The sequence below is a fragment of the Alnus glutinosa genome, chromosome 12, assembly GCF_958979055.1.
Source record: "Alnus glutinosa chromosome 12, dhAlnGlut1.1, whole genome shotgun sequence".
In the NCBI taxonomy this organism is placed as follows: Eukaryota; Viridiplantae; Streptophyta; class Magnoliopsida; order Fagales; family Betulaceae; genus Alnus; species Alnus glutinosa.
In genome coordinates this window covers 453,939-506,038 of record NC_084897.1, presented here as the reverse complement: position 1 = coordinate 506,038, position 52,100 = coordinate 453,939, and the positions used below count along the sequence as shown (strand labels likewise).

At 36.5% G+C, this 52,100-nt stretch overlaps 4 protein-coding genes and 1 long non-coding RNA gene across 8 annotated transcripts; 3 read left to right on the top strand and 2 right to left on the bottom strand.

Annotated features, from left to right (window-relative positions):
- Positions 1-8,690: 8,690 nt before the first annotated feature.
- Positions 8,691-10,612, bottom strand: LOC133852362 (two-pore potassium channel 5). The gene is made up of 2 exons (XM_062289105.1): positions 9,426-10,612; positions 8,691-9,293 (listed from the first exon to the last, which is right to left on the bottom strand). Exons 1-2 carry the CDS (start codon positions 10,418-10,420, stop codon positions 9,146-9,148), a joined length of 1,143 nt encoding a protein of 380 aa, XP_062145089.1. The 5' UTR covers positions 10,421-10,612; the 3' UTR covers positions 8,691-9,145.
- A 1,732-nt stretch (positions 10,613-12,344) lies between these two features.
- Positions 12,345-19,687, top strand: LOC133851894 (acyl transferase 4). Of its 2 annotated transcripts, XM_062288518.1 has the most exons (3): positions 12,345-12,519; positions 18,082-18,472; positions 18,638-19,687. In XM_062288518.1, the coding sequence occupies exons 1-3, from the start codon at positions 12,476-12,478 to the stop codon at positions 19,517-19,519; spliced, it is 1,317 nt and encodes a 438-aa protein (XP_062144502.1). In that variant the 5' UTR covers positions 12,345-12,475; the 3' UTR covers positions 19,520-19,687. The 2 variants fall into 2 exon arrangements, with proteins under 2 accessions (XP_062144502.1, XP_062144503.1); XM_062288519.1 differs by lacking the exon at positions 12,345-12,519 and having other exon boundaries at positions 18,001-18,472.
- A 5,599-nt stretch (positions 19,688-25,286) lies between these two features.
- On the top strand, positions 25,287-32,192 carry LOC133852759 (ABC transporter B family member 11-like). 2 transcript variants are annotated; one of them, XM_062289506.1, is made up of 13 exons: positions 25,287-25,440; positions 26,399-26,738; positions 27,004-27,058; positions 27,171-27,346; positions 27,446-27,667; positions 27,781-28,019; positions 28,228-28,753; positions 28,854-29,127; positions 29,292-30,175; positions 30,433-30,699; positions 30,848-31,111; positions 31,222-31,515; positions 31,629-32,192. In XM_062289506.1, the coding sequence occupies exons 2-13, from the start codon at positions 26,409-26,411 to the stop codon at positions 31,983-31,985; spliced, it is 3,888 nt and encodes a 1,295-aa protein (XP_062145490.1). In that variant the 5' UTR covers positions 25,287-25,440; positions 26,399-26,408; the 3' UTR covers positions 31,986-32,192. The 2 variants fall into 2 exon arrangements, with proteins under 2 accessions (XP_062145490.1, XP_062145491.1); XM_062289507.1 differs by lacking the exon at positions 25,287-25,440 and adding an exon at positions 25,917-26,029.
- A 3,994-nt stretch (positions 32,193-36,186) lies between these two features.
- On the top strand, positions 36,187-44,700 carry LOC133851831 (ABC transporter B family member 21-like). 2 transcript variants are annotated; one of them, XM_062288425.1, is made up of 14 exons: positions 36,187-36,203; positions 36,284-36,388; positions 36,540-36,642; positions 38,056-38,434; positions 38,688-38,742; positions 38,851-39,248; positions 39,377-39,615; positions 39,836-40,361; positions 40,464-40,737; positions 41,166-42,043; positions 42,285-42,551; positions 42,679-42,942; positions 43,061-43,354; positions 44,198-44,700. In XM_062288425.1, the coding sequence occupies exons 4-14, from the start codon at positions 38,102-38,104 to the stop codon at positions 44,552-44,554; spliced, it is 3,885 nt and encodes a 1,294-aa protein (XP_062144409.1). In that variant the 5' UTR covers positions 36,187-36,203; positions 36,284-36,388; positions 36,540-36,642; positions 38,056-38,101; the 3' UTR covers positions 44,555-44,700. The 2 variants fall into 2 exon arrangements, with proteins under 2 accessions (XP_062144409.1, XP_062144410.1); XM_062288426.1 differs by lacking the exons at positions 36,187-36,203; positions 36,284-36,388 and having other exon boundaries at positions 36,428-36,642.
- Positions 41,181-46,903, bottom strand: LOC133851832 (uncharacterized). Its single transcript, XR_009895844.1, has 2 exons — positions 46,647-46,903; positions 41,181-42,970 (listed from the first exon to the last, which is right to left on the bottom strand). It is a non-coding gene; the product is annotated as an uncharacterized LOC133851832 (long non-coding RNA).
- Positions 46,904-52,100: the final 5,197 nt, after the last annotated feature.

The following is a 52,100-nucleotide window of genomic DNA, read 5'->3' as shown; positions in this document are numbered from 1 at the left end:
ACTCCCTCAAATTATCTTTCAATTATCAATATATCCTCTCATAACTATCAATTGTGTCAATGTCCCACCCTAAACTACAAAAAAATGTCAATGTCCCCATAAGACTAATAAAAAGACAAAAATGACCTTAATTCTTTTTTATTAAGACAAAAATGTCCTCATAAATTCAAAAAATTAAAACAAAAAAATAAAAAACAAAAAAAATAAATAGAAAAAGAAAAAAGAACAATTTTTTTTTAAAGAAAAAAAAAAGGAAAAGAAAAAAAATAACTGAAATTTATTTATTTATTTTTTAAAAAATAAAACACATGAAAAAAAACCAGTTTTTATTAAATTAAAAAAACGAAAAGAACAATTTTTTTTTAAAGAAAAAAAAGGGAAAAAAACTGAAAATTATTATTTTTTTAAAATAAAAAATAAAAAACAGTTTTAATTTTTTAACTACTTTTTTGGAATAAATTTTTGTTATTTTATATAATTTTTAATAATTTTTTTTAGTTTCTATTTTATTTTTAATAATTTTATGAAGGGCATTTTTGTCATTAGGGAGACATTGACATTTTTGTCATTAGGGAGACATTGACACAATTGGTAGCTTATGGGGTATATTGACAAAGAGGTGATAGTTTGAGGGGGTTATATTTATTTTTTCCAATATATTTTTTTTATTTTAATTAAATATTAATTTTTTATTAATTTTAAGCAACCACTCTCAACAAATGAAGAAAAAAAATAAGAAGAAAGTAATGTGAGCTAAATTTGAGGTAAAATTCTGATAAGAAATAAAATAAAAAAAAATTATAAAAAGTTTATTAAAATTAATATTTTTAAGATATTCATCAAATTTAATAAAAACTTTAAAATGAAAAGCTTGTCGAAGATGCTCGATCGTTATTTAAGTGCCACCGAGACACAGCACTTAACCAGGAAAAAAACACAAAACCTTTCATTTTCTCTTTTTTTCTTTTGAATTTGAGCAACCCTAGTTGTTGGATTGATTGACTTGTACAAAAAGCTACAATATATTGACAAATTTGGTGGGCCCAGCTGGTTACTTCTGGAAATTTCGTAAAAAATGATTGAGTTCGAGGACATTACTAACTTACATAGATATTTTATTGAAGTTCAATTAGTTTATTTTTTAATTAAATTTAATTTTTTTTTACCAGTTATTTAATTAAATTATTCATTTTATATATAAAGTAATTTTTTTTTTTCGTAAGTTCATTAATCGAGTAATTAGATAAATTAACTTTAATTTTAAACAATCTAAGAGTTATTCAATTTATAAGAATTGAGTCGAATTTATACGAGTTCGACTCGTTTAATAATTAAGCTTAATTTTATGTTCACGGGCAGTCGAATCATTTAATTATGAGGAGTGCACTTAAATTACTATTCAAAACTGTAACGAACTAGACTTTATTAAACACTTAAAGATATAGCAGTCAAAGTATATTAGTTGGAGGGACGCCTACAGAGGGCGTGCCCCTCCGGCTCATTCTAATAAAATATGGAGTAACGCTTCGTCCACAGCTTATTTCAACAAAACAGCATGTTGTAAATGTTCTTTCTACGTAAGTGTGGAAAACGAGGTTTTTCTCGTATGACGTCGTGCGAGAAATGTGAGTGAAAAATTGGTAATAAAAATTAACTCATAATTCTACACGTCATATTCATGTTATTATTATATATTTTTGATAATGATTAATTTTTAAAATTAATATTTTATCATAATGATTAATTAGAAGTTCAACAACAATTTTAAAATTACTCAAAAATCCTCTAAGCTGTTAGAGGATGCATGGCATGCATGCCACTTTCATTGCCTCCTTTTCTGCAAATTAGTTTCTACCGATGGATGGCCCTAGCTAGCTATCTAGCTAGGCTAAAATTTTAAAATATTAATGTTGCATTTTTATTTTTTAGGGTGTAATTCTTCAATTTATTTATTTAAAAAAAAAAAAAAAAAAGGGTTTGTACTTTGTAGAACCGTATGTGAATGCTCGATCTTATCTGACTTAACTGGCTTAGTGGAAGAGATTTCCAACTAGATTTGATGGCCGGCGATGATTGTCTCTTATCCTGTTTCCTGTTTCCATTATGCTATAAATTAATGCCTAATTGCTTGACCAAATGGGTTAATTACTTGTTTTTCATAGGCATAATCATTATCAATTTTATCAAGTATTGAATACTATGCTTTCCAGGGCACATCTGGGCAAGCAGTCATTAATATAATTGACTCCTTCTCCAGAAGACTTCACTTAATCCTCAGATGGTACCTTAAATTGTGAGCATTAATTAGATAAATTAAAGGTGGCGAATACAAAAGGCACTCGATCGTCAGATGAGGCTTAGTCATGCCTATTGACTTCTGCATTAATTAATAAGTTTTTAGATGCACGAATATTGTTTAATTGGCTTTGTGGTCTCATACAAATCGATGATCTGTTGAGATTTCATGTCATAATATCATTGTTGATTTAATTTACACGATTGGATCGATATTCAATCATATACCCTTTCTACTTTCAACTATATATCCTTTCTCATTATTGATCCCGATCTTTTTTGTCTTCGGCTTTATCAATACGGGCGACTTTATTAATAGATATTTTCTATCGTCCTAAATTTTTAAAACAAGTGATGATTTATTTTATTATTTTTTTAACGAGTATTTCATTGATCAAGATATTTCATATTTAATTTTTATTTAAAATAATTGACGTGTTGCCTTTGACAAGAGGGGGCAGGTGGAGAAGGAGAAGCAGCAGCAGCAGTGCTGTGGGGGTGCTGCATGTATCGGGTCAATAACCTACTCGCAGGTTGCTCATAAATAATTCACGAGAGAGGCAGGTAATGCAACTACTCTCTCTTTGAGGCATTTCCTTTATCTATTTGAGGGAGGCTTTTCCAGGAAATGTCAAAAATAATAGTTGTTCATATTCATAATGCACGAGTATTATTACACTATTTCTTTGGTCCTATGGTATGATAAGGTTATATAGGTGAGAGAAATGTTTAATTTTATTGTCTTTCACATTTCTTGTTTATCCCTATAAAAGATATATTTAAACCTACTATTGAATTAGGTGAACCAAATGTCAGTTTAGAGTTTGAGTCATGTTAGATATCATTCTCCATCCCTTTTTGCAATTCATTATTGAATTTGTGAGACCCACATTTGAGTCTCACAAATCCAATGATAGATTCACTCATCCACGGACAGAGATGGGTGAAAGATGAGATGTATAATGATTTTTATCATTCTTCTTACAAATTTAATGGTGAATTTATAAAATAAATGTGTAAAAGAATGACACCAAACACATATTACTAATAGAGAATTTTTATACATCATGTTAGAGTTTTAAAGGGTATTAGGTATAGGAATTTTTATAATAAGGTTTTTTTTCTTTTTTGGGTGCAAAAACTAGTGACTTACCCTTTTTTATTTGTTTTTGCTTGAGTCGAAGGTGGTCCTCTCCTCGCGAGGCCCTGCCAGGTGTTGTCTTCCAATTGAACATTGGCCATGACGTATGGTCTCTGGCTTTGGCAGGGGATCGAGATTTCTTACAATTTTTTAAAAATTGTAGATTCTCAAATTATGTGAATTTAGGTCGTTTCATGCATTGAATAACATGAAAAATGTTACATATTCAACATGTGGCATGTTAACTATGAGAATTGAGTATATTTTTATCAGGTTCTTACACTTTATATCGTATAAAAGCTTTAAGCAAAAAACATTTTTTTTGTTTAGTAAAGAAAAAAGGGTCTATTTAAAAGTGAAAGAATGATTTTTTTTTTTTTTTTGCCTCGATAATGTGTCATATCTTTAATACGTAACATTTTTCAAGTTGATCGATGTGAAAAAAAAAAAAAAAAAAAAAAAAAAAAAACTAAATTTACATAATTTAAAAATTTAAATGCCACCTGCTATTGAGTCAAAAAAGGCATAGTCCCCTTCGGCATGATTCTTTTTAAAATATGACTGGCAACATCAGGATTGAAATTTGACTCAAGTGGGAGAGGTGATACGATGCTCGTGGGCTAATCGGTCCTCGGCAAGGATGACATTATCGGACGATTTTGGATTGGTTTAGTTAGCCTTCAATGGGTCAAAGGGGTGGAATCCAGCGTATGAGGAAGATTGCAAATGTATAATATTTTTTTTTTTGAACACAGTGCCATCTTCTTCCATTTCATTCCTTAGAAAAACTCCCCAAAAGGGTACATAACCAGAGAAGAAGCAAACAATACAGACAGGGCACCAGAAACAAATACAACGCCCAAAGGCAAGAAACAGAGCTCGAAGGCCATAGGAGTGAACAGAGATAAATAATCTCTACCCACAAAACCAGGAAAAACCTGGTTTGAAGCAGCTACCAAATGGTAGACTGTGAAAACAAGAAGGAATATACAACAAAACACAAACAGAAACCCAGAATGCAGACACCGGAAAGAAACGACTGCCGGAGACGGCGCGTGTAAAACACGCTCCTTCGTCGGGAACCTTCCTAGCGACAGACGACTTCCACAAGCTGAGATCGGCACCTTCCGAGACCGGAGAAAACAGTTGTAGCCCACACATGCATAAAGCAGAAGAACTGAAACACCGGCGCGTGCGGGTCACGTCCGACCAAAGACGAACTGCACGGCCTCGAAAAATAACCATCCTGACTAGAAAAGGCCGGCCACCGCACTTGGAAAGTTCTTGTTGGAGAAAAACCAGCCGAGGCTAACAGATCTGACGTTGAACATAACTCCACCGGAAATCCTCCAACACCCACCGTTCTTCACGGGTCAGCACCTGAAAATCACTGCTTGCAACAAGAAAAGTACAGAAAAAAGAAAAAAAAAAACCCAACAACCTCCACCAGTTCAATTACCAAGAGGAACAAAACTCCTACAGCCAAAAGGCTAGAAGACAAAAACACCCTTGCCCTAACGGCCAGGGAGAAATACTAGCACCAGGAGGGGGAGACGTGGAGCCTCCCCCTGGCGAACGAAGCCCACAGAGTTCTCTCTCTCTCTAGAAATTTCAGACCTTCTCTCTCTAGAAAGAAGGAGCTCCTAATAACAGTGCAAATGTATAATATTGTTTCTAAACAACGTTTGTTTATGGGCACGCTGACCATGAGCTTATGTTGTCATCTTTCACTATTAAGTGTTGCTATTGGGAAAGTATTGAACAGTATGGAATAATTGCTTTAAGTTTACAGAGGTGTTCAACACGCCATTATATATAAGGAAGTGATTTCCTTACCACTCTTTCCACACGATTTTTATACAACCCACACATATTGGGTGGGATTATACATGTAGGTTAACACACATTCCACACGATTTTTATACAACCCACACATATTGGGTGGGATTATACATGTAGGTTCACACTCAATGTGTGTTAGTTACAGGAAAATGATTTTTACATAACATAAAGATGCACAACATTTACACAACAAGACACATTGTTGAGATTTATACATGTGAGACTCTACATGTATGGATCCCATCAATATATCTTGTTGTGTAAGTAATACATCCCTATTCCGTAACCCATGGAATATGCAGTACGGGTTGAAGTATGGTCATGACTTGGAGTGTGATTCATTGGTTCTGCAGTCTGGGTATGACTTGTTATTAGGTCCATGAAGTTGGCGGCAGTATGGGCACCTGCAGGGGAGGCACCTGCTGGGGATACTCTAACAGCTATCAGCAACCATAACAAACATTTGTGAAGGGAGGTTCACTTGGAACTTCACAAACCAGCCATATCAAGCTGGAAAGTGGGGCATGAATTGTTTCTTCCCTTACAACATTGGCTTCAAACTCGCCCAATCCACTCCAATATTATTTGTTATGGGTTCTGTCTGCGTACAGTGCAAGCTAAGTCCTAGAACATGGGTGCCATGGTGTGGTCATGATTGAATCTTTTCTTACACTCTTTTGGTGTAAGAGTGTAAAGAGTGTTGCACTCATTAAATACACTCTTTTGCCGTGGGATGAGACTGAAGCTTCACTTTGATGTTTATCATGGAGATTATTATCAATATCCCTAACACCTTTAGGACCTCCATTTCAATAATTTATTTAGTTTAGTAGGAAATAGGAATATTATTTTAATGCACTATGAAGTGGTTATCCCAGAATAATTACAACACTCGGATTTGGATGTCGTTGAAATATTCAGCAAGTAGACACCATAAGGGTTTGTGACGCCATCATTACCAGCAACTCAAGAATAGAGTTTGGGCCATTGACATACATGTTGAATTTGGTGGTGTATTAGTTGGTTTGAATTGATCTCTTTCTGTACGGATGCAATAAGGGTTAATTCAATTCAGTTAATCTTAGCTAGATAAATCATGCTTAGATTCTATTTTTTCTCCATGGACAAAGAAGAAGAAGGTGATCATGGACTGCTATGACGCATATCACTGCAAGAAATTTGGTCATTAGTGACAAAATTTTTAGCGATGACGTCGTCTTGGTGATATGTTGATGCTAATAACATGGTGGCTGTAACATAATGTTATATTTAAAATAAAATTAAAACTCACATCAACGATGACATGTGTCATTGCTGATATGTAGACTATAAGAGATGATCATTGATAATCTATTTGACAAAAGGGAAAAAAAAAAAAAAAAAAAACTTGCATCAATTCTGTCATCGTTGAAATACAGAAGAGATGACAATACCTAAATATAGTCTAGTGCAAAAAGTTGTAGCCAGGCAATCACACAAGGAATTGTAGAAATATCAAAATATGAGGAAAAACTATACTTAGCCTCATGAATTTTCACCTCAATTGCAAGGTTTCCCATAAACTAAACACAGTTACATTGACCCCAAACTATTTGCCCCTTTCACTTTGCTTCTTCAGTTAGAATTTTTCGTTATCTCTATTGCAAATGGGTGAGCAGTATATTGATGCTTTCAGCGACATTGCTAAGCAGAGCACCACATTGCTGCTTCCTAGCAATGCCTCTGAACCTTTCCAGCATGATGGCTCAAGCTCTCACCATTTACAAGAACATGATTGGCAATGTTCCGCGTGATGGCCAGGTTTCATTCCCTACGAGAACAATCAAAGACTACTAGTTGGGCTTGTCGGTTTTATCTGCAGGAGTAATTTGCTGTATTAGTTTGTCTTGAATTCTGTTCGTTTAATGTTCTAGACACTAGGGAGTTAGTTGTTTATTCTTTTGTTCCTCAGTATGTCTTTTTGGAAGAGATCATAGGATGTAATCTGGGATTTTTATGAGCACTGCTATATTCATTTCCTAGCTGTTCAAGAGACAAAACTCACATAACTTGAGGTCATATCATATGGGAAGCTTCCAGATTTGGAGTTCAAATAGGTAAGGTGAAACCATGTCTGAGTGCAATCTGCATAGTCGAAATTTTCATTTTAGGGGCAATTTTAATTGATTATCTTCCGGTAGAAACTAACTCGTTATAGAATTCGCCATTGAAGTGGGAATTCAGCCGTTTTTTTTGCAGTATAACCACCACAATTAGATATGTTGACACTAGAAACTATAGGCAAGTGTAGTTTTTTACAGTTCCCATTCATGCTGTATGAAATTATGAGAGCACTAGCAGCAGTTACCTTATATTTGTTCCCTTCCCTATATTTAGGGAAAATTTCATGAAAAACATCAAAAAACCTCCAACAGCAGATACCTTATATTTAGATGAGGGGGCTAGGAATGAATAGTATTTCCCTATATATACATGTCTACTATTCGTTCCTTATGTATTATTTTAATATAAAAAAAAAGTACACTTAATTGATATAAGGAAGAGAGAAAAAGTAGGAAAGAGAAAAAAATAATAAAATAAGAGTAAAAAAATAATATTTAATTGATATAGAGAAATGTAAGAGAACTTATTGTGGTTAGGAATCTGCTGCTAAATATAGGAAAAATGGTTGGGAATCTGCTGCTAGTGCTCTGAGTCATTGAAGACAATGGATCAGGACAGAGCATCAGGAATAAGGATTAGTATCATTTCACATTATTTGTCTGAATTTGAAAAAAGAATTCGGGTGGGTGATTGTGAAGGACTACTTATGGGACCCAATTGACCAAATAAAAATTGGGTTGTCTAACTACTTATCCGATCAGGTGAGTCCCTTAAGTGGTCTCTCACAATCACTTGCTCGAATTCTTTCAAATTCGACCAAATAATTTAAGAGGATCTTGATTTCAAGAATAGTGCTTAAAAGAATGGTTACTATGGAGAAATGTACTCGTCTTTATGCTACGGCTATCATCGATCTCAGCATTTATGAAAGAAAAGATAATTTTATGAAAATATAAAATAAAAAGCGGAATAAAAAAGAAAATAAAGACGATTCGGTTTGTCACATACGTCCATATATTAAAGCTCTAAGGACTACATTTTACTCTTAATTGATACATGATACTCCTATTTATAAGAATATTGAGATGGATAAGTTTGATTACCATCAAATTTGATGGTTAAAGGAGATAACAATTATTTGCAACAAAACAAATCTTTAAAATCAAATCCTATAATATTTTCTAACAATTCTATCTCCCTCTGCTATCAATGATGCACTGCAACAATGGTGGGATCGGTAGCATCTTATGATGGAATCTGTTCATAACAATCTAAAATCATCAAAAGCTATAACATTAGTAAAAGGAGCTCACTCAAAACTCATATTTTAACCGATATAAACAACAAGAAGAAAACAGAGTTAGAAGTAAATCCATCCCATTATTGTTTACATCCCTCGTTTAACTTTTGAATCATTAGAGTGTCATATATGTACCTCAAGTAGACTCTCTCCATAGACTCTCTCTCAAGTACATGGCTGTAAGAGAACCTACCATAGAAGAGGAACTTTTCCTCCCATCGTCTTATGTTTTTCATTGCTCCTTCCTGATTTGACAAGATTTATACACTTTACAAATGTATTAGTCCTTTTTGCAAAAGATTGTTTGACTCAATATCAATCCACTACCATCTTTGCGAGGCAGGGCCATATACAGTACATGAACTGGGAAGATACTCAGACCTGAGACCTCCCTCTTGCAATTTCACCTCTTCTCCTAGAATGAGAAAATGAATAGAAGCAAAGCAAGCATCACTTTCTCACTGTCACAAGCGATTCTCCAAAAGATAAGGCAGCCTTATCTTCCCAGAGTTGTTGGGATCGAGCTTACTGAAATGATTCAAGATTTGTAATATATCTTTCTCCCCTATCTTTCCCATCTCTTTGAGCTTGTAAATTATGTACTCTGATTTACTGAAATAATAAGGATTAAGGAAAATAATCAAGCTTGGTTTGATGTTTCAACAAAAAGAACAAGAACATGAAGCATAATACAGCTGAAAAGCCTATGAAAACAAGCAGAAAGAAAGCTTTCCATGATCTCACCTAATGAAACCATTGTTATTGATGTCGGCGGCAAGCAAATCCCCAACTGTTATATCCCTTTGAAGAACCCAGTTGGCAATTCTCCTGTGCCTCTTATCAATTCTCGCCTCCGCCAAATACAGAAACGCCCGCGCCGCCATCAGCGTAGAAAACAGAAGCCAAACGGAGGCGAACAACCGCCCCGGAAGCGTCTTGAAGGCCCTATCGCCATACCCAACTGTCGTAACAGACATAACCGACAAATAAACCGAATCAATCCAATCCAAATCCTCCACAAAATACAACACCAATGCTCCCATCCCAATACACAACAGCACCACACCAAGAGCCAAACAAACCTTGAGCCTAATTCTCATCCTACCCTTTGCTACATCAACAATATAGTCCCTAGCTGAAAATCTCTGTTGGGATCTTCTTCTACCCATGTGAATCCCAGCCAGGATCATGTTCTCTTGCAAATCTAGCACATAATTCACAACCCCACTAAGCAATATATCTATGAAACCAAACCCCACCAACACAAACACACAAGCAAAGACCTTTGTAGCTGGTGTTAGCGGAGCAATGTCGCCGTAACCAATGGTACACATCGTGACTATACAAAAATAAAGCGCGTCGACAACCGGGTGGGTTTCTACACCCGAGAAGTGGTCAGTGTTGAAAGAGTATATCAAAACTCCAAAAGAGAGATATATCAAAAGCAAGAAAATGGCTTGCCTGATGATGGAGCTGGACTCGGACTGTGGCTTGGGAATCTGGGGTGTCTCTGGTTTGAGCTCTCGCATGACTGCCATGGCTGGAGCTGTCTTGCACCGGTGCAGACCACCCGGTTTCTTCATGCGGGTACTCGGGGCTCCGAGTGGGGACGATGACGATGATTGTGGGTCTTGGGACTGAGGCACTTTGAAGGAGGCCGATGAGGAGCAATCATGATGTTCGATGATGGGTTGGAGTTGGGGCCGTGTTTGGGAGGCGAGAAAAGGCTCATTTTCCATCTGGGAAAACTGAGTGTTTAATAAAAAAAAAAAAGTTTTGCTCTTTCCAAATCAGTGATTCAGTGTGTGTGGTGGGCGTAAAGTTGATTGGATTTGGAGAGGTAAAGTGAGTGCTTTTAATTTTTTGTTTCAGAGTTGGATGAAAATCAACCAACCTATGGCCGGAGAGATGCGTATCTTGTGGTCTCAAAGGGCCCATGCCAATTGTGACCGACAAATATAAAATGCTAATTAGTAATTATTCTCGCCACCTAAATGTAATTATTATTAATATCCTAATCTTCAAAATTTGAATCAAAACCACCTAATTTATTCTCTTATTGGATTACAAAGCGGCAAGGTGATAGTCCCACCCACATAGTCACATGTTAATTACAAAAATAAAAAAAATGAAAAAATGAAAAAATAAAAAAATAAAAAATAAAAAATAAAAATGGGGCACAACCTTATTAGGGACACCAAAATATCCCTCTTTACCACTGCAAAGTCTGTTCGAGGACGATGTTGTACGAAAAGAGACGTACAAACCTCCGGAATCAAAAGATCAATAATATGAAAGAGATTGCTAAGTTGGAGTGGAAGTTAAGGACAACCTTAAGGAGGATGATCTTTTTTTTATGTCAAGGTGTGGGGTGGGGTTAGGATTTTTCTTTTAAGGGGTTAAGACTAATAAAATAACATTTTTTTTTTTTTTTTGTTATTAAATTGTTTTTATCTCGGGTCAGTGATATAATCTATAAAATTATATGAGAACTGATACACATACTATCAATTAAGCGCTAACTTTCAAGTGATTACTCTTTACATAACAATAAAAATTATCGATGGATGCTAACATGTACTTTTCCAGAAAAAGAAAACAAAAACTAGAAATCAGGTTACCCAAAAAAAAGAAAAAAAGAAAAGAAAAGAAATTAACATAAGGGATAATTGTACCATTGGTCCCTATGATTAACCTAAATTACAAATCACTCTATGTGGTTCAAAAAGTTCATGGAAAGTCCTTGTAGTAAACTATAATTATAAATTAGTTCCTGAATACGTTTTTCATCTACCAAGTTAACAGTTTCCGTTAATTAGCCATGTCACACTCAATAAGAAGCTGAAACATGTCCATTACAATAAAAAAAAAATATAAAATCTAATAAAAATATAAATAAATAAAACAAAAATATATATTATTTTTTTATTTAAAAAACAAATACTGAAGGGGTGGCTGCCCACCGACAGCCACCCCTTCGGTATATATATATATATATATAACTAATGTTTTTGTTTTATTTATTTATATTTTTATTTATTCTAATGGACACGTGTTAACTTTCTATTAGGTGTGACGTGACTGACTAACGTAATCTGTTAATTTGGTGGATGAAAAATATGTCAGGGACTGATTTATAATTATAATTTACTATAAGGGCCCTTCATAAACTTTTTAAATCACTTTATAATTTAGGCCAACTCAAAAACTAATGATTCAATTATCCCTTAACATAATGAGTGAGAATTGGCATTTGCTTTAACATCATCACCTATCTACATCCAAACAATAAAAGCATCTGATACATGAGATGTGTGCAGCTGATACATGCTTTCTCCTCTCTATTTTAAGGAAAAATGCAAAATTCAATCCACGTTGTTTCATCCATTTGCAATTAGCTCAATAGAGGTATACATTTAAAAATTGGTTGAAAACTTTATATGGTAAGCAGAAAATACAAATAGGTCCACGTTCAAAATTTTGACCAAAGCTGCCTAAGTGCTGCATTAGCACCAATTGTATTGCAACATGCACGTCATTTTGAATAAAATATGAAATATAAAAAATAAAAACAAGAAACCCAATATAAAAAAAATTAAAAAAAAAAATAAAAAATATGAAAGTTGGGTCATCTAACCCACAAACGAAAGTTGTGGTCTTGCAGTGGTGGTGGTGCCGGAGGAAGTGGGATGGTCAGCAGGCTTGGAAGGAAACAAACCCACCAATCCAATCGGAAAACCAGATCAAACCCACAATTCTTTTTCTCAAAGGAAGCTGAGCGGTGAGAGAAGGCCATGAGAGGGGGAGAATTTGAGAGCAAAATGTATGGGCTTACTAGGTATGGTCTCTCCTTCTACTCTCTCTCCCATTACAACTCTTTCTCTCTCCTCCTGTTTTTCCCCTTTCCCTGAATCTTCACAGCTCTCTCTCTCTCTCTCTCTTCAGTTATTCCCCTCCTTTTTTCAATTGTGTTTTGACTGTACATAGATTGTCTTTCTTGTGGGTAATGATGAATTTTGTTTATGGGTATTTCGTTTCTCTACAAAAGTTGGAATTTTGGTTGGAGAGGCCATCTGGGTTCATATGGCAGTTAGTTTTGATCAACTAAAACTAATAAAAAAAAATAATATTCAGTTAAAATAAAGGAATATTTGAAGAGTTTTGTGTAGGAAACTTTTTAAAAGTGATAGATAAAATTAAAAAAGTAAATTCTTGAGCTAAAATTTGAAGAAAATTTAAAGAGTTTGATGCGGATGCTCTAAGTGCTGCATTAGCACTAATTGTATTGCAACACACGTCATTTAAAATAAAATATGAAATATAAAAAATAAAAACAAGAAACCCAATATAAATAAATAAATAAATAAAAAATATGAATTTTGAGGGGTTGGTTAGCCCCCTATTTGGCTAAAAAGGGGATGGTTCGACCACTCCCTCAAGTTTTTAAGGTAAATGTATAATAAATTTTTGAGTCGAAGTATGATTTGAAAATGACCCCTCATTTTTTAATTTTTAGGGATAAATACCCCATTGGTACCTGAGTTTTACGTGTTTTTAAATTTAGTACCTCAGTTTTGTTTAGTATCATAGGTGGTACCTGAATTAAGGGTAAAAACCCATTTGGTACCTCTGTTAGATTTTCCGTCCAAATTTTAACGCCTCGCCACGTGTCAACCGCTGAGGTTGACACGTGGCACTATATAAAAAAAAATTAAAAATTAAAAATTAAAATATTTAGAAAATGATTAAAAATAATAAAATTTTTAAAAAAAAATTAAAAAAAGAAAAAAGAAGAGGGGTGGCTGAGCCACCCCCTTGGCCGGTCTGGGGTGGCCGAACCACCCCATAGGGGGTGGTTCGGCCACCACAGTTGAAAAAAAAAAAAAAAAAAAATTTTTGAAGGGTTTTGGCCCTAGGGTCTGGGGGTGGCCGAACCACCCCCGTGGCCCTAGGGGGTGGTTCGGCCACCCCCTAGGGCAAACCCTCAATTTTTTTTTGAAGGGTTTTGGCCCTAGGGGGTGGCCGAACCACCCCCGTGGCCCTAGGGGGTGGTTCGGCCACCCCCTAGGGCCAAAACCCTTCAAAAAATTTTTTTTTTTTTTTTTTTTTCAACTGTGGGGTGGCCGAACCACCCCCTATGGGATGGTTCGGCCACCCCAGACCGGTCAGACCGGCCAAGGGGGTGGCTCAGCCACCCCTCTTCTTTTTTCTTTTTTTAATTTTCTTTTTTAAAATTTTATTATTTTTAATCATTTTCTAAAGATTTTAATTTTTAATTTTTAATTTTTTTTTATGTAGTGCCACGTGTCAACCTCAGCGGTTGACACGTGGCGAGGCGTTAAAATTTGGACGGAAAATCTAACAGAGGTACCAAATGGGTTTTTACCCTTAATTCAGGTACCACCTATGATACTAAACAAAACTGAGGTACTAAATTTAAAAACACGTAAAACTCAGGTACCAATAGGGTATTTATCCATAATTTTTAATAAGACTCTTTATCTTTTTCGCGATTTTGAATTGGGTCATTTCAATCACTTTTCCGTCCAATTTTGCAACTCTCGTTAGTGTCATTTTAGCATTTTCACCACATTACCTTAAAATATTATTTTTTATTAATTTTATTTTAATAGATAAATTAAAGAAAAAGAAGAAAAATTAAAAAAAGAAAAGAAAAGAAAAGGAAGCCACCCCGTAGGCCGCCGGAGGAACCAAGTGAAATGGAGGAACTTTGTTTCTTGGTTTTATACTGAGAAATTGAGGAACTTAGTTTCAGTTCCTCAATTTCTTAGTCAAATAAATCTGCTTTTGATGAAGATGGACGTACGTAGACGAACAAGTTCTGGGGAGATGGGCGGCAGTGATAAAAGCGTTATTAGTCATGCTCGGGTTTTGATATGGGCTCTTCCAGTATTTGATAAAATGCCTGAAGAAAATCTGGAGTTCTGGCCGAGGTTTAGCACTTCGGTTCATCAGATACAAAAGTTCCAGACTTCAATCCAGGATTTGCATGCAGAGTTGCAGAAACTAAAGGATAAGAAGCAAGAAGGAAGTGGCAAAAACCAATCATCAAAATCTGATGTCAAACCCATATACAGATTTTGCAGAAGAAAAGAGCTTTTTTCCATGAAGACTGAAGTTACATATGGGGGTAAGATGCACACGGTTACTAGTCAGATTCCTTGACCAATTAACCATGAAAGAGCTTCAACAAACTCCCTAGCACCTGAAATCTGTAGAGATGCCAGTTCAACTTCAATACTTTTCAATTTTGGAATTAGTGACAGATTCAACTGGCAATGTAGAAATTCCGTCTTCGTTGATCTTCAGGCATTCACAAACCTTGATTGATTGGATAGATGTAGACATATACTCTGGCAAACACTGAGAAACATAGCAAACACTTCTTTGATTTCTCATCTAGACCGTCGTAGACCCTCTGATTGATCATGTTTTGGTCTTGCTGTTCGACTGGCAAAATGTATCGATCGTCCCTCATAGAAAAGCTGGAACGTTTGAAGCTTTCAGAATCTAAATTAACTTAAGAGAGTTCCGGGGGTGAAAAGATTTGGTTCTTTAACATTGAAACGACATTCTGGGTTTTTTCAAGCTTATCTTGAAGGAAGCTGGTTCTGTGGGAATTTTCTAGTGCTTCTCTTCCATCTTTGAAGGCATCGTCAAAGCACTGGATAATCAACTCTTTGATCTCGTTGTTGACCTGGTCTTCCCATTGCTTTAATCTCCCACCACAACCTTCCCTCAGATACGCTATTAGTATCACTCCATCAAACCCTCCCACCGAGAAAAGTCCAGTTCCTCCTCCTCTGGGCGCCTCATGTTCTTAGTTTTGCTCTAGTTTTGCGGCAGATGCCGGTGCGGAAGCCCGGCCCTAGGGGGTGGCCACGGCCACCCAGAGGTGGTGCCGGCCACCCCGGCCCCTCCCCAAGGCCACCCCCATCCTTCTTTTTTTTTTTCTTTTTTTTTTTTTAAAAAAATTAAAATTAATAAAAAAAAATATTATTTTAAGTTGATACGGCGAAAATGCTGATGTGGCACTAACGGGAGTTGCGAAATTGGATGAAAAAGTGATGGAAGGACCCAATTCAAAATCGCGAAAAAGTTAAGGAGTTAATGTTGAAAATTAAAAAGTGAGAGAACATTTTCAAATCACGTTCCAACTTAGGGATTTATTATATATTTACCCAATTTTTTATTTTATTTGTTATATTTTTATATATATATATATATTTTTATTGTAGCTGATACATGTCGTAATATGATTGGTGCTGGCATGACATTTTGATGGTTTCTGTCAAATTCTCAACTAAAGTTGAGTGTAGAAACTTATTTATATTTTGTACTTACCAGAAGGAGTTTCTAGCAATTTTTATACTCCGGGGAGTTAATTGTAAATGAGTAAAAACCACATGGGCTCATTTTAAATTTTCTCTTATTTTCATTAGTAAAACTTGAGTCCCATCTTTAATTCAAATTAATTTGCTATGTTTCATTTAAGAAAGTCTCTTTGTTAACTTAAATTAAGATTGTAACATTACTAAATCATTTTTGACGAATTTATATAAATTGGAGTTTTGTAATTTATTAATGATAAGATTCGAGTATATATATGCATGTGAGTAAAAAATAATTAAGTCTCACTTTAGAAATATAAACTTCAATTTTATAATTTATTAATGATAGGATTTGAGTATTCACATGTGAGTGAAGAATAATGAAGTCACACATTAGAAATATATCATAAGAATGAATGGCTAATATGTATAATACAATTAGACCCAAAATCCATTAGTTTAAGCTTTTGGGTTTAGTAACATTCTAATATATATATATATATATATATATTATATTATAGTCACATTAAAAGAACTCCCTAAAGAACAATTTTTCGTAATAGTGATATAAGAGCCAAAGGTTAAGCAAGGTGGGTATTGAACACAACGTTTGTATGGTGGGCTCTGTTAGAACAGTTTCTGGTACGGTATGAACGGTACATTTTTGATGTTCTTCACGTTTCCACGATCGCTGTAAAACAACTAAAATCAAAGAGCTCATCAGCTGGAGTGCTGACGGGGTCTCACTCCGATGCCTAAATAAATCTCTGAGAGAAAATTATTCCCAAAGCATAAATATTTCAGTCTGGGGTTCATACCTGGTATAAGGCTATTTATAGGTTACGAGGTGGAGTCAAACTCGAATTAGGTCTTCTACCCCAACTTGAACTAGCAAGGAGTGGGATGGAGGGAATCCAATTTTGGTCGGGAATCATATCCATGGGTAGGCCCACCCGAGGGTCTTGCTGAGTCAGACTCGTATTTGGTCTTCTACTCCAACTTGACTTAACTAGGAGTAGGATGCAAGAAATTCAACTTGGGCCGGGAATCATATCCTTGGGTAGGCCCACCTGGGGGTCTTGCTATCTTGGCTTGGGACTCACAATTATTCATGGGCTGATTTTCTCCTTGAGGCCTGGGGCTTCTCAGATGGGCCGGTTTGAGTGGGAATATTCCCAAACAGGCTCCTATATATGAAGTTATTGATTTCTTGTTACAAATGGTAGAGTGGAACTAAAAAAACACGTTGCTTGCATATATATATATATATATATATATATAGTTGTGAGCATTGGGCTCTAGGTAATGACGTCACGTGAACGTACACTTGGTAAAAGAATTTACATTTAAGGGCCGGGGAGTGTACGTAGTTGATGTAGTGATAGACTCGTGAGATGGAGATTGTTGAGTAATATAACATGTACAATTCGGCCCAAATTTATTAGCTTAAACTTTTGAATCGAGTGGTATCTTGTTACATTATAACATGGTTTAATTGAAAGCACTCCTCAAGCAAAAGAATAAGTCATAGATTTTTGACAAATCAGCAGGCCAGCTTAATAGATACAAGCTGAGATGAAAATGTGAAGACGACAGATATATATATACAAGGCATGGAACAAATTAAGAAACCATACGTTTAAGGTAACCTAAAGAAGATAATCTTAACCAATTTATGAGGGACCTATGCGTGAAGGTAATCTGTACGCCAATAATTAAGTTTTGTGCAATATATTACACAGAAGCAAGAATGCAAGCCTTCCTATATGATGTTACCTGTATGTAATTTAAAAAGCAAGTAATTGTCAGAAACCCTATGGGCTATAGAAAACAAGGCCACTTTGCTTGGATAGGTACTTGTACCAAACCCCAATAGTTAAGACTTCAAAGCCAAGGAATTTATATGCTTAAAATATATACATGCATATCCATTCTCCTACTCTCCCTATAAAACTCTAGCTATTCGATCCATGATCCATCACATATAGCAAAACGGTATTCGATCCAATATATATATATCTACCACTAATGGCTTTCTCTGTAACCAGGTCAAGAGGAAGCCTAGTTAGGCCATGTGAGGAGACACCATCTGGAACACTTGATCTATCAGCTATTGATAGATTGCCTGCCCTAAGATGCAATGCTCGAACATTGCATGTATTCGGGCATGGCCCTGATGAGGCGGCACGAGTTATAAGAGAAGGGTTGTCCAGGGCATTGGTTCCTTACTACCCTCTTGCTGGAAGGCTGAAAGAGTCGAGCCAAGGTCAGCTCCAAATTGAATGTCGCGGAGAAGGCGTGTGGCTTGTCGAGGCGTCCGCTGATTCTACTCTTGATGCTGTCAATTACTTGGACGATGTTGTCTCCATCCCATATGATCAGCTTCTTCCTGACCATATCCCAGAGAATGAAGGCATAGACCCGCTTGTGCAAATGCAGGTATATATATAGAGGAACCAATTCCGGTCCCTAGCTAGTACTTGCTAAACCATGTTATTATATAATTAGCTAGACTTTGAAACAAACTGATAGAAGCTCAGTTTGGAGGGTACTGTTTAATGTTTCTTAGTTTTAAACCGACAAATTTGGATGAATGTGTTTCAGGTGACACAATTTGCATGTGGTGGTATCGTGATAGGCCTCCTATTCTGCCACAGCATATGTGATGGCCTAGGAGCCGCACAATTTCTAAATGCGGTTGGCGAGCTGGCTAAAGGTGCTGAGCAGCTGAGCACTATACCAGTGTGGCAAAGGGACTTTCTTCCACCTCCACCCGAACAGGTAAATGTCACTGCGCTGGTAAACCCACCACCACCGCCACCAATGCCCAACTACAGGCTAGAACATGCCAACGTGGATATAACTCTCGATCAAATCAACCAGCTCAAGCGAGAATTTGAGCAATCAACAGGGGGACAGAAATGCTCTTCTTTCGAAATCGTGGCTGCCAAATTCTGGAGCTGTCGAACGCGAGCTATAAATTGGAAACAAAATACTGAACTCACGCTTGTCTTCTTCGCAAATTGCCGGCAGCTCTTGGACCCTCCCTTGCCAGACGGTTTCTACGGGAACTGCTTCTTCCCAGTGACAATCACAGCTTGGAGCGAGTCACTCGCTCGGGCATCAATCAGCGAGGTTGTGGGAATAATCCAAGAAGCAAAGGCTACGCTCCCCACTGAGTTTGCCAAGTACACCAAGGTATTGAAGGGTGAGTTGGCGAAAGACGGCGACGACCCATTTGCACCGCCGCTGGGGTACACCACGCTGTTTATATCGGAGTGGGGCCGGCTGGGATTCAACCAAGTGGACTACGGATGGGGCGCACCAGTCCACATCGTCCCAATACAGGGCTCGAGCATGATACCGGTTGGCATAGTGGGATCCTTGGCTTTGCCCAACAAAGGTGTGCGATTGATGACATGGTGCGTGGAGGAGGCCCATCGCCAACCTTTCCTCAATCAGATGATGACAGTAAGCCAGGAATAACATAAATATATTCTCTGCAAAAGGATCCAAAAGAACTCAAGTGTTTCTTCTTTCCTTCAGCTACAAATTAACCTGGATGAATAAACAGCGTCATATTTTGGGTTGTACTTGTTTTATTGAACTAGTTCAAGTGAAAAGCAATAAATTGAAATGGTGGTTATTATTTTATTTTTCGTTGTTTGTTTGTAATTTTAAAAATTGTTAAAAAAAATATTTATTTTTTTGGGGTTTGGCTCGTATGAAAAGTCGTTAAACATTTGTTATATTTTTATATAATTTGAAGAGCTGTATGAAAGAAAGAGAGCTGACGAGAAAGAGTACTTGTGAAGGTAAACTCAAGAGTGTATGAGAATAGAAAGCTTTCGAATGTGTGGTTGAGATCTACTGCAATTGTCTTTGGGCATGCGATTGTTAGACGGCTCTTGTGAGATTTACTTGTCCGAGTAGGTGTTCGGACTGTCTAAGACATTCTCGGATAGGTAAGCCCCATAAAGAGCTTTCTCACGATTACTATTTGGAGATGTGGGAGATCGAGTTGTAAAAAATAATTTACGTAAATGTAAAGCGTAAATCATTTTACGCCTGCTAATTTTTTTTTTTATCAACTAAAAATGCTTTTAAATTTGCCGACATTATATATCACTCCAAACACTCCACGATGATGCGAAAAGGGAGATTAGCACAGCCCTGGCCTGGTTAGTGGTGAATAAACTGTGAACCCATTAGGATACCTTAACCTACATTCTTCTTCCTAATTAAGGTACACTATGCTAACTGCTAAGTGCTAAGTCTGTGTATTGGGCCAAAATCTTCATGTACCAACTTTGGTCGAGTCTGGGCTTGGTCAGAGTTTGGTTATTCGGCTAATTAAAGTTACTTGATATTGTATTGAGAACAAAGTTCATTTAAAAAAAAAAAAAATAAATTGATAGGACCACGTGGAGGATCGAGGTTGAGGAGAGTTTAGTGAGTACGGTTAATTAATAGAAGTTACATTGTAGTAATTAAGTTAGTAGAAGTTCTATTATTAGTGGATTATTAGTAACTGTAAATGTTCTTACTTTTATATATATAGGTGTTATTAGACTAATAAAAGAGGGGAGAACAAAGTTTATGTGCTTGTATTGCGGTATTCCTCCGGGCCTAAGTGGAGATTTGTATTGTGGTTACTCCCACCGAAGCGGAGATTACTAGTTTATTTTTGTTGTATTCCATACACTCTGATTGGGGCCTATCAAAAATTCAGTCTATTAAATTTTAACATGATATGAATCTGTCAACTAAAATGAAAATTTAACATGATATGATTGAGTGTCATCTACTAGCTAGTTGTCCAAATCTATTCAAGTTGCATATATTATAACTCACTGCCTTAACTACTTGAAGCGCATTATCTTTCAAAATAATGTTATGTAGACCTAATTCTGTACAGAAGAAAGAGACATGGAAAGCTACTAATTAAGGCTTCTACGGCTAGCGGTTCTAATTGACCCAATGTTGTCATACTCCTAATCGTGTGCACATATCCCTCGTGATCCCGCACCACAATACTAATTCTAAAGCGGCACCCCAATTTACCTAATAATATAACTTGGGATATGCTTTTCACTTGGGTTGAATTCTACTTTTGTTCTCTGTTGGTGATACATTCTCTCACAATTTAGCTTATTTTTTTATTTTTTGTACTCCTTGGCTGATATAATCGCTTAATTCCCTAACAATAGAGTTCAGATGAAGGAACTCGCCACGACGAACTACCGAATTTTTTTTTGTAACCAAACCCTCCTTGTTATCCCCACAAACAACACAAATGGAAATATCTTCAATAACTACATGTTCCTGGTCACTAATATATAAAAAAAAAATGCTTCATTAGCAAGACGCTTGGTATGAATGACCTTTCATTGTTAGAGGCAACTTTAAGGCCTCTCAGGTCTCCTCAATTAGATGACCATACTTAATTAAGTTTCGATCTTCGATCTTTTTCCAAAGCTTATACCACGTGATCGAATAGCAGCACCTTCCCAGCACGACCGTCGAAATTGTATTCCTTGACCTTTATAAAATTTCGTTTATCCCATCCCTTAGAATTTTCAGAGAGTGGTTGTGAATGGGCATCATTTTATTGTAAGGAATAATAACGACAGCAAATTCTGGGAAGTGGATGTCAATGGGGCATTCAAATGCATGATCACATCACATGGCCCCAGTGAAGAAATTTAAGCAGGCCAGTGGCACGTTTGTCTGATTGTCTCGCCTTAATTTCTTCGGTTTGCATGATGGCGTGGTTGACAATCAAACTTGCCATTCACATTACATGTCCATCTATTTCCGAGTGCGCAAGTATTTGATGATGATGATGATTGATGACATGGGTTGTGTCATTGACATGGCAATCGATCCAATCACAAGCACAAAAGGTAACTGCCTATCTTATGCTCCACGATTAGAGGTCGTAATCATACTTGATTACTTATTATGTTGATAAAAGATGCAGCTTACCTTTTTTGAACTTCACGGTGCTCAAAAGTTTTAAGCCAACCACGTCATCGAGCATCGTTAGTGAGTTAACACCCTCCGTCTCCGTATGGCGCGCAGTTTTTGTTGACCAACCTCTCTAATTAGTGAGCTCTTTAATTTTTTTTTTTTTTTTTTTTTTTTAAATTTATTTAATTTTAATTTTATCTACCACTTTTAAAAGACTTTAAACTCTCTAGAACGGATGGATGAAGGCAATAGTTAAGAGCCATGTCCTTTCTGTTCAATCATTAATTTTATTTAATTTCTTTTAGTGTGAGTCCAAAAGTATAAGTACAACAATGACATTGTAGTCGTGCAATAATTATATAGAAAAATGTATTAGAAGCAGGAAATAGGAAGCAAGAGGATTAGGTGAACCAAATTAATACTTAAATTATAATAGTCGTACAATAATTGTATATAAAAATGTTTTAGAATCAGGAAATAGGAAGCAAGAGGAATATTATGTGCACCAATGACTTAAGTAATCGTACAATAAATATATATATATATATAAAAAGTATTAGAAGTAGAAAATGGAAAGTAAGGTCGTGTTGTCAAGAGCTAAATATATAGAAAAATGTATTAGACCCAGAAAATGGGAAGCAAGGTCGTATTGTCAAGAGCTAATAATTTATTTATAGAAAAAAATGTAAAATTAGGTCTTATGATAGACATAATTTACAAATTGCTTTCACGTGGTATCATAGTAAATTCAAAAGTCCCTTAAATATACTAAAAAAAAAAAATTTAATTTAGCTTCTGTAGTCAAATTCTATTAAAACATTTAACAGATTCCGTTAGGTGCTGCACGAACACCGATAATTAAATGACTTGGGTCACTTTTAATAAAAAATATAAATATATAAAATTAACAAAATTCATTTTTATTTTTTTAAATAAAAGAAAAAAAATTAAATGGGTGACCTGGGAGCCACCCCATCCCATGGGGGTGGCCCCTAGATTAAGCTCCGCCCTAGATCAAAATGGTGGTGGTTAGTAGGCCACTCCTAGATTAAGCTATGGGTGGTTGCGTGCCACCCTCGGCCACCTCTGGAGTATCGCAGGGAAAAATGATTCTTTTTATTTCAAATGAAATTGAGAGGAGTTACTCAGTGTTAAAAGAATGGCAAAACTGTCTAAATATTAAATTTAAGACAATTTTTCTCCTCATATTTGCCTAATTTGCTCCTCTCTATTTCAAATAAAATGGAGATGATCGTTTCCGACGCGGGGCCACCCTTATGGGTTGGGGGTGGATGCCCAACCAGTAGACACGCCTTTCATTTTTTATTTTATTTTTTAAAAAATATTGAAATTTTTAATATTTTTTTTTATTAAGAGTTACACATATCGTTTAATTATTGGTGCTGGCGTGTCATCAAACTAATTTTTTTTTTTTTGGCATATTCTAAAAACTTTTGAATTCATTTTGATATCATACTACATAAAGTGATTTTATAAATTAGGCCAATTATATAGATTGTTTATGTATTTTTTTACTTTAATTTATTTATATGCTTACGTCTAATAAGAAGAAAAAAAACAGAAAAACGAATCCAGCGATGGACCACCATAGGATCGACGGTCATACTATTTGACACGGGGTCCGGCGTCCTGATTGGTAGTTGGTAGAATGTCATGCTTGAGCGGTTCCCATGCTAACATTAACGTAAAGAATCATTAAAGCAACGGAAAAAAGAAATAAAAAAAATAAAAATAAACGTAAAGAATAAAAAAAAATTGATAAATATATCGCGAGTGGTTCAACTGTTGGGACTCAAATCCCCACTCTCTCAAGCTTCTAGAAGATTGCCGTTCTAGCTCTAAGTTGCCCAATCAAAGAGCGAGTACAATACAATCGCAAATGGCCACTAGTGGATGGATACCAACCTTCTGGATAACGGATGGGGTTGCTTTCTTTTTGTCTTTCTGTCATAACGCCATCACTCCATTAGAAGAAAGAAAGTGATTGACATTATATAAAAAATGTGAAATAAGATTTTAAGTTTTTTGAGCGAAAAGTAACCAAAAATAAAAAATAAAAAAATAAAAAAATTGTTTGATAATAATTTTGATTAGTTGTTAATTTTTTTTTTTTTTTTTTTTTTTTTGGAGAACCGGAGAAGTAAAAGCAAAGCCAAAAACGTTGGCTAAACGATGCAATACGTTTGCCAAAAAAATTCTTTATAATTATATGAAAAAATATATTATAAAAAATATAAAAAACTAAAAAATTATAAAAAAAGAGAGCTAACCCCTTGGTTTTATTTATTTTTAATCATTTTCAGTTACGCATAACCACCCCCATTTTTTCTTTTTCTTTTTTTTTTTTGAAGTTTTTGTTTTTGTTTTTTTTTTTTAATGGAATTTATAAATATATTTTTGTCTTATTAAAAAAATTTTAAGGTCATTTTATCTTTTTACCATTGGCGGAGCTATTCAGGGCGGGAGGGGGCTTGGTCCCCCGACCCCCAAGCCCCAAGTTTTTTCTTTAAAAATAAATTTTATCTTTAATTTTTATTTTTATTTTTTAATTTTTAGCCTCTTCAAATTCTCAATGTTTGATTCTGTCACTGCTTTTTTTATCAACCTTGGGGGAATACTTTTTAACGGTTTAGGTTTATTTATTTATTTATTTATTTATGAAAATAGAAAGTGAAATTAAACTTAAACCGTTAGAAAATTACCAAAAAATGTAAAATAATTTTTTATTTTTATTTTTATTACATCATTTAAGCCAAACTCAGAGGAAAATAGGTGTCATCCATTTGCACTGATGTTATCATGTTGTACGGTGGGTTTATCTTTTGTTTGAACTTTATTTCATTTGACGGGATGGGCATCTAAATTCTAACCAAAACATTAAAAAATGCAATTAAATAGTTCTTAAACATATAAAAAAACCATTATACAGTTAGAAAAGAAAAGAAAAGAAAATTATACGTGAAAAAGGAAGCCGGCCGGTCCGAGAGTAGCGTGTCAAAGTTGTGTTCTGTACTTTGTTTTAATAGAATCTTTTTATATACATTATGATCGCGTACTTAGGCCCCGTTTGTAATTTCCAAGAAGATATGTACTCGAAACTTGGAGGCAAAGAGAAGAAAGAAACGTATTTAACAGTCAAAAAGAATAAAAAAAATTAAAAATTAAAAATTGGTTGACAATTAAAGTAAAAAACCGGCATCTTTGACTATGAACAGCTTTGACTGTCATCTACCTTCCATTAATGGCAGGAGGCAACAGGTCACCCGAAGGCGAGTCGAATGCTTATGCTTGGACTCCAAGCAAAGACAAGTGCATATAAATGTCCTTAAGAACAGCTCAAGAGATAGAGAGCATCCTTAAAAGTGCAATTTTAAGTTCATCACCCCTGGATCTCTGACACTGGTCCGTTTCAGGTACAATTTTGATCCTTCTCTTTTGTCCTTCATTTTGGCAGATGGGGTTATCTTATCATTTTTTTTTATTTATTTTTTTATTATTTTTATGAATGAATGAATTTTATTAACAGTCAAACAAAGAATCCTACACACTCTGGCATACTTGCTAGAACCCCTACAAAATCGGGCAAACAAGCCAAAAAAAAAAACACAAAAAATCCTCTAAATAGCATGCAACAGAGTAGCAGCTATCCTATACAAATTTGGTACCTCTGGCTAAACAGATATACAACTAAACAAGACAACGGCCGTTCCTCTTGACAGGAAACTTTCTGTTTTTCAGAGTCTTTTCTTTTTGGCAGGAACCATTGGGTTGCGGAGATCCTACCAAAACAGAACAGAGATTTATTCCTTCATTTCTTATGCTTCATGGCCACCCTTTTTGTTTTTTCTTTTTGAATTTTCAACGTTTTACTTTTATAAGACAAGAATAAACCACCTCTCTCTTTCTCTCTTGTTGTCATCTTTGTTTTTTCTTTGAACTCGGTGGGAGATTTTGGTAGGAATCAATTTGATTATTTACTTGGTCTGATCAAGATTTTTAAAGGTACTGAATTTGTAACTTCTGGGGAGTACAAACAAGGGCCTTGATTGGCATTTTAGCTTCCAGTTGATTTACTTTCTGTCTGTGTCTGGGAATGATCATATCTATTGTCTCAATCTACAATTGCCGGCTCTCTCTATCGGTGGAGTACTTTACTATTAGATTAGGATATTAAAAATGTAAATTTATAGAATATTACCAAGGGTCTTGGATTTGATCAGTTAGTTACGTAGAAAATATTGCAAAACATTTCCTTAGTTTGCTGATTTCAGACATTATCTGTGTCCTGCGGGAGCTATATATATATATATATATATATATAAATTCTGTTTATCCTGAATAAAGTAGCTGGAAATTGGATTTGTATCTCAGATTTGATAATATGGCGGTAGAGAATGGCTTGGATGGCCAAACAAATACAGATCAAGCCACCACATCAAAAGGCAATGCAGAAGCAGAGAAAACATCCGGCATTATTGATGATCAAGAAGACTCAAAGAAGAGCAAAGGAGATGAGAAAACTAACACTGTTCAATTTCACAAACTGTTCTCGTTCGCAGATTCCACTGATATTTTGCTGATGATCCTCGGCACAATTGGTGCCATCGGGAATGGGGCATGCATGCCTCTTATGACTGTGTTATTTGGGGATTTGATCAATTCTTTTGGACAGAACCAGAACAACAACGAGGTGGTTAAAGTAGTTTCCAAGGTAAGAATTCCCAGCAAAAGCTTCATTTTTGAAGGTTGAATCTTTTCACTGAAATATGTCATATTTGAAGTTTTGATTTTATGATTGCAAATACCTTTTGGAGTTTAGAATTGGATATATTCCAGCTAGTTGTATCATAAACTACTGGAGCTTGAATTGCAAATTAAGCCATGCCAAGAGACATATTACCAACCCTGTTCTTTCTTTCCTGACAACTTACAATTGGGATATGAAAGATATTACAAATTGGGTTCCTTGAAAATAGGTTGCTCTGAAATTTGTCTACTTGGGGCTGGGAGCGGCTGTGGCAGCCTTCCTCCGTAAGTACATATCATTTTCTCCAATCATTTTAAAGTTTTTATTGCTTACAGATATTCTTTGTTCATCAGTATCAGTTATTGAGTTGAGAAATGTGTGTTTGTTGTTTGTCAGAGGTGGCTTGTTGGATGGTCACAGGGGAGAGACAGGCTGCACGAATAAGGGGTTTGTATCTGAAGACTATATTGAGACAAGATGTTGCATTTTTTGATAAGGAAACAAACACCGGAGAGGTTGTTGGGAGAATGTCCGGTGACACTGTCCTCATACAAGATGCAATGGGTGAGAAGGTACTACAATGCCTCTACAATTACATCAAATGCCATGATCCTGAACTTCATACATCTTTGTGCCCATGATCCTGGGGTTTAACAACTCTGTTTGTACAGGTTGGAAAATTTGTGCAGCTGATGTCATCGTTCCTAGGAGGCTTTATAATAGCATTTGTAAAAGGGTGGCTTCTAACCCTTGTCATGTTATCCTCTATTCCTCTTCTTGTGGTATCTGGTGGAGTTATGTCCTTGATCATATCCAAGATGGCATCCACTGGACAAAGTGCCTATGGGAAAGCAGCAAATGTAGTTGAACAGACAATAGGCTCAATTAGAACGGTATGTTATGTTGTCATAACTAAACACATGCCTGGGATATTTGGTGTATATGTTTCAATATAGCGTGTCAGTTTATTCCAGTTATGATATCTTAAACTTTGGTCCCTTTCTAGGTTGCATCATTCACCGGTGAGAAGAAAGCTATTACTAGTTACAACAAATTTCTTGTGAAAGCTTACAAATCGGGTGTTCATGAAGGCTTGGCTTCAGGATTTGGTCTTGGCACGGTTATGTTAGTGTTGTTCTGTAGTTATGCTTTGGCTATATGGTTTGGTGCAAAGATGATACTGGAAAAAGGATATAATGGGGGTCAAGTGCTGACCGTGATTTTTGCTGTGTTAACTGGTTCCATGTGAGTTGCATTTCTTGTTTTGTTTTTCTTCCAGTAGCATGTTCATATGCTATTATAGTTACAATCCTAATTGTACCATTTAGAGGGAAAGTTCCTTCTGGTTTGGTTTCATCACAAGCTAGCTAAACATGTCAATGCATGTATTGGAAATTTGTAAATCATAGTTTCTTAATTATTTATCTCTTTTTATTGCTTTTTGATATTTCAGGTCTCTAGGCCAGGCATCACCCTGCATGAGTGCATTTGCCGCTGGTCGAGCTGCAGCATTTAAAATGTTTGAAACTATAGAGAGGAAGCCAGAAATAGATGCTTATGACACAAAGGGAAGGATATTGGATGACATTCATGGAGATATAGAGTTAAGGGATGTTTATTTCAGCTATCCGAGCAGACCCGATGAGCAAATATTCGATGGATTCTCTCTTTCTATCGCGAGTGGCACAACTGCAGCTTTGGTTGGGCAAAGTGGAAGTGGGAAGTCAACAGTGATTAGTCTGATAGAGAGATTCTATGATCCTCTGGCTGGTGAAGTTCTTATAGATGGCATTAACCTCAAAGAGTATCAGCTTAAATGGATTAGGGAGAAAATTGGTCTTGTCAGCCAGGAACCTGTGTTATTTGCATCCAGCATTAAGGATAACATTGCTTATGGAAAGGATGGCGCAACTATTGAAGAGATAAGAGCAGCAACTGAACTTGCAAATGCTGCCAAATTCATCGATAAGTTGCCACAGGTACAAATTTTCTGTCTACGTTATACTTTAAGACCTTTGGTTCATATTCATTTTCAGAAAAATTGTCAATTTACTTTGGGATTTTTAAATTCACTTCCAGGGATTAGATACCATGGTTGGTGAGCATGGAACGCAGTTGTCTGGTGGACAGAAGCAAAGGATTGCCATTGCAAGAGCAATTCTGAAAGACCCACGAATCTTACTTTTGGATGAAGCTACAAGTGCACTTGATTCAGAATCTGAGAGGATAGTGCAAGAGGCATTGGACAGGATTATGATCAACCGGACAACTGTTGTTGTTGCCCATCGTTTGAGCACAATAAGGAATGCTAATATGATTGCAGTCATTCACAGAGGAAAGATGGTTGAAAAAGGTATCTAACAAATACAGGCATGCATGCATCCTATTTCATAATTAGTTTTTGAATCTTAAACAAGTCTTGGATACAAGTAACAATGGGGTCCCAGATTTCACACCTTGCTGTCAAAGAGATTTGACTTATGTTTCTGAATTATAATGTCTCTCTCAATTGACCAGGCTCACACTCAGAACTACTCAGGGATCCTGAAGGAGCATACTCTCAGCTTATACGTTTGCAGGAAGTAAATAAAGAGTCAGAACAAGCTTTAGACGATCAAAACAAATCAGAAATTACATTGGAATCTGGTAGACATTCAAGTCAAAGAATGTCAATCCCAAGATCCATAAGTCGGGGTTCATCTGGAGCCGGAAATAGTAGCCGCCGCTCATTCTCTGTATCATTTGGCTTACCAACAGGAGTTAATGGACCGGACATTGCATGGGCAGAACAAGAAAATCCTCCACTATCCACAGAAAAAACACCAAAGGTGTCACTCCGCCGCCTTGCCTATCTCAACAAGCCTGAGTTTCCAATGCTTATAATTGGAGCCATAGCTGCAATCATCAATGGTTTAATATTTCCAATTTTTGGTTTACTAATTTCCAGTGTTATCAAAACATTTTTCGAACCACCTGCCGAACTAAAAAAGGATTCAAAATTTTGGGCAATAATGTTTATGGTCCTTGGTCTAATATCATTACTAGTGATTCCGGCACGGTCATACTTCTTTGCTGTGGCTGGGTGTAAATTAATCCAACGTATTAGAGTAATGTGCTTTGAGAAGGTGGTTCACATGGAGGTAGGTTGGTTCGATGAGCCTGAGCACTCAAGTGGTACAATTGGTGCAAGGTTGTCAGCAGATGCAGCATCAGTTCGTGCGTTAGTTGGGGATGCACTTGGCATCATGGTGGAAAATGCTTCTTCAGCAGTTGCTGGGTTGGTCATTGCTTTTGTTGCAAGCTGGCAATTGGCTCTAATTATCCTTGTGTTGATTCCTCTGATTGGCCTTAATGGATTTGTTCAAGTGAAGTTCATGAAAGGATTCAGCGCAGATGCAAAGGTATGCTCTAACACTACTGCCTCCGCTATTCATGATTCCAGCATGCTAAACATTAAGCATTTTCATCTCAAAAAGAATGAAGAAAAAAGTTCAAATTTTGTCCAAGATTTAGGGGAAAAGTATTTGAAAACACCAAGATATTGTTGATTTTACCAATCCAGACACAGCTACTTAGGAAAGTGCTTCTTCATTTTACCTGAAGTTGATGATGTTGTAGAAATCTTCTTTACGAGTTGATTTATTATGAATGGTTGCAGATGAAGTACGAGGAAGCAAGCCAGGTTGCTAATGACGCAGTTGGAAGTATAAGAACAGTTTCTTCTTTCTGTGCTGAAGAGAAGGTGATGCAATTATACAAAAGGAAATGTGAAGGCCCTATGAAGTCGGGGATAAGGCAAGGCTTGGTCAGTGGAACTGGATTTGGGCTATCTTTCTTCTTGCTGTTTGCTATGTATGCAACCAGTTTCTATGCAGGAGCTCGACTTGTTAAGGCTGGCAAAGCAACGTTCTCAGACGTTTTCCGGGTAAATATTCTTCCCATATGCATCAAAAATTGTCAATGATATTTCGATTACTTACTATAACAAGATGTTTGAAACCTTAAGATTGGTGAATTCACTCTCACAAATGATCTTTTAGTAACTTTGAGAAGTGTACGTGTATGGTTTGCAGGTTTTCTTTGCCTTAACCATGGCAGCCATGGGAATTTCTCAATCAAGCTCCTTTGCTCCTGATTCTGGCAAAGCCAAGACTGCTGCCGCTTCCATATTTTCCATAGTGGACCGAAAGTCAAAGATAGACTCAAGTGAGGAGTCCGGCATGAAATTAGATGATGTAAAGGGTGAAATTGAGCTTCGTCATGTAACCTTTAAATACCCATCTAGGCCAGATGTTCAAATCTTTCGAGACCTCAGCTTGGCTATTCATTCTGGCAAGGTAAAGTTTAATGATAGGATTGTGTTTTTTTTAACTTCATAAGTATCAGTATTTAATTTTAAACTAGCTGATCAAGTTCAAATCATATTGGTCTTAATATCTTTCTTTAGACTGTTGCCCTGGTCGGAGAAAGTGGCAGCGGAAAATCCACTGTGGTCTCGTTGTTGCAAAGATTTTATGATCCTGATTCTGGTCATATTACCCTCGATGGAACTGAAATACAAAAATTCCAACTCAAGTGGCTGAGGCAACAGATGGGACTTGTGAGCCAAGAACCAATTTTGTTCAATGAAACCATCCGCGCCAACATTGCGTATGGAAAGGAAGGATCTGCAACTGAGGCAGAAATTATAGCTGCATCAGAGCTGGCCAATGCCCACAAGTTTATTAGTAGCTTACAACAGGTTAATTTTCAAAATCCTTCTTATTTTCATTGCTAAAAGTTTACCATTGAGTCTCTCTTTATTTGCAAATGTGTGTGCTTTAATCCTATGTCTTGCAAAAATGCAAAATGCAGGGTTACGATACCACGGTCGGAGAGCGAGGAGTGCAGTTGTCTGGCGGGCAGAAGCAACGCGTCGCCATAGCACGAGCTATAGTTAAAAGTCCAAAAATATTACTATTAGATGAGGCTACCAGTGCACTAGATGCTGAGTCTGAGAAAGTGGTTCAAGATGCATTAGACCGAGTCATGATTAACCGGACTACAGTTGTTGTGGCTCATCGGTTATCCACAATCAAGAATGCAGATGTGATTGCAGTGGTTAAAAATGGAGTAATTGTGGAGAAAGGAAAGCATGAAACTTTGATTAATATCAGGGATGGATTTTATGCCTCCCTAGTGGCACTTCACTCCAGTGCTTCAACTACATGATCAGCTTCTTTTTGTATTTCATAATTGTTCCTATTTTAGATTTTTTTTTTTAATTATTATTAATGGTTTCAAAATTATGTATTTAATTGTTTTGGATTGCTGATCAAATCTTGTCAGCATCCAGTGACAATTTTTGTGGAGTTTAGAGGGAAAATGATGTTCATATGATAATCATATTACTAAGAAATGAAGGGCTTCATTAGAATCTTTTGTGATCAAATTAAACACAAATTCAATGCATGATTGTGGTATGTGCTTGCGTAACGAATATTATGATGGACTGTAGGGAGGGTAAGAGAATCCTTCCTTTGGTTTCCTATTTTGAAAATACTAATTTATTAAGGCTTTGTCTGTTTCTATATGTAAAATGTTTTCTATTGAAAAATGTTATCATTTTTTTTAGAAAAATAATTTTAACTGAAAACATTTATCAGCGTTTGGCTTGTACGAAAAATCAAAGACAGCAACGATGACGGCTTCCGGCAACCTCTAGTGGCTGAAAATGAAATGAGAGAGAGAGGAGCGCAAGGAGGAGGTCGGGTACTAGGGTCGAGAAGGAGAACCTTAAACTAAAAAAATAGTTTAAATAAATAAAAAAGGGAAATCAGTGTACGCAGCTTAAATGGGGTTTTTCTGGTTAATCGAAAATGTCTTTAGTTTGAACAAGATTTTCGATCATATCAAACACCGAAAAATAGTGAAAATCTTTTCTAGAAAAGGTATTTAGGTCGAAACAAACATAGCTTAAAAATGGGTCTTGTTCTAGAAGACAAAAATTTAAGAAAAATACCATATCACCCTCACATTATGTGCTCCTTATTCAAAATGTTTCCACCCTTGCTGAGCTCAAGCTGAGTACTCAAACTCGAGCTTGACCAATATGATTGAGTTCAAGTTTGAACTAGCACAGGGTTGACTCCTTAGCGAGCCAAGCTCGAGCACAGAAATGCTGCTTGTCACGAGTTTGACCTAGAGCTAAAAAAAAACTTAAACGAGCCGAACTCGAACAAGCTCTGCTCGCTCAAACTCAGCTCGTGTACACCCCCCTACCAACTTGTTAATAACTCGAGAACCGAGCTCTTTTCCCAACATTAATATTGCTCCCGAAAAAAATTCCGCTCGTTAGCAAACGTGCCGGCACAACAAACTCCTCGAGCGGCAAAGGCCTCTCTGTAAGATGAGCCCTTCAATAAAGTAATATGAAATCCTGATCCAGATCGTTAATTTTTATTACAACAGACGTGCTGTTGTTAAGCCGGATCTGTGTAGGTATTAAGCTAATGAAAAGTAATATTACTTAGCTGTAATTATTTTATATGGATGAATGAAATAATACAATGACATGGCAATGAAGGATTAACCAATCTCCACCGAGTCATATTGGCTAAGGTTAGCCCTTACTAGATGGTTAAGAGTGGTCATGTCAGTTTGAAGGAGGGATCACAGAAATTTTAACTTTTAAGTAAACGATAGCTTTAAGAAATCCGATAAAGATTTTCTATTGACAAAGCTGATCGCGATGGATTAGGAAATTTTAGATTCTCAAATTTTGTGAATTTAAAGTCGTTTTTTACATCGAACAACATAAAAAATGCTACATATTAAAGTTATGACATGTTAGAGCATTCCTAATAGTCTCATCAAATTTTACTCACCAAAGTAGCTAAAAATCACTTTTCTTTATTCTGGTTAGCCATTTTTTTTAAAATTCTTCCAGCAACCTCACCATGTTAACTATTTATTATCACTATTTCATTAAAATAATATTTTTTCATATTTCTTTATTTTTTCTCTATTTAATCTTTTTGCAAAGAATCCTTCATGTCCATGAAATAAGGACATTATCGTGTGAGAGAGATGGGAGATGAGAGAAGAAAATGAGAGAAAAAAGGAAAAAAAGTGTGCTGATCATGTGTGAAAGAAATGTGAAACAAAATTGGTGAGTGAGTTGATGAGTAATTTCACTCATCAAAACTTTTTGGTTAAAATGGTGAGGCTGCTGGGAGTGGTATTTTAGTATTTTCATCAAATTGGCTCACCAAAATAAATAAAAAGCTATTTTGATGAGGCTATTAGGAATGCTCTTATCAAGGCAACTAAACAAAAAAAAAAAAAAATTCCGAAAGGCATTTTTTGTTTTTTTTCTTCTTCACTTTTGAAAAGATACTTTTGAAAAGATGCTTCTTTTTTACTAAACCAAAAGGCAGTTTCTTGCTCTTAGATTATCAAATTATGTGAATTTAAGCCCTTTTTTACATCGAACATGAAAAATGATACGTATTAAAGTTATGACATGTTATCGAGGCAACTAAAAAAAAAAAATTCCAATTTTTTTTTTTTTCACTTTCGAAAAAATGCTTCTTTTTTACTAAACCAAAATGTAGTTTCTTGCTCAAAGCTTTATACAACATAAAATGTAAGAACCCGATAAAAATATACTTAATTATTATTATTAACATGTCATATTTTTAATATGTAGTATTTTTCATGTCGTTCGATATACGAAACGACCTAAATTCACATAATTTAAGAAGAGAATCCTCACCCGATGGCGATGGTTTGATAGAGCCAGAGGAGTAGTTGATTTTAATAGCTAGGGAAAGAGCTTAATAGTCAATAATTTAATAATGGTTGCCCAATTATATAGCTGAGCATGAAACCCACTCAGCGACAATTGACAAAAATCCAATGTTCATCATACTAAATTAACAATATCTGTTTAACCCTTCAGAGTAGTAAAGACTAATTCTCTTAATTAAAATCAAGAAAAATCCAATCTTGTCACGGTTACTTACCGTGTCGATGACCTTATACGACTAAACGACATAAATTGTCACGTCAATTTATAAATAAAATTCTTATAATGCAATTAGTAGCACCCTCACTCTAAGCATATTTGTTTTTTAATTACCTCTTTCGTAAGTATCATTGTTGTAGGTTAATTAAATAATAGAAAGATATTCGCTTACCTAACCCTGAAGGGAATTATAGTCATACGTGAGTACTACTAGCAACATTTAAATTCAATGTTTTGTTGATTTGGTCATCTTAATTAAATATTGCACTCTATTTCCATTGACCATTAATGTATCTCTGTTGTCCTTGTTCGATCTCTTCATCAACAGCCTTCTTAATCCGAGTAAAATCAATTCGATCTAGCTAGTGTGAAATGAAAAGGGATATGTCTTGCAAAATCTTGATTCCATGAGATATTTCAGAAAGATAAATAGTGCATATAAATATAGAGCGATTGAATTATAAAAAGTACTCAGGAGTGCTAAGTCTCACATTAATTTCTTACTAAGTGAGGTTAGGCTTTATAAGTAATTTAAAAGAATTTTAAATTGACTAGTCTTTCTTGCGTGACGTGGCCATGACGAGGTCTGTATTATAAAAGGTACTCTCGGATATTGCTAATTAATAGTCTGTTTGAAATTGTATTGGGAAATAGAACTTTTATATCCAGAAAGAGCTTTTGAGAAAAGAGAAATATTTGGTTTTCATTTTTTGCCCATCTCTTATCTATCTATATACAAGAAATGAGCAAATATATCATCGAATATATGGTTCCAATGGAACGAACAAGTAGTCCCACATATTCAATAATGAATTTACAAAAGAGATAGGTAAAAAATGGACAAGAGATGGATGTGTATACAAACATATCTTTTGAGAAAAAAACTTTATTTTCAAGCTGCAGTAGATTGATTGAATGGCGGTTTATGGAGATCTCCATAACTTGTGGGGGTAAAAGAGAAATCCCCACGTTTGCACCTAAATTGAATAAAGAGACACGAATGCAGATATTGACAGATAAATTTGCTTAGTAGTTAATATTGACAGGCCTTATGAGCATGATGAGTATCCGCCAAGATTGCTTCTAATATATGTCTTTTTCCCATTTGTCATTTCAGTAGAAAATCTTGCAATATCAATCTGCTCTAAAATATTCAGGAAAAAGAAGGAAAAAAAAAAAGGGTTAATGAGCATTTCATGGTTGGTGAGGGTTCTATAGTCAACTTGTTTCACCCGTTTATAAATAAACAAACTATAATTAAAAACACGCAGTTGCCTTTCCAAGAAGAAACCTGTATATTTTATTTGATTGCAGAAGAAGATAAAGCTGTATGTCACAGTGAAGCATGCATGTGGGACTTATTTTCTTCGATAAGCAACTATGAAGTGGCCACTAAGTGAAACTGACCCCTCTTTGGCCAAGTAATTTAGCTATGGCTTCTTATGGTTATTACTGTAGAAGTGTATTTAATAATAATTTATAAATGATATGATGCTTACAGACCAACCAATGGAAAAGACATATAATGTGCTGGCATATCTCAAGCACAGCATCCACGACGTGCAGTTATGTTCGGCTCCTGAATCCCATAAACAGGCAGTTTCAGGTATTCCTTTGACCTTTCGGTGAATGAATTTTTCTCATCAACAGCTCATTTCTTCTTTCGTTGGTTGTTTTTGGCATACGGGTTATGATATGAAGGCCCCACTATATATGTTTGTAGAATGATGATATTAATGGCAGCTTTAGTTTTGCAGAGCATTTGATGTAGATGGGTGCCACGGGGCTGCAGAGATTTTGATTCTGTCAAAGAAAAGAGCAAAAGTTTCATCGCTTTTTCCTCTCTTTTACCACAAACAGGTAAAGTACTTTTACTGAATTTCATCTTTAGCAAAAGTACATCCTTTTTAGTTACCCTCGTGCCTGAAGAAGAGGACTTTGATGAGGATATATAGTAATTAGCAGCAAAGAAATGTCCAGTGGAAGTTCACTCTCCCTATGAACATTGCCCATATAAGCACGTAGAAATTAATAATAACTTGTCAATCTAGATTGAATTTTGCATGGCTTTAAGTAGATAGCAACAGTCATATATTGTTGTACTACCCACTTGTCTTTTGAAATCTTCGCAACCAATTACAAAGCATAGAGCTCTTGGTGGAATACTGATTCTGGTTCACTAGCAGCGGCAAAAGCACAATTAATAATTCCCCACTATAATCCATGATTACACCCACCAAAGGTCCCTTTCCTTCATTTTTGGCATATGAGCCGTCCGTACAAAATTTCCATAACCCGTTTGGCTCATACAAGTGCTGAAGATTCATTAATTCCTCTTCCCTTTGTTTGACTCATCATGTTGCTTGCCCACCCACCGTTTGTTTGAAATCTATACTAAAAGCATCTCTCTCTCTCTCTCTCTCTCTCTCTCTCTTTCTCTATCTATTGGATCGTTGCTTGTTGTATTGTTGATGTTTGATTAGGTTGATCGGAATTTTTAGTCATCAATTTGTTTTTGCCGGTTATAAGGGTGCGTTTGGAATTGCGATTTTGTAGACCAAAATTGCGATTTTAAACCAAATTACAGAAAATAAATCGTTTGGAAACTAACATGGTTTGAGCTTAAAACATCTGTTTTGATACAATATTAAATTACCACTTGTCTCAAATGCTTAAACTAATAGAAAGATGTAAATTTAATCATTTAATCAGTACTTAAACAAATTACGATTTGAAAACGCATAAAATATGCCTTTTTCAAATCATAGGTAAGGGGATGTTTTTTTGAAAACGCACAATTTTTTAAAAGCTAAACTGCAATTTTAAAGGTCAAACTGCGATTTTGCCAAACGCTTAACTGCGTTTTTAAAAATCACATTTTTAAATCGTAAACCCAAACGGATCCTAATAAATGGTGTTTTTTTACTCATAAAAATACTAAATTTGTGCCTCCGATTATTATCTTGGCTAGATTGTCTGGTAGTAAGTTGATTTAGTTGTGAATAAATTAGTACCTTAACAAGGGCCTTGATAGACATTAGCCTTCTGTTGATTTACATACATATTAGCCTTCTGTTGATTTACCTTAACAAGGCCAATATGAACATTGGACTATGGAATATAAACAAGGATTTTGACTTTCTGAGTTATTAAATTAATCTTTGTCTAAGATTTGCCAGGTCCTTTGGACTGCTCGTATTTCTTTTGTCATGAGGCATTTTGTCATTAATCATCCTTGTGTTAGTCCATGATTTTTGAAGTTGTTCGTTTCAGTGGTTAGTTGTGTTGACAATTGGATTAGCATTTTGGAGTTTGGAAAATGGAGATAGAGAATGGCTTGAATAGAAGACCAAATATGCATGATGAGGCCGCCACATTAAAAGACAGTGTAGAAGCAGAGAAAAGCCCTGACATGAATGGTGATGAAGAAGACTTGAAGAAGAGTAAAGAGGAACAGAATACCAAAACTGTTCCCTTTCTCAAGCTCTTCTCGTTTGCAGACTCGAGAGATGTTTTCTTGATGATAGTTGGCACAATTGGTGCCATTGGGAATGGGCTAGGTCTGCCCCTTATGACAATATTCTTCGGGGAAATGATTAATGTTTTGGGATTTAACCAGAACAACCAAGACGTCGTTCGTGTAGTTTCCAAGGTAAAATTATGTTCCACAAGCTTAACTTTTGAGATCAATTTCCATCTGTCACTGGAAAGTTGTAGCTGAACATTTGGTTTTGTTCTAACTACTTCTGATGAAGTAAAATTTTAAAACATACGATCTAACTTCTAGCAATGTTATTATCTAGTGCTTCTGTTGAAAAATATTTAAACCTTTCCTCTTTCCCTTTCTGATATGCTAATTTTTAGATATGAAGATGACATTGATTAGTTTCCTGGTAATGTTTTAGGTCTGTTTAAAATTTGTCTACTTGGCAGCTGGGATTGGTGTTGCAGGATTCCTACGTAAGTACATTCCATAATCAAAGTCAGTTGAAATTTTTAAAGCATAAAAGAAAATCTTTCATCTATTAAGGCATTGAGAAATGAGAAACTTGTCCTCGTTCTTGTCAGAGGTGTCTTGCTGGATGGTAACAGGAGAGAGACAGGCTGCACGAATAAGGGGTTTGTATTTGAAGACTATTTTGAGACAAGATGTGGCTTTCTTTGATAAAGAAACAAACACTGGAGAGGTTGTTGGGAGAATGTCTGGTGACACTGTTCTTATACAAGATGCCATGGGTGAGAAGGTTGGGAAATTTCTGCAGCTGGTATCAACATTCATCGGGGGATTTATTGTGGCATTTTTCAAAGGGTGGCTTCTTACCCTTGTCTTGTTAACCTCAATTCCTCTTCTTGTGGCATCTGGTGGTGTTATGTCCATCCTCATATCGAAGACGGCATCCCATGGACAGGGTGCTTATGCAAATGCTGCAAATGTAGTTGAACAGACAATCAGCTCAATCAGAACAGTATGTCATATTGTTAGAACTATTTGTATGCGTTGGGAGTTTTGTATTTTATCTCTCGGCAAAGTGTGTTTAACATTGCCGTTATTTTCTAGAAAACTTCTAATATCGACAACTTGGCTCTTATCTAGGTTGCATCATTTACCGGAGAGAAGAAAGCTATAACTAATTACAGAAAGTTCCTAGGAACTGCTTATAAAGCTGGGGTTCAGGAAGGCTTGGTTTCCGGATTAGGTTTTGCCATGCTTATGTTCGTCATGTTCAGCAGCTATGGTATGGCAGTATGGTTTGGATCAAAGATGATACTGGAAAAAGGATACAAAGGGGGTGATGTGCTGAACGTGATTATGGCTGTGTTGACTGGATCCATGTAAGTTGAAATTTGAATATTTTTTTTAGCTCCCAACAGCATGTACAGATGCTAATAAAGACATAATTCCCACTGTTCCCATGGATGGAAAATTTCTTCTGCTTTGTTCCCTAGATAAGAAGGAAACATGCACACTCATAAAATTATGCACATTTGTATGTATAACTTCTTTGGTTCATTTCTTTACTCATTTCTTGCCTTTTGCTACCACGTGCTTCAGGTCCCTAGGCCAGGCGTCTCCTTGCATGAGTGCCTTTGGTGCTGGTAAAGCTGCAGCTTATAAAATGTTTGAGACTATTAAGAGGAAGCCAGAGATAGATGCTTCTGACATGAAGGGGAAAATATTGGATGACATTAATGGAGATATAGAGCTGAGAGATGTTGATTTCAGTTATCCAGCCAGACCAGAGGAGCAAATATTCAGTGGATTCTCTCTTTCTATCCATAATGGCACAACTGTAGCTTTGGTTGGACAAAGTGGAAGTGGGAAGTCAACAGTGATCAGTCTAATAGAGAGATTCTATGACCCACAGGCTGGTGAAGTTCTTATTGATGGCATTAACATCAAAGACTTCCAGCTTAAATGGATCAGAGGGAAAATTGGTCTTGTTAGCCAAGAACCTGTATTGTTTGATTGCAGCATTAAGGACAATATTGCATACGGAAAGGATGGTGCAACATTTGAAGAGATAAGAACTGCAGCTGAACTTGCAAATGCTGCAAAATTTATTGATAAATTGCCTCAGGTTTTAATTTTTGGCCCCCTTCATTGGAATTTAAGAGTGTCTTCTTCTTGATCATCATAGATATTGTTGATTTACGCTCTAATGTTGAACTTCCTCATCCAGGGACTAGATACCATGGTTGGTGAGCATGGAACACAGCTCTCTGGTGGTCAGAAGCAGAGAGTTGCCATAGCAAGAGCAATTCTGAAAGACCCAAGAATTTTACTTCTGGATGAAGCCACAAGTGCACTTGATGCAGAATCTGAAAGGATTGTGCAAGAGGCATTGGACAGGATTATGGTCAACCGAACTACTGTCATTGTTGCCCATCGTTTGAGCACGGTGAGGAATGCCGATATGATTTCAGTCATTCACAGAGGAAAGATAGTTGAAAAAGGTATAGTACAGTATAGCCATACCAGACTCCTTTTGCTCATTCACATGTAAAAGCCAATCACCTAGATCTTACCTAGTGTCTAGATTTTTCATAGCTTAAATCTTTCATCTTTCCAACCACATTGCACCTCATTCTTGGGACATGACTCAAATCTGAACTTTTCATCAACATATAAATGCCTACATCATTGTCTATAAATTCTGTAACTTTTTGACCCAATGGTTTATGCTGTTGATATTGGATAAAAGGTACAATTTGACATAGGAAAAAGAAATTTGCTGATGGTACTACAATGCATTGCTTTTTGCCACTCAGTTTATCTTGAAAATACCCAGATCATTGTTTCATTTTCTGATAAACGCTGGAACCTTGGATTACTCCAGAATGGAAGATAAATATCACCTAAAAACATATTTCTCAATTATCAGGTTCACACTCAGAACTGGTCAAGGATCCTGAGGGAGCATACTTTCAGCTTATACGCTTGCAAGAAGCAAACAAGGAGTCAGAACAAGCTGCAGACAATCAAAACAAATCCGAAATTACTTCTGAATTGTTTAGACAGTCAAGTCTGAGAAACAGTCAAAGAAAGTCATTCCTAAGATCCTCAAGTCGGGGATCATCGCTGAATGGTAGCAGCGGCCGTTCATTCTCTCTCACAGCATTTGGTTTGCCCACAGAAGTCCCCATCCATGATAAATCAGTGGCAGAACCAGTAGAAAAGTTTCCGAAGGTCTCAATCCGCCGCCTTGCCTACCTCAACAAACCAGAGATTCCAATTCTTCTTCTTGGGGCTATAGCTGCGGTCATCAATGGCGCAATACTTCCATTATTTGGCATACTGCTGTCGAGGGTAATCAAATCATTTTTTGAACCACCTCATCAACTGAGAAAGGATTCAAATTTTTGGGCAATAATGTTTGTGATCCTTGGTGTGGTATCATTTCTGTCAGTTCCAGCACGAGCATACTTCCTTTCTGTGGCTGGTTGTAAGTTAATCGAACGTATAAGAGTGATGTGTTTTGAGAAGTTGGTTCACATGGAGATTGGTTGGTTTGATGAGCATGAGCACTCAAGTGGCTTAATTGGTGCTAGGCTCTCAGCAGATGCAGCAACAGTGCGTGCCCTTGTTGGAGATGCACTTGGTCAGATGCTTCATGTTATTGCTTCAGCAGTTGCCGGTTTGGTCATTGCATTTGTTGCAAGTTGGCAGTTGGCATTTATTGTCCTTGCATTGATTCCTCTTATTGGAATCAATGGATATGTTCAATTAAAGTTCATGAAAGGATTCAGTGAAGATGCAAAGGTCTGCTTTAAACCTAATAACCTATTCTTCTTCATCTTTTTCTGTGACTCCAGCATGCTATACAAGTTCATGATTGAATAACATGGACTCAGCCATCTGAAAACAACCAATTGTCATGCAGAGAACAGCCTGCTCACTTGAGAGCTTTTAGTTCAAAAAAAATCCAAGCATCCATTTTAAGCACAGCTAATTAATTAATTTCAAAGTTGGGTCCTCCAAATATAAGTCTATATGGTTGCAGATGATGTACGAGGAAGCAAGCCAAGTTGCTAATGATGCAGTTGGGAGTATAAGAACAGTTGCTTCTTTCTGTGCCGAAGAGAAGGTGATGCATCTATACAAAACCAAATGTGAAGGCCCAAGGCAGGCAGGGATAAGGCAAGGCTTGATCACTGGAATAGGATATGGGACATCTTTTAGTTTGCTGTTTCTTGTCTATGCTTCCAGTTTCTATGCAGGTGCTCGACTTGTTGAGGCTAAAAGAGCAACATTCTCAGATGTTTTCCAAGTAAATATTCCTTCTCTATTTAACAAGCTTATCAAAAGTTTGTGTTTTGCTAACAGGACAAATCTAAAACGAGATTCATTCAGACCAAGTTAACTTTATAATCAGACAAGGGATATTTGGTTTTCAGGTTTTCTTTGCTTTAACCATGGCTGCTATGGGAATTTCTCAGACAAGCTCCATGGGTCCAGATACTGGTAAAGCCGGGAATGCTGCTGCTTCCGTATTTTCGATAGTAGACAGAAAGTCAAAGATAGATCCAAGTGATGAGTCTGGCATGATAATGGATAATCTGAAGGGAGAAATTGAGCTTAGTCATGTAAGCTTTAAATATCCATCTAGGCCAGATGTTCAGATTTTCCGAGACCTCAGCTTGGCTATTCATTCCGGCAAGGTAAACTTTTGATATTCATTTCCAGCAACTAGCACAAAGAAAACCACAAAAATTGTTACTTGCTTCCCATTTTACAACTGCTAATCCAAATTATATGATATCCAATCTTTTCTTTCAGACAGTTGCCCTGGTTGGAGAAAGTGGGAGTGGGAAATCTACAATCGTTTCATTGTTGCAAAGATTTTATGATCCGGATTCTGGTCATATTAGGCTTGATGGAGTTGAAATTGAGAAGTTTCAGGTGAAGTGGTTGAGGCAGCAGATGGGTCTTGTAAGTCAAGAGCCAATTTTGTTCAATGACACTATCCGTGCCAACATTGCATATGGAAAGGAAGGAAAAGCAATTGAGGCAGAAATTGTAGCCGTAGCAGAGTTGGCTAATGCTCACAGCTTCATTAGTGCCTTACAACAGGTAAGGACAAAACAAATTAAGCACTGTACTAAAAGTTGTCTCATTAGTATTAATCAACCCAGAAAAAATGCTAGTGACTCTGCACTATTACTCCAAAATGAATAATGCTACTTTTCATGCTCACTTATTGCACCCATTTCATATCGGTTTATATTGCGTATTTTAAGTTTTTTTTTTTTTTTTTTTTTTTTTTTTTTTTTTTTTTTTTTTTTAAAAAAAACCCACACCACGTCAGTCAGTGTGAAATGGGTGTGTGATAAATGATAGAAATTTCTTACAAATAGGTTTGTAGGGAATTTCATACAACCCACATATAAGAGTGACATGTGTCATTTAAACATGTGAGAAACACATGTTTTCGTATTAACACTACTAAAAAAGCATGTGAAAATCACATGCTATTAAAACAACATGTGCTTCTCACATGCTAAGAGATACATGTCAATCTTATATGTGGGTTGTATGAAATTTCCTACAAATCGTTTTGTAGGAAATTTTTGTCCTGTGATAAATGAGTGTGAAAAGTAACATTACTCCTCCAAAATAGTCAACTTATAATTAAGGCTAACAATTTTTAATACGATCCTAATGAAATGGTTTGAGTTATAATTTACTTATATAGTCTTATACTTATGCATCGATACGACTCGAACCCTATACTAACCTAATGCAAAGTAAGAGGATTAGGGTTGAGAGGTTTGACCCGAGGTTGACTTATATAGTCCTATACTTCTGCCTCGACATGACCGGAACCATACACATGAACACGAATTGTTACTCCTCATTATAATTAGCCTCATCAATTGACAAATATATATGCTTACTATAATTTGCAAAATGCAGGGTTATGATACCATAGTTGGAGAACGTGGAGTCCAATTGTCCGGAGGGCAGAAACAACGTGTAGCCATTGCACGAGCGATGATTAAAAGTCCAAAGATATTACTGTTAGATGAGGCTACGAGTGCACTAGATGCTGAATCCGAAAGAGTGGTTCAGGATGCATTGGACCGAGTCATGGTTAACCGGACTACGGTTGTTGTAGCCCATCGATTATCCACCATCAAGAATGCTGATGTAATCGCAGTGGTTAAAAATGGAGTCATAGTAGAGAAAGGAAAGCATGACAATTTGATTAAAATCAAGGACGGCTTCTATTCCTCCTTGGTTTCACTTCACACAAATGCTTCAACTGCATGATCTTCTTGTTAAATTATTTCTCTTTTGATTTTGCAAGGTAGAGGGAATCAAATACATAAATGTATGTTGTTTTTTTTACTTTTTCTGAAGAAAAAAAAAATTAATATTTTTCTTCATAAATAAATGATTTATTGACTGTTGTATAACTTGTGTTTGGCTACATATGTTGTCATTGTATTTCCTATAATGCCTTTGAAAATTCTTTAGTTAATTTAACATTCTCCTTTCAGAATTGTTTGAAACAGTTTACTTATATATATATATATATATATAAAAATTCAAAATGGTGGATGTTTCACTGAAAATGGTGAGCTCCGTGGGGAGGATGGCGTGTGTTGTGTGTTTTTGGAAGATTTGTTTGGATCGAAATTTTTCGATCTAGATCTACGCTTCTCTCTCCATAATTGCACAACACCGACCTCGCGTTTGGGTTCCCCAGCGTCCTTCGAGTCCCTCAACGTTCGGTGTGTTCTCCACCGCCCCCTCCTCACCGGCGCGTGGCAATCACACGCCAGAGACCTTCCTAGCGTGTAATGGCCACGCGCCACTCTCCCGGCTTCCTTTCCCTCATCGGACAGCGGTTCTTGGAAGATCGTTCCTTCACTTCACCGAGGCTCTGTTTGGGTTGCATTGGTTTTCTTAGTTGCAGTGGTCCGGCCATCTTCGTTTGTGGGGGTGTTTGTCGGTTGCTGTATTATTTAGTTAGATTTGCAAGCTACCTGTTAGATGCTTGGATTTTATTGGAGTTTTTCGCTTTTTAGAGTAGATCAGCCATCTTTTTTTAGTAGTGGTGCTTATTTGGTTGGGTGGCTTCCAATGTATGATCTTGTAATCTTTGGGTGTTTTTTAGGTAGTTTGCTCCCAAATCAGAACTTAATTCTGATTTTCTGTTTAGGGAGTATTGGTATTCCTTAACATTGTAATGGGACCTTTGGGTCTTTGGTTTGTTTTAATGAAAGCAGTACCCTTTTATCAAAAAAAAAAAAAAAGAGATGAAGAACCATTAAATATTTGAAATATACACAAAAGTCATAATAGAACACATAATATCAAGATAACACAACAAATTTCCAGCAACCATTAATTCTTGTAAAACTTTTCAAGTATTTGGAAAAAAAAAAAAAAAAAAAAAAAAAAAAAACCCAAATTAACCAATTCTACTTACCCCATGCACAAACACCAATATCCAAGGATTTCTCCGTAGTCCTTACTAATTTTAATATGTTCATATCCAAGTATTCAATCAAACATAAATTTTCTTGCATTTGAATTATAGAAGTGAATGAATGAGTAAGAATAGAATATGGATTGAATGAATGGATTTATGAACATAAAGCCTAACACTTATCACGCATGATTACCCATTCCGAACTCACTGCCCAAGATTTGACTACACAACTCTCCATACTTGAAACTTCATGCCCAACGTCTCTTTCCAACGTATCATTGTACTTTCATCTTCTTCTCTGCACATTCATCTACGTACCTCCATATATATCTAGCTTACATGATCACAAAACCTAATTTCTCTGTATATATAACATATTCCCTAAAAGTCCGTTTCTCTCATTTTAATCCAAATCTCCCTAACATCAAATTAGTTTGATGCATTAGAACACTAATTCAATACATCAATTTTGTATATAAACCATTAATTTAGGAACATGCATTTAAACTCTACAAAATCCCCTAATTTCACCCAAAATGAAGACTCTATATGATCATTATACTCAAATTAGCCACACCCATTCATTATTGAATGCTCATACATTTAATCCAATCCTTTAGTTACACAATAGATCCATCAATTTGAAGCAATTAGAATTCAAAAACCGAAATCCCTAGTTTCCATGTGTAAACAACCTTCAATTTCGAAAGTTCTCAAACTAATCGAACCCATTGCAATTTCAATCAACCTACGTGTAATTAAAACATCTATGAACAATCCTCATTCATCAGTTTCGAAATATTAAGGCCGAATTATGGAAACACCCAATTTTCAGCATCTTAGAACCCTAATTTTAAAAATTCTCAATACACAACAATCTAGCTAGAATTTCCTCAAACTGAAATAAATCATCCGAAAACATACCTTTGCGCGATCAATTGAAGAAAAACACACAAAAATTGTCCCGGGTCGGGTCACGGATCCTCATCGGCCGGAATTCGGGTTTTCCGACAAGTTTTGGAGCAACAAACGATGAATTTGGCGTTATAGGTTGACTCCGGTAAAAATCCAACCGGTTTAGAGGAATTTGGCCAAGGAAGATTCAATATTCCTTCTCTTAGTATATAATTAAGTCTGAATATTAAATATTCCCTTCAACTGTTATGACATGGGTTATGGGTAAGTGTTGTAGTTGACTCCCACGCTATTTTACTTGAAAGAGTGGTGTTGTATTTAGTGGGTCTCATGTTGTGGGTTAGTAGTTATCTTACAGTTATTTGGGTCAACAGTACTTATTTTAAGTGTAGTGGATTAGTGGGTAGTTAGTTAATTGGGATTGTATGTTGTCTTTAACAATTGAATGGATCATCAAAAGTATTTACTATTTAATGACAATGAAACTCCTGATTGATCTACACCAGATGATGATGAAATAGAGATGTCTAGAATTAGGGTCGGGTGTCATTTATGCTCCGTTTGTTTCGACGTAAAATGGTTTCCGTCGTAAAATATTTTCGACGAAATCAATTTCAAAAGAAATTATTTTCTCGAAAATATTTTTCGGCGTTTGGTTCGCACAAAAAAATTACGAAAAGTGAAAATGTAACTGTCGCCGGAATCCGGCGACGACCGGTCGCCGTCGCCGGAATCCGGCGAACATGTTTGGCCGGATCCGGCCAAAATTGCCGGATTCCGGCAGGACACCTCCTGGCCCGGTCAGATCCGGCCTGATCCGGTCATTTTGGCAGGATCTCGGCAGGATCAGTGGCCGGATCCGGTCAGATCCCGCCGGATTCCGGCCATTTGGGCCAGATCCGGCCGGATCAGTAGCCGAATCCGGTCAGATCCCGTCAGATTCCGTCCATTTGGGCCAGATCCGGCCGGATCAGTAGCCGGATTCGGTCAGATCCGGCCGGATCCGGCGGGGTCAGTGGCCGATCCGGTCAGATCCGGCCGGATCCCGGCCATTTCGGCCAGATCCGGCCGGATCGTGTGGCCGGATCCGGTCAGATCAGGCCGGGTTCCGGCGGCCGGCGGTGTTCCGGCAACCGGATTTCGGCGGCTGGCGGTATTCCAGCGGCCGGATTCCGGCAGCCGGCAGGATTCCGGTGGTCGGATTCCGACGCCGGCATTATTCCAGTGACTTGATGATGCCGGCCGGTGCTGCCTATTTTCGAACGACCGATTATTGTAGGATTTGGACAGTCAGATATCAAACGTACGTGTAAGGACGAAGAATATAATTTTGGAAAACGATTTACGGTTTTAAAAACCGTAAATCGTTTTCCAAAAATTAAAGAAGGTTTTACGGTCAAACCGAAAATGATTTTCGTTGACCGTTATTTTCGCCCCTACCAAACACCGTAAAATACCGAAATCATTTTCCGGAAATCATTTTACGCCGAAACAAACGGAGCATTAGGTTCATAACAACAAATAGTTATAGTGGGGTGAAATTATCGTCTCCTAACCCTAAACCCTAAACCTTAAAGAAAAAGAAAAAAAACTTTCTCGAGTCTCGTCTCTATTTTCTCATTCCGTCTCAAGTCTCAACACATCACTAGCCCCTCTCTCTCTCTCTCTTTGCCGCATTCACTGTTTTCCATCGCAGACGCACTACCTCCCTCTCCCTTGCTGGACTGTGCATCCCTCATCTAGGTACCATTTGATTGCATATATTTTAGTTTTTTTTTTAGAATTTTCTACAGAAGATTCTGTTTAGGGTTTAAGATGTTTGTAGAATTTGCACCGAAAATTTATTATTTAAATTTATTACTAGTGAGTGTGTTGGAGGATTAGTTTATAGGTTAAATCTTATAAGAAAATTAAACAGGGTGTTTGCTAGTCAGCTCAAGAATGGCTGCTGACTATATGCTACAGTGTAAGACAAATCTTTTTTCCTTCACCACCTGAGGAATCTAAACTTCTCGAGATTACTCTGATGCCCTTTCTGTAAAACCAGCACTTTTTTTTTGTAATCCCACACCACAATCATGTTCTTCCTATTGCTTTTCAATATGTTGGATAAAAGGTTGCTTTTTGCCCGCAGAGATTCCCCTTAAACTAACCTTTTTCGCACTCGCGTGGTCAGATTTGTTTTCTTGCTTTTATGTGACCTTTTTGGGGTTTTAGCTATTGAGTAGAGAAACACACATTTTTTTTTTTTAATTTCCGAATATAAGCCCCAAACGGATTACACTTGACCAAAAAAGCCAATACAAATACAAGAGAAGTTCATACATGCCCGAAGGCAAACATCACTGCCCGTAGTGACCAGAGATAAAGAAACTCCACCTACTAAGTCAGGAAAAAACCCGACTTAAAGCAGCTACCAAAGGTAGACTGTAAAAAGATCCAGAATATATAAAAACAACAGCTACCCAAATAATAAATAAACATTACAAAGAACAGACTTTAAGCCCCTTCTGAACAATAAAGCACAACCTAGCACATAAAAGAGAGACAGATCTAGCATGAAAGCCATCAAACAATCCCAAAATGTCTAAAAATTACAAAGGTAGACCGTAACAAAAGACTCAAACAGAAACTACAACCCAATGCCGGCAGAAGAGACAGGCGGATTCCGCCGATACTGGCGGCCCGTGGGAAACACGCGCCGACACCAGTACCACTCAGCCGAAGAACAACTGTCGTAAGCCCCCTCCCCACCATGCAAGACCAGAAAATGGCGGAGCGTGACCGTCACACGCGCCAAAGAGCAAAAACCCCTCTGGCGCGTGCAGGCCACGCGCCGAACTCCGGCGATCGGTGTGACCTGTGCGACCAGCAGCAGGGGCGGACGGCGACAGAGAACTCGGCCAAAGGACGCGTGTCTAACATAAATCAGCGAACGAGCGTAGATTTGGCTTCAAACATTTGAATAAAAAAAAAAAAAAAACAATGAAAAACCGGCCAAAAACACTCCTCTGACGACACAAAAAAACCAGCCACTCCCCCAACCTGAACAAACGAGAGTAGAACCATCTACCTGAGCCAAAGAAAAAGAAACCCACCATAGTCCACAAAACTAGGTGAAACATCCACCCGCCATAGCCCACAAGCTAAGTGAAACCATCAACCCCCACCGAAACAAAAAACCGGGGGGAACAAAAACGCTCCAAAGCCCTAAGCTAGGAGCCACCACCACCTGGAGAGGGAGTCCCAGCAAAACCCAACCTCAACGAAAGCCCCTCTCGAAACTAGAAAAAAATCGGGAGCTTCTCTCTCCTCGAGAAGCCACCGACATTTATCCCCTGTAATGCATAGAAACACACTTGGTTTTGAGCTCATGTTTGTTATTGTTTTTGGTTGTGCTATTTCTCATAAATTTCTCACTTTATTGTTTATTGTAGATGTTTTAGTTTTGAGCTTGAGTCTAGCTGCACAATGTTTTTTTGCTTGTCTTTGCTTCCTGTAGTTCTCAAGTACAGGAAGCAAATTTTGCTAGAGATTGAAATTTTGCTTGTTAGGAAAACCACTGCATGCATGGAGCTTAAAAATACTTCTACTATCACTTCTAAAATGGGACCAGATAATAGTCGGTTAATTAATAAATTACTTATTACATTTTTTTTTTCTATAAGCAAATGGAAGTTAATTGTTTTTATAGATCATATAATTCAAGACTCAAGGTTGAAGTACCAGCTTTTGCATCTCTAAACAGAAATTTATTAATCTTGGTTTGCAGAGCCATTCTATTATTAGTAGAATAGGTTGTATCTAATATGTTCTGCTGGTTGGTTGTTAAATACATTTTATTATTTATCTAATAATAGATGGATGACACTCTTAATGATGCAACCAACCCTGTTATGGTAAAGGACAATCCTGGAACACCTTCCTCTGCAAATGTTGGAAGCCCCACACCTTCCCTCCAATCACAACAATTACAATATAAAAAATACCTGTGAATGAATCTATTGTATGGAATTACTTTAAAAAAGTGGAACTGGTCAACAAGGAGAACCCTAAAGCTATGTGGAATTACTGCAATAGGTTGATAAAGTGTTACTAAGAGAAATGACACTTCACCCATGATGACCCACCTTACCTCTAATTGCCAAAACTCTCCACTTAAGAAATCAAAACTACCCAAAGGCCAAACATTTTTGCAAATGTCATTTTAGAAAACGGTAGAAGACGCTAGTGGTAACTAAATGGGATTCATGAAGTATGATTCAAACAATTAAAGAAAATTGGTTATTCAGTTCATTAAAAGTGAGCTACCTTTTAGGCATGTAAAAAGTGATGGGTTTAGAGAATTGATTAATAGAATTGAACATAGGTTCAAAGTACCGTGGTGTATTACTTTACAAAAAGATTGTATGAAACTATATGAAGAATAATAGTTTAGATTGAAGGCTTTTTTGAGCGGTAAAAGGGTTTGCATCACTACCGATACATGAACATCCTGCAAAATATAAACAAATACAGTAATTCTAGAAGTCATTTATGTGTCACTCTTGTGTCCCTCAAAAAATGAGGTAACTTTTAAAATTATCATTTGATCAAAATTCAATAGTAATCAATTACAAGCCTAATGGTGATTTTAAAAGTTACCTCATTTTTTTAAGGATATAAGAGTGACACAAGAGAGACTTCTAGCATTACTCTGATTTGCACACAAGATTGGTTAAAGAACCACTCAATCAACAATGAGGAAGAGATTGATGACTTTATGGAAATGTATGATAAGTATGGTAAATGTTTATGAATTAGTTTTTTATAAATTCATTTCACTTACATTTCATTATTTATTTATTTAACTCAACATTTTTCTGTTGTAGATGAGTCTCACAATCAACCTTCAAATTCAAGGATTGAAACATCTTATACATAGAGGAAAGTTATCATTTTTAAACTTGTCATGATATTTATGTTACAATACAATTGCTTAGTTTGTCAATTTTTTTTTTTTTTTTTTAAAAAAATTTATAATATTTCTTGTTGTTATCTCCACAGAATTTTGCTAGAAGACCAAATGGGAGTCGTGTCATTGTCTTTTTTTGTTGTTATTGTCTTATTGGTTGAATTTCTCTTCTAAACTTTATTTGTTTGAATACACTTGAGTGGGAATGGAAGTGGAAGTGGAAATTGATGGAAGTGGAAGTGGAAGTGGAAGTGGAAGTGATCAATATGTTTATGTTGGGTTTGATTAATATTTGAATTTTTATTTATATGTTGAGTGTGGGTGTGTGGAATATGGATATAATTGTTTTGGATTGTTGATGGAAGTGAGTGGAAGTGGAAGTGAATATGTTTATGTTGGGTTTGATTATTTGAATTTTCATTTATATAATTGTCAAGTAAATAATCCAATATTACCACTCATAATAGACATTTTGACACCGACAAAAAAAATATGTATCATACATTTAA

Bases quoted from the DNA above. Each gene is read 5' to 3' on its own strand.
- LOC133852362 (XM_062289105.1), bottom strand. From the start codon at position 10,420: ATGGAAAATGAGCCTTTTCTCGCCTCCCAAACACGGCCCCAACTCCAA. The intron at 9,294-9,425 runs GTGAGATCATGG...TTATTATTTCAG, and splicing joins AATAACAATGGTTTCATTAG to TAAATCAGAGTACATAATTT.
- LOC133851894 (XM_062288518.1), top strand. From the start codon at position 12,476: ATGAGAGGGGGAGAATTTGAGAGCAAAATGTATGGGCTTACTAG. The intron at 12,520-18,081 runs GTATGGTCTCTC...CTCTGTAACCAG, and splicing joins AAAATGTATGGGCTTACTAG to GTCAAGAGGAAGCCTAGTTA. The intron at 18,473-18,637 runs GTATATATATAG...AATGTGTTTCAG, and splicing joins ACCCGCTTGTGCAAATGCAG to GTGACACAATTTGCATGTGG.
- LOC133852759 (XM_062289506.1), top strand. From the start codon at position 26,409: ATGGCGGTAGAGAATGGCTTGGATGGCCAAACAAATACAGATCAAGCC. The intron at 27,668-27,780 runs GTATGTTATGTT...GTCCCTTTCTAG, and splicing joins CAATAGGCTCAATTAGAACG to GTTGCATCATTCACCGGTGA. The intron at 29,128-29,291 runs GTATCTAACAAA...TCAATTGACCAG, and splicing joins AGGAAAGATGGTTGAAAAAG to GCTCACACTCAGAACTACTC.
- LOC133851831 (XM_062288425.1), top strand. From the start codon at position 38,102: ATGGAGATAGAGAATGGCTTGAATAGAAGACCAAATATGCATGATGAG. The intron at 40,362-40,463 runs GTTTTAATTTTT...TTCCTCATCCAG, and splicing joins TTATTGATAAATTGCCTCAG to GGACTAGATACCATGGTTGG. The intron at 43,355-44,197 runs GTAAGGACAAAA...TGCAAAATGCAG, and splicing joins TCATTAGTGCCTTACAACAG to GGTTATGATACCATAGTTGG.